We start from the raw sequence: 69,733 nt of genomic DNA, 5'->3' as shown, positions 1-69,733 counted from the left end.
CCCAGACTCCTGTTGCAAAATAAAATACTTGAGTTCAATTGCATTCCATTCCAATCTAGTCTTTTGGGGGATAAACAACCCAAACGCTTTAAGTTTTGAGCAAGTGGTTGATTTTCCAGGCTTTCATTATAGATCCCATCCTCCAACAGTTCAAGGATCTCTTCTGGTTGGCTACCATCCCACTCCAGCCTTTACCTTGTTGCTAAGTTACTTTAAGTTGGCATATGAGTGACCAGCTTTGGATTTCCTTTTCTCCCCACTACATGCTGAAGTTGGTGGACGACACTTTTTAAAATCAAACTATAATATGCATACAACAAAGTGTGTGAAGTGCACTAATACTAACTGTCCAGCTCAACCTTTAAAAAAAAAAAAAAAACATTTGATATAGCCATCACCTAGTTTGAAATGTAGAACATTTCCAATGCTCCCAAAAGTTTGTCTCATGCCTCTTCTCTGTTTTCAATCACTCACCCCCCCAGAGGGAGCCACTGTTTTTTGTTTCCTATCATCTCATTGGGACCCAGTTGGAGTCTGGGTGAATCCTCTTTTAACATCCTGCTAGCAGGTAGAGTGTATATGCTTGATAAAGATCAAGAACAATAACTGTCCTACTCTATTATTGTTACTATAATAACAGTAATAAGCACTAGAAATCAAGCAGTGAATAGAGAGATTAATTCCCTACCCACATGGTGCTTTCATTCTATTGAGGGGAGACAGATAATAAGCGAGCATATAACCAAGATAATTGCATACCATTAAGTGCTCTAAAGGAAATAAGATGCTTTGATGGAGAATAAAAGGAGTGAGCTACTCTCAGTAGGATGGCCAGGGAAGGATTCTCTGAGGAGCTGGCATCTGAGCTGAGCCCAACCTACCACTGGGCTCAGCTGCCCTAATACCTCCCATTTCTTGATTATCTGCTATGTGTCAGACATGTCATTAGGAACTTCCAAATCCTTTACCTCATTTAGTCCTCCTGGGAAGTATGTCATATTCTTTCTATTTTTCAGACAAGAAAACAGAGGCTCAAAGAGGTAGTAGCAGACAATGTGGATACCAGCCTCATAGCCCCTCATCCCTTCTCTGAGCCCCCGGTGTGGTGGTTTCCAGCAGCTGAGAGCCTCTGCACTCAAAGTCTCACTTGTGTCTGCTTCCTCGCCCGAGGGCTGTCTTAGGCATCTATGAACCAGGAAGGGAGAGGCATGTGCTACCCACCCCAAGGGCAACCTTCAGCCATGATGGAAGTTGATGACTCCCCATCCTTAGATAGGATGATTCTGAGGTGCATTTCACACTGTCTCTTGAGTTTCCATGGGGAGCTGAACCCAGCTGCTCACAGCAGCAAGATGCACATTAATGCTCCCCTCCCTGTGTCTTCTCCATGCTCTAACTTCTGCTTCTTGAAATCACCTCCCAAATAGACTACGAGCACCCAAGTCTCAGGGTCTGCTTTTGGGGGAACTCAAGCCACCCCCTTGCTCCAAGCACAGAAAAGTGCTTGGGGACATAACATTCTTGAACTGTGCCACGCCCTGTCACCCTCTATGCCTTTGCAAGTGCTGTCTCCTCTGCCGAAACATGTGTTGAATCCGTTGTGGTCCATCCAATGTCCATGACACTCCATCCCTGCCACCCTCCACCTGATGAACTCCAGCTGCTAGTGTCCAGCACTGGTAAGAATCATGTTTGTGCCAAGTGCTTGGCAAACCCTATCTCGTTCAGTTGACACAGAGATTCTGAGACATCGGTAGTACCATTCCTGATTTGCAGGTCAGGAAACAGATTCACAGAGACCAGGAGACCTACCCAAGTTTTATAGTTAAAAACTGGCAAAGCCAGGACAAAGGGAATTCCATGGAAGTCAAGTGGTTAGGACCCCGTGCTTCCACTGCAGGGGGCACAGGTTCGATCCCTGGCTGGGGAGCTAGGATCCCACAAGCCACGCAGCATGGCCGAAAAATTAACAAACAAAAATTTAAAATCCAGGACCAAAATGCAGATCTACCTATTCTACTGCCTTAACCCTTGGCTGGAGAGAAAAGATAGGAATCGGGGTCTCTAGAGTTGTTCCAGCATTTCCCCTCTCAGAGAGGGGCCTAAATAAACAGCTGAGGGATGCCCCCCAACCCCAACCCCGAGGTAGTCACCAGAGCCTCAGCTGGGAGGAGCAGAGACTATGGAACACAGAGGAAGGAGGCCAGGTTGAGGGGGCTTCCTACAAACAAAGAGCCTGGACATTCTGCCCACCCGCCCCTGGGAGGGGAAAACTGGTGAAGGCATTACGCTTTCTATTTTCTGTCTCCTTCCATGGCTTTGGGAGTTTACTTGGCCTTGGCAATGGCCTGCTTCTCAGAATCTCTCATCAAAAATGATTCTCGGAGGCTAGGCCAGTTCTGGGACACCAAGAAGCCAAGGGAGGCCTGAATTCCCACTCTTAATCTTCTTTTCCAGGCCCTCAGTCTTGTTATCAACAAGCCCATCAAATGCCTGGTAAAGGCCCACCAGCCTGCAGAACACAAGCTGGCTAGGTGGGTACCAAGTTCTCAAGGGAGGTTGGGGAAAATGGGGGTGTGTTGGGGTGGAACCCTTATCAACAATGCCATGTCATTCCCTGCTTAAAATCCTCCTCGGACTGCTGTCAGGCTCCACAACAAAAGCTGCAGTCCTTCCAGAAGTGCAGAAGACCTTCAAGGTCTGGACCAACTTCCTTCAGCCTGTCAGATTCACTCCTCCTTCTCATCCAAAGTGACAAGCTCGTCCCTAGACAGCCATGCACTCAGCCACCTCCATGCATTTGTTTGTGCTTTTTCCATTTTGCTTGTGCTGCGTCTTCCTGGTCTGCTCTCTGTCTAATCTTTCAAACCCAGCAGAGATGTCACTTTCTGTGGGAAATCCTTCCTGGCTGAATCCCCCTGTGCTTCCCTAACACTCACTGGCGTCCCCGTAACAGCACACATAACAATGCAGCGAAGTGACCTGTGTGCCCGTCTCCTCTGAACAGGACCATGGCTCCTTGAGGGCATGGATGCCATCTTATTCATCACTGTGGGCCTAGCACAGCATCTGCCACAGTGGGTGTTGGTTAAAAGAATGAGCAAATAAGAGGCACCCAGAGCGGAGGCTGCAAACATGAATGCCTTCAGGGTCCAAGCAAGTCAGGTAAATTGGTGTAAGACAGTAGGGAGCAGGAGGGACTGTGGCAAACTGGACAGTGATTGGCTCGCCCAAAGGAATTCAAATTTCATTAAAGAACACAGGTGGGTAAAACCTGGCCTCTATTCAAAAAAACAGAAATAATAATAGTTATTGTAAACTTACTCTGCAGCAGGAGATAAGGTGCAGTGGTTCAGAGTATAGGCTCTGGAAATGGGCTGCTGGATCTGAATCCCAGCTCTCCTGCCTGTTAGCTGTGAGACTTTGGTCATGTCCCTGAACTCTCTGAGCTTCAGTTTCCTCACTTGCAAAATGGAAATAATAATAATACCTACCGTATAGGGTTGTTGTGAGGATTCAAAGAGTGAATACATGAAAAGGACATAAAATGGTGCCTGGCACATAGGAAACACCCAAGAAGTAGCTATCACTATTCCCTGATGGTGAGTGCTCAGAGAAGGCCTCCCTGAGGAGGTGGCATGGAAACTGAGCCCTGCATGTCGATAAGGAGCCACCCATGATGAGCTCTGAGAGAAGAACGTTCCAGGCAGAGGGGACAGCCAGGTGAAAGGTCCTAAGGTGGAAATGGCTCTGCTGGGTCTGGAGCACAGTGTCTGGGGAGGGGGGCAGGAGACAATGTCTTGAAGGCAGGCAGGGCCCAGATCTTGGAGGGCCTTCTAAGCTGTGGAAAAAAGCCTGGATTTTGTTCTTGTGTGATGGAAGCCACTGGGGGAGTTTGTTTCAAAATATAGGTTTTATTATTATTTAGGTACAGTGAGGCCAACAGACCAGGAGACAACTGCCATTGGAAAGACAGTTCATTATACTCACAGAACCCAAGAGGAGGAGGCACACCATGCCACTGAGGCGGGGCAGTGGGGGGGGGGGCACATGGGGAAGCACCAGGGTTGGTCAGGAGGCAGAGGGAGGGAGGGGAAAACACAGGCAAGGGTCTTGATTGTGGTTTCCACGGGAGGAGTGCGTGAGGCCACAAGCAGTCTTAGAATTGGCTGGATGAATAATTTCAGTGGGCTCTGGGCATGAGGCTGTCTCCAGTTGCCTGGTACCTGACCCTATGATGCGTAAGTCAGGGGAGTAGTGGCCCTGAGTGTGAGAGCCCAGTAGAGGAGGTGATGGGGTATAGGCTCTGGATTGGGTAGTTTGCATCTGAAAGGCAAGCTCAAGGGTGAGTTGTTTACCATCTATAGGAATTGGCTACTCTGGGAGGGGCAGTCCCTCCAGGGTCAGCAAGGCCCTGGTGCGAAATATCAAAACACAGAAACTAAAAAGACATGGCTAATACAGAGTTACAGCCAAGGGGAGATGGGGTTTACATTTTAACAGATCCTCTGGCTGCTGTGAGGGGACAGTGTTTTAGTGAGACAAGAGGAAAGCAGAGACCAGAGGCCAATGCAATGACCCAGGTGCAAAATGACGGTGGCCTGGACTTTGGAGGGTGCAGGGGAGTGGGAGCCCGCTAACATCAGGGTCTGTATGGAGGCGGGGCTGCAGGATCTGATAGACATCCAATGAGGATGCCTTTAGGTTACAAGAGGCAATCGTAGCCCATCCTGATTTTATTTCTGGGGTTCACGCCTGTGTTTCCTTCCCCAGTTATGAACTGTACTATCTCACTCTTTTGATGTTAATGGCACAGTAAAGGGATTCCAGGAGATACTTCTGGATTAGAGATTGAAACAAAGTGTCCAACATAGTGCCTGGCACATAGTAAGTCCTCAACAAATTGATAGCCTTTTCTTCCTTGAGGGAAAGTAGAAAGCCCAGCAGATCTGATGTCAAACAGACTGCAGTTTGGTCCCAGCTCTATCACTCACTAGCTGGGTGGCCCTAGACAAGTGATTTCACCTCTGCATCCCCCTTCCCTAGTCTGGAAGCAGAGATAAGAGTCCCTCGCTCTTCTGGTGCTTGTAAGAATTAAATGAGGCGATGTATGTCAGGGGCTCCATCAATTACAGCAATAATTATCACATACTATGGAATGCCAGTCTAAGCCAGGCTCCCGAGGTGGGGCCCAGACTCTAGAAAAATGGGTCTGAGGCCCCTTCAGCGCCTCCTCGGGGCCCACCTCTGGGCCTGATCCCTGCCCCCAGCTCCCACCCCTCTGCTGAGCATTGCCTCAAAAAGCCAGCTGAAAGCTGTTTACTCCGCCAAGCAGCATCCCTGGGGAGGAAGGAGAGGACAAATAAATCTTCCTGCCTTGGCTTTGGAAAACAGGCTGTCAATTACCTGGGGTTCCAAGCAGCCTGCCTGCTAGGTAAACATTTGCCAAGCTGGCCCCAATGATTAACCACTTGGCACCCAGGGCTGAGGTGGATGTGTCCAGGTATGGGCAGCTCTGGGAGGCTCCAGAAACTAGGGGAGACTGGGCATGGCTTCTGGAGCCTTCAGAGAGGGTCTAATTCAGGTGAAATATTCAGAAGGATGGCACAGAATGACTTCAGAACTAGGGTTAGAAATCGACTTACTTGGCCTGTCCAAATCTGCTGTCCCCTAGCCCCTACCCTGGACCCTTGGCCCAGGAATACAGGCCCCAAAGGAACAGCCAGAGCTCAGAGCTCAGCCTGTGGTTTCCGGCAGGTGTCCTGTTTGTGAGGGGCTGGACCAGAGATGCCTGCTCACCTCAGTCTCCTCTGACTTTCTCCAGATAACAGAAACCCACCCTGCGGGAAGCAGAGGCCTGCTTCCCAGGGGAGGTGAGACCAGCCCCTGGGCCAGGTCTAGGTGTGGCTGGTTAGAAGATAGCCTAGGGCTGACTATAATTATTCACATGTGTGCATACCTGTAGAGTTTGCCAAGCACTTTCCCACGTGTTGTCTCATTCAAGGAGCTCCACAATAAACCTGTGAAGCAGGAAATAGCGCCCCTCCAACCTGTGATGCGTTGGTTCAAATCCAGGTTCTGTTACTCCCTGGCTGCGAAGGCTTGGAGCAATCACTTCACCTCTCTGAACCTCATTAACCTCACAGGGGGTGAATAGCTGCCCTGGCAGTTTTGCTGTGAGGCTTAAATGAAATCATGGATATAAAGAGCTCAACAGGGACTTCCCTGGTGGCACAGTGGTTAAGAATCCACCTGCCAACGCAGGGGACACGGGTTCGATCCCTGGTCCGGGAAGATCTCACATGCCTCAGAGCAACTAAACCCGTGCACCACAACTACTGAGCCCATGCGCCACAACTACTGAAGCTCGCGCACCTAGAGCCCATGCTCTGCAACAAGAGAAGCTACTGCAATGAGAAGCCTGCGCACCACAAGGAAGAGTAGCCCCCGTTTGCTGCAACTACAGAAAGCCCCCGTGCAGCAACAAAGACCCAACACAGCCAAAAATAAATAAATAAAGAGCTCAACAGTGCCTGGCACGTGGTCAGCAAATCTGTAAGCCGCTCCCTCGAATTCCTCATTGTACAGAAGAGGAAAATGAGGCCCAGTGAGCTGTCAACTCTTAGTCTTCTAAATACTAAAAAAAAAAAAATTATTCTACAAATGCGTAGTGAGCACCTGTCAAAGTTGTATTTCATTCATTCATGAGGAAACTCTCAGGATGATAAAGCTGGTTCAGAGGACTCATTGATAATAGTCAGCAAAGCACAGAGAAGGCTGAAATAAGATTGCTAGTCAGATTCCCAACTGGCAAATGCCCTATAGTGCATGACTATAATCTTCGGGGTGATCTCTACTGGTCAGAAATCATTTGTATCACTATTGGACAAAAATCCTTTGTATCTTATCTGTTTTCTACAAGTTAGCACCTTAGTTCTCAGGCTTATAAAATACCTGGATCCTAATACATAGGGAGTCACATGACCCCCGGGGGCTTGCTAGAAGATACCCCAATGGACAGATGAAGGTCAAGCAGTCGCCCCATTGCCTCACTTCCAAGTTCATATACTTTTCCTTAACAAAGTCAAGTCTTGACAGGATGGGAAAGGGAAGGATTGACCTGCAACCTATATCAGGATTCCTTCTGAGTAAGAATTCCAGACCTTTTTGCTCTGGAAAGCCTAGTCCTGCTACCATGTTACGCTGAGAGTGAGAAATGGAAGGCCCAGAAAAAAGGATGTGACTTGTCCAAGGTCACAAGCTGTGCCTGGGGGAGAAGCAGGGGCCAGACCTGCTTTCCCCAACTCCCCTCCCCGGGTCCCCTGGGCTGCTCCTCTGGCCCTCCCCCAGGTGGGGTCCAGGTGTGAGTTGGCGCTGTGGGCAGACAACTGCATCCTGCATCTGTCCGCTCTGCATGCTGGTGGCGCCTAGAGGGGCAGACTCACTTTAGCTGGAGCTGGACCGATATTGCAGGGCCCTGTGGGGATTCACCACAGTTTGGGGTTATCTGTGCTCCAGCAAGTGAGAGCTGAAACCCCAGAGTCTCCCGCAGCCTCCAGCCCCCGCTCTTGCTAATTCTGTAGTGAGACACCCAGATGGCTCAGAGAGGGAGGAAAAAACAGCAGCAGATAAGACGAAGCAGATGGGTTTCCACGGTGATCGCGTCCTGGAGCTCCGAGTGTCTTCTTTCTTCCAGAACAGAGATGGGGATGCAGCAGGAAGAACACAGGCACAGGAAGGAAAACCCAAGTCCTGGTCCCAATCTACCCAGATGGACAGCTTGATGCCCCTTGTGCAAGTCATCTCACTGCCCTGGGGCCTGAGGTGGGAGAGAGGACATCATTTGTTAGGTGCCTGAGGGTCAGGCATGGTGTTTTTTGTTTGTCAGTGTGTTTTTTAATTTATCTTATTTATTTTTGGCTGCACTGGGTCTTCGTTGCTGTGCACAGGCTTTCTCTAGTTGCAGCGAGCGGGGGCTACTCTTTGTTGAGGTGCACAGGCTTCTCATTGCAGTGGCTTCTCTAGTTGCGGAGCACGGGCTCTAGGCACACGGGCTTCAGTAGTTGTGGCTCGCGGGCTCTAGGCATGCCGGCTCAGTAGCTGTGACACAGGGGCTTAGTTGCTCCACGGCATGTGGGATCTTCTCGGACCAGGGCTCGAACGCATGTCCCCTGCATTGGCAGGCGGATTCTCAACCACTGCGCCACCAGGGAAGCCCCCCAGGCATGGTGTTTTGAATGCCAAACATTCACGATCTCACGTAATCCTCTTCCCAGCGAACCTTTGAGGAAGGAGCTATTACCACCATTTACAGATGAAGAAGCAGAAGCACAGAGAGGTAAAGTCGCTTGCACGGGAACACAAGCTTGCTAAGTGCTCTTAACCACAGCACTATACAGGGCTCCAGGCCCCTTCCTCCTGGGAGACTAGATATAGTCCTTCTGGAGATTTCAGGCCCAACCCAGAGGAGGAAGGCCAGGAGGGAGGCAGACTCAGGGTGCAAAGAGGGAACACTTCAGATCAAACAGTGATGCTAGCGCCCATTTTCTACCTGGGCACCTTGGCCTGCATGACACCTGGCACTTCAGGCAGGAAGAAACCCCACGCTCAGGCAGCCCCCAGGCAGCGTGACGCCACCATGGCAATGAAACAAACACTGTAGTGCTCAGAGCTCCGGGATGCCGTCCAGAGCACCTCCTTATCCTCAAATCCACATAAAGGCCTTCTTCAACCTTGCCCTGCAGGAAGCAAAGCTTCGGCCTCATCCCAGAAGCCTCTGCACCAGGCGCCAGGCCTTCTCTTCCTCCTCCTCCTATTCACTGCTGTCCTCTCCTTCCTGCCTTTCCCGCTCCCCTCTCCCCAAAGTGTTGGCTTCTGTCCCATTGATCAGAGCCCAAGTATGGGACGGGAACTCCTGGAGGCTTTGATGAGCCCTAAAGAGCCCGATGGAGGCCCTGGAGCCCTTGGCAGAGCCCAGAGATGTACTTTTAGGATGAGGCCAGTGCAGTCCTGCCTGCCAGAATGCCCTGCCTCCTCTTCCTCCATCCAAGGCCCAGGGCAACTCTGTGACTCGCTTTTGGACAAGCCTAGGCCCCGGCTGGCCCCCTGCAGACATGAAAGTAGGAGAGGCCTTGTGTAGAGATGCAAGTGTGGGTGTGCGCACGAGCCAGCCAGGGTGTTCAGGGCCGGCGGTGGGAGAGCTGGAACAGTATCAGGGTCCTCGCAAGCCCCTCACCAGCTGGCCTTGGCCTCCTACCCTCCCAACTTTGTCCATCATCCATTTATTCACTCATTCAACAAGCATTTGTTGGCTATTTATTATACGAATGCTGGAATTAAAAGTAAGAATGGGGGATTCCCTGGTGGCACAGTGGTTAAGAATCCGCCTGCCAATGCAGGGGACACGGGTTCGAGCCCTGGTCCGCGAAGATCCCACATGACACAGAGCAACTAAGCCCGTGTGCCACAACTACTGAGCCTGAGCTCTAGAGCCCGCGAGCCACATCTACTGAAGCCCGCGTGCCTAGAGCCTGTGCTCCGCAACAAGAAGCCACCACAGTGAGAAGCCGCGCACCGCAGCAAAGAGTAACCCCTGCTCGCCGCAACTAGAGAAAGCCCGTGTGCAGCAACGAAGACCCAATGCAGCCAAAAATTAATTAATTAATTAATTAATTTTTAAAAAGGAAAAGATGAATGGAACACAACTCCTAGCCTCAGAACCGAATTCCTGACCTTCCTCCCCAAATTGGCTCCCCGCTCAGTTCGTCTCAGTTGACGGGAGCTCCATCTTGCCTGTGGCTCACGCCCAACCTCACATCCAATTCGTCAGCAAATCTATTGTTTTTCCCTGGCTCAAAATATATGCAGAAAATAATTATTTCTCACCCCTTTCACCCATGGTCCAAACCACCATCAGGGCTCACCTGCATGACTCACCTGGTCCAATGGGGCTCTCTGCTTCCGTCTCTGCTGCTGTGTCAGCCTCTCAGCTGGAGTCAGAGCGGTGCTATGGAAACAAGGTTAGATCAGGCTTTGCACAGGGCAGGCAGACTCCCCACCCAGAACCTGTGCCCTGGCAGAATGACCTTCCCCTAGAAACATCCTCCGTTCACTCCCTCACCTCAAAGGTCAGCTTTTCAGGGAGGCCTGCCTCTAACAGTTAACGTTGCATTTAACATTGCAGGCCCTCCCCTTCTCCAGAGCATCATTGCCAAATATCAAGTGAGATATTTTACTTATCTGTTACGTTTATTGCTGATTTTCTCTCTCAGGAAAGGAAGCGCCACCAGATCACTCCCTGAGGACCCGGCTGGCCCACAGTAGTGGCACATTAACTAGCTGTGGAATGAGTGAAAGCGTGGCTTGTGGGGTGACCCGTAGGAAAAGCTGACCCTGCCTCCACTTCTGCCATTTCCTGTCTGTCCCCACACAGGCAGCTGCAGTGATGTCATTGCCTCAGACGCCTTTTATGGCCCCCTGGGTTAGGCAGCCCCTCTGAGCACTCCCACAGTCCCCCTTCCCTCGTCCTGTAATTGCTTGGTTACTGGTCTCTCTTTCCCTGGGACAGTGAGCCTGGGAGGGTGGGGCCGTGCCTCTAGCTCAGGAGGTGGAATGGTGCAGAAGTTAAAGGAACGGATGGCCTGGGTCTAAATCCATGCTGAGGTGTGGGGGGAATTGAATCAAGTTACCTAAGCTCCCAGGGCCTCCATTTCCTCATCTGGAAAATGGGGATAATAATAGTATCTCCCTCAAAGCCCTCACATGAGAGGATTAAATAAGCTAATGCACGGGCACTCAGAGCCATGCGTGGCACATACTAAGTATAATATGAAGGTTAGCTATCATTGTTCTTCAATATTGCATCCGCAGTGCCTGGCACAAAACCTGGCCCATATTTAGTGCTCATTAAGTATTTGCCGGATGAATGAATGAATGAGCACAGGCACAGAGGATGAAGAAACGGCATGAGAACCTAGAGGAGCTCCGTAACCCAGCCGGAGGATAGTTAGGGGAACGTCCTACAGGAAGGGAGCCCTGGCTGATCCCCGCAGGGTGAGGAGGAGTTAGCAGAGGAAGGTGAAAGGCAGGAGCAGCACGTGCAACGGCCCCTCTTCGCGGGAGAGAACCCGATGCGCGCAGCAAAGTCAGCCCCTCACCTAGTGACTGACCCTGTAGTGCAAGGAGGTCAGATTCCCCCTCTGTTGGCCATTTTGAGGACTTTCTTGGGTGTATGAACTGTGCCCCACCCCAGACTGGCTGCCCACTGAGAGGATAACATTCCCATGGTGGCTCCCTCATCAGATCAGCAGCCCTCTGAGATCAGAGGAAGGCAAGAAGGCAGGAGGCTGCCACTTGGTGAGGGACACCCACAGGGTAGGCCTAGCTTTGACCAGGCTACTGTCTCATGGCAGATATTATTATCGCCTTCCTAGAGAAGAGGGGGCAGAGGCCCAACATCATCCAGCCAGTAAGAGGTGAAAGCAGAGTCCGCTCCAGGTCTGCCGGGCTCCCTGTGGCTGCCCTCGTCAGACTGGGGCTTCTGGCAGGCAGAGTCTCTCTCTCTCATCATTTCAGCGATTCCTCAGTGGGTGACATCACCCACTCCTGACTTCCCTCGTAGAGCACAGACCCAAGAACTGAGCGGGGGGGGGGGGAACCCTCAGTGGGGTGTGGACTAATGGAGAGTCAGTTCACCCTCAGAAGGAACTCCCCATATGAACTGGAGTAAGCATCCGGTCCTACAGACCCTTCCCACAGAGCTCCAGGCAAGGGCTGACCTGTGCGCCTGAGTGTAAGGTGCCACGAAAGGGCCTGAAAAAGCTGGAGCTGGAGCTGCATAGGACTGGTGGAGGGTGAGGGCGGAGCAGCTGAAGGAAGAGGGACCAATCCTGGGAATAGCTGGGAGCACCTTGCCCAGTACCAGCCCCCCAGCCCCTTGACACCTCACTTATCTCATCTGTTGATGGAAGGGGTTAAATGGAGAGCCTGCCTACCAGCCAGGAGCGAATCCCCCATCTGTGGTGACCAGTGGGAAGCTCTAAGGACTCAGGTCAGGAGCTCTGGGTTCAAATCCCCACCCTGTCACTCCTTAGCTGGGTCACCTTATAAGATACCATCCCCTCTCTGAGCTTCACTTTCCTCATCCATAGGAAACACAACAGTGATAAACTTTGGCCTTGGAAGGTTGATGTGAGAATTCAGAGACAGAGGTTGTGAGAGCTCAAGGCCAACTGTGGGGTGTGGGCCCTGGGGGTTATTATTAATAGCAATCCAGAAAACGGGTTTGGAAGGGGTTAAGTGGAGACCTTGCCTCCCAGCCAGGAGCGAATCAGGGCTGGCAGGGGAGGAGCCAGGCTGCCGCTAGGAAAGAGATCTAGACTGGCCAGATGCTGCCCTGAGAGGGGACGCAAGACACCAGCGGGGCTTGGGGACTATGGGGCAGGGGCTTGGCACGGGGTCCCTGGCCTCTGCACCCTGATAGCTCCAAGCCAGAGGGTGCAGGACCAGCTACTAGCGTTGGAGGGAGGAGGGGCCGAGCCGCCTGAGCCAGGACAGTGGGAGGGTGGGAAAGGACCAGGACCCAGAGCCCTCCCAGTCCCCCAGGTAGGGGCCACTGGCTGCACTCAGGCCTTGACCTCAGCTGACTCTGAGAGCCTACATGGGATGCAGGGTCTAATTTAAGCACCAGCTGCAGGGCCCACAGCCCAGGAGTGCCTGCCAGTGGGCACAGGTGTGGCCAGGCTGCTCAGGGGCTGCTCAGGCAGGGGGAGGATAGGGGAGACCAGCCCTGTATCCACCCAGCCCTGCACCCCGGCCAAGCCGCCTCCTGTGGGAACCCTCATGGGTCCCCCATGGCCTGGCAGACGGCCCTCCTCTCCGTTGAGGCCAAGGTCAGGGGGTGCAGCCAGGAGGGCAGAAGGACACTGCCTTGCAGTCTGGACAGGGCTTGCATCAGCCTGAGCAGCACCAGGGGAAGGGGGCCCTGCTGGGAGGGCAAAGGCTGGCTTGGTTGTCCAAAGGCCGAGGAAGCAGAGTCCTGACCGCAGAAAGGCAGGGCCAGAGAGCTGGGTCCTACCTGGCCTCCCGCTGCCTGGCCTGTGACTTGCTGTTTGATCTTACACAGGCAGCCTGCCCTCGATGGGCCTCAGTCTTCCCATCTGTATGATGAGGGTGCTGACCTAGAAGGTGGATCCCAGTCCCAGAGGCCTACACTCAGGCCCCCGCTCCTCCTGCTTCCTGCAGCCCTGGCTGTGGGTGGCCACATGCAGTCGTGGAGACGGAAGTCCCTCTGGCTGGCACTGTTGGCCTCCTGGCTCCTCGTCCTGCTGGGACTCTTCCCCCTTCTCCGCCTGTCAGTGCCCACCAGCCCCTGGGCAGGAGCCCCCCAAGGCTGGCCCCGCTGGTTGGACGCAGAGCTCCTGCAGAGTTTCGCCAAGCCTGGGGAGCTCCTGGAAGATGGCCCTCGACCTCCTCAAGCCCTCCGTGGTGGCAGCTGCAACTGGGGAGCTTGCTTTGACACCTCGAAATGCAGAGGTGGTGGCCTCAAGGTATTCGTGTACCCAGCGGCTGGACCCGTCTCTGAGACTCGCCGCAGGATCCTGGCTTCCGTCGAGGGCTCCCGCTACCACACGCTCAGCGCTGCTGAGGCCTGCCTCCTCCTCCTCCTCAGCCCGGACACCTCCACTGGAGAGTGCGACCCGGTGCCCCCGCAGTGGGATGGGGGCAGGAACCACCTGGTCCTCAGTCTCCACCCAGCCCCTTGCCCCCGGACCTTCCAGCTGGGACAGGCAATGGTGGCCGAGGCCAGTCCCACAGTGGACACCTTTCGGCCCGGCTTTGACGTGGCCCTCCCGCTTCTCCCTGAAGCCCACCCGTTGCGAGGTGGAGCACCTGGCCAGCTGCGGCAACACAGCCCCCGCCCCGGGGTGGCCCTGCTAGCCCTGGCAGAGGACGGGGGCAGGTGGCACGTGGCAGGCACTGACTTCTCTGCCTGCCCCTGGGATGGGCACTGTGAACAGGACCGTGGACCCAAGCAGTAAGTGGAGCTTTCCCCCTTGGGGGCTGGATGGGAAGGGTGTGTGATGGGAGCGAGCCCAGGGGCCAGGGTAGAGGGCAGGATTGAGATGGGCAAACTTAGGGCTCAGCTGCAGCAGGAGGGAATCAGGCTAGACAGTAGAGACCACTACCACCGAGACGGTGATTTGCTGCAAGAGGTGTCCAAGGAAGGTTTTAGAATTCTTCCTTGGGGATCTTTAAAAGCATAAAACATGACTCACTCCTATTCTTCTTCTTTTATTCCAATCCTTCCTTCCCTAATATTTTATTTGACATACAACTCTATAGTGTTTACTATGTGCTAAGCACTTTTTATAAATGATTATAATAAAATAATACTAATCTTTATCTTTGAAGCGTTGGTGTACCAGACACTAAAGCTCAGAGAGGTTGTGTAAATTGTCTGAGGCCACCCAGCCAGAAAGAGCACAGCCAGTATTTTAATCCAGGATTGCCTGGCTCCAAAGCCTTCAGCCTCAGAATTCTGGGGTTTAAGCAAGAGTTTATGATCAATCCTGTCAAATGCCTCAGAGCCATGGTCACAGATGGAAGCTGCTCCTATGTCTAGTTTCCGGGATTAACCTCTCGAGGTAACAGGCTTTGGCTATAGCAAATATGAATTAAGTTAGACCTACAGAAGAATTCCTACCAGTGAGAGTGCCTGAATATATACAAGAGGCATGGGGACCCATGGGGACATGGAGAGCTCACTTAGAAACTTCTCTCTACTTGGGCTAGTGGTGGTGACACACCCCAGGTGGTAAAGCAGTTAACGCCTAAGCACCCCAACCCCTCTGCAACCCCCAGGAGGCCAGCAGTATCCAAAGTCTGGCTGGGCAGACTGGAAGTGGAACCTGTCACTCTAGAATCCTTCCCTTGTCCCCTGTCTCAGGTATCTCCCTATTCTTTTCTAGAACAACATGGCTTATTCTGAGCTCCACTTCCCTCCCAGGAATTCTTCACGTGGCCAAGCTCCGTTTTTGCCTCTGCTTGGGGCTTCTGGGGCTTTTCTCAGCCACAGGGCTCTTGTGGGAATGGAATCTCTCTACCTCCTGAAGGCACATGGCCTCCAGGGAGCCCCGCAGCCAGGGGTAAGAGCAGAAAGGCCCCTCAGTCCCCATGGCCCATCCCTAGCAGGCATCCTCGACAATCACCCGAAAAGCTGCAGATCCCATCAGGTACCTCAAACTCCAAACTCAGACAGAGCTCACCTTTGGTGACAAGGTTCTCCGCTCACCTTGCCTGGCCTTACTTTTGATTAGGCACTTAGCCATTCTTGGTTTCAGGAAGTTCTTCTTTCAGCTGACTTTAGTTACAGCTAAATGCAGTCAGTTACTGGTGAATATGAAAGTTATTTTAGTCTGAACTTCTCTGAGAAACTGAAACTTGGGGAGTGCACACAATAGGTAGGTGCTCACTAAATGTTTACTGATTGAATCCAAATTGGCCAGAACTGGCCAATGTTTTCTAATAGGCGTGGGCCACCCTCTGAGTAGCAGTTTTGATAAGTGTATTTCCAAGGTGTGATGCCTGACAGCCTCTAACTGTCCTCTGAATTTCTAGATTTTCTGTCTTTGGCCTCAACCCACCTGCAGGCGACAGGACTTGTAATCTCTGGAGTAGCTGGAGCCTCAGTTTCCCTGACGTGCCAGGCAGCTGCCTGAGGAGCTAGTCAAGTATAGGGACAGAGAGAGCGGGAGGCCCACAGCCACAGGCCAGCGCCCGGAAGGTGGCCTGAATAAACAAGTGTCGGCCAGAGAAAGAGGCGATTCAGGTCGCTGCCACCGTCCCACATTCACTCCGCTGGGGGAAGGGAGGAGGGGAGAAAGTGGGCATCTGGGGAGAGCCTGCTCCGCCGCTTTACATAATTCATGGCTAATCCTCTCGAGCACCCTTCAAGGGAAGTGTTATGATCCCCATTTCAGGGAACAGGAAACTGAGGCTCAGAGACGTGGAGGCAGCCAGCCAAGGGCCTTGGTGACAAGCTCCGCGGTTCACCACAGCCTCCCTCACTGCTCCGATCAGGCGCTCAGAAGCAGCAGAGCTGGGATTAAACCACACTTCTGGCTCCAAAGCCCATATTTTTCCACCTTCGCTGAACAGTCTCATATTGCTTTAGCATAAGCCTCCACCCGTTTAAATTGTTATTTATTTATTTTTATGAATAGGGAATTCATTCACATGGTACAAAATTCCAAAGGCACAAAAGAGTATACAGTAAAAACTCCCTCCCACCCCTGTCTCCAGCCACCCAGTTTTCCCCCCTGGAGCCAAATACCCTTTCTAGTTTCTCTTGTGTCTTTTCTGAAGTACTCTGTGTGTATATAAACATGTGTATATGTTCTCCCCTGCTTTTGGGGGTTTTTTTACATAAATTTATGCATGTTTTAAGGTCCCCTGGCCTGTCGCCACTGGGCACACGAGGTGCAGTGCCTAGGGCCCATGATACTTTAGGGGCCCATGAAAATGTTCTCATTTCTTTGAAAACCAGAAGAAAAAAGTGAACTTCTAAATAGAAGAAAATGCTTTCATATATAATATTAGTATGTTCATTTTTATACCAACACAGTTATCGAATATAATTTTTATATTTTTATGGCTGAGGAACTGCAAAGGCCAAAGTACGCAGGGCACTGGAAGTCGCAATGCAGCCCTGCCCGTGGCCATGGGTGGAGTCACCTTGACAGCAGCCTTGGACACTGAGGCCCCAAGTCCATGCCAAGCACTTTACAGGGTCACAGATCATCAGCAATCACGACGAGATCCATCCCTTCTACAACACACACACACACACACACACACACACACACACACACACACACACGGAGGTGCTCGTCTAGCCTCTGATGGGGAACTCACCACCTCCCAAGGCCACCCACTGGCTATTCTCAGCCAGCTCCATTACTAGAATTTGTGCCGAAACTGACCTTTCAGACATTTAGTCCATCGGTCCTGGGTCTCTCCTCTGTTGCACACTGAGCATTCATTCATTTAGCCCCCACTGAGTGCCCATACTCTGCCAGGCGCCCTGCTAGGCCCTGGGGATACTGGATGAGGGAGGCACAGCCCCAGCCCTCAAGTAGCTTAGTCTTATTAGAGAGACAGACAAGTCACTGGTGTGACACACATTGTTAAACAGAGAGAGGGTGGGCAAGCTGCCTGCCCGGCTCCTCTACTTCAGAGCTGTGTGACCACTTTAGGCCTCAGTTTCCTCATCTGTAAAATGGAATATTAACAGCGCATACCTCCCATCTCATAGGGTTGTTGTGAGAATGAAGTGAGTCAATGCATGTAAAGCACCTAGAACAAAGGACACGCTCAGTAAAGGTTAGCCTGGCTCGTTACTACTGCAGTGCACATAAGGGCTGTGGGAGCAGAGAGGAGGGAGCCATCTCTGGAGAGACCAAGGAAAGCTTCCCAGAGGAGGCAATATTTGAACTTTATACATTAAGATCAAGTAGGAGGAATTCTTCGGGCTGCAAGGCAGGAAGGGGTGTTCCAGGCTGAGAGAGAAGGAGGTACAAAGACACAGAGGGAACAGTAGACGTTAACGAGGACTGACTGATACAGTTTATTCAGCAGGCTCTCTGGCTCTGGGTTCTCTGAAGCCTTAAACTTAAGGGTTTTCAGTCCCTTAGGGCTTTACTGGGGGAGGAGGAGAGGGCTGTGGCTGGCTGGTGCCGTGGCTCTCAATGAGGTGGAGGGTGTCCTGTTTTTAACTTGTAGCTTTTTCCAGAAGAAGCCTGGCGGGACACCTGAGCATCGGGCAAAGAAGGCCGGGTCCTCGGGGAGACCCCTGGGCAGCAGGTCTGGGGTGGTTCAGATAACCTGGGGCCAGGAGTTAGCACACCTTGGTTCTAGTTCCAGCTCTGCCCCAGCCCTTTCTGAGAACCTGAGCCAGTCCTCGGGTCTCTCTGAGACTCAGTCTCCCCATCCGTGCAATGAGGGTTGGTCCTGAGGCTAAGTACTCCTAGGATTGCTTCTTGAAGGTTCAGACTCAGGACCAGATAGACTGTAGCTGAGGAGGGTCCTGGAACCCTCTAGGCCCTATTCAACAGTCCCACTCTGAGCAGGCCTGTGAGCCCTGGAGTCCTGCACACACACACACACACACACACACACACACACACACACACCCCGTAGCCAGGTCATGGGCACTCCTTCCCTGGCTGGGCAGCTCCTGGGTGGTGGCTCTGAGGAGGCTGTGACTCCTACCCCTCCCCCCAACAGGCACACACAGCCTGAGTGTGGCCCTGGGGCTGGTGGGGGGAGGGGGGAGGAACAGAGGAGGCCTGTCCTCTGGGCAAGGGGGCCTCTGGGCAGCGGCTTCCTGTGTGGTTCCAGGCTGGGGGCCCAGCCCACCTCCTGACAGAAGAGCTTTTCACGGGCCTGGGCTCTGAGGACGGGGAGAGGGCAGGGCATGGAGGCCACTCAGGTGAGGGCCACCCAGAAGTCTGCATGAGGCCAAGAGGTGGGAGGGCAAACGCGTGCTTGCCCAAGTCAGACCAGCCTTGGAAACATCAGCTCCCACCACCTCCCATTTTGCAAACGAGGGAACCGAGGTCCTAAGAAGAGAAGGGAGGTGTCTAATACCACCAAGGGCAGCGGCAGAGCTAGAGCTGCTACCCCAGCTGTGGGCGAGGGGCAGTGTATGGCTGGGCGTGTGCAAGAGTGTCTGTTAACATATGAGAACATGGTGGCGGGTTTGTACATTGTGAATTTGGGATTGTTAGTGTGGAGGGCTGGGGGGCCATCAGGGGAGCCAGGGGGTTGAGGGGCAGCTGTCTCAGGTCTCCTGGGTGCAGGGCCCCCTCCTGTGCTCCTTAGGACCCACCCTGGGGCAACGCTACCTAACGCCACCTTCTGCCTCATCCCTGGCCGCGGTCCTGATGTCTTACACTTCCTTCAAGCCCTGCAGGTACAACCCCGACTTGGGCATCCCCCATCCCTGTCCCCCTACACTCCTGAGCTGGAAGGGCAGTCTGGGCCCAGGCCAATGGGAAGGGCCGGTGAGCTGCCCACTCCTTTACTCTGGGACTCAGATGTGCCTACAGCCATATTCACTGCACCCTCTGCAGAACACCCCCCCTCTGTATTTTCTCTCCTCTGTATCCCTTGCCCCCAATGCAGAAGTTGCTGACTTGGAAAAGGGAGGAGGGGTGAGTGTGTGCAGGGTGGGACTGGGCTCCCCAGTGACCTCCCTACCCCCCAGGCTGGCTGCATCCCTGTGCTTCTCAGCCCTCGCTGGGAGCTGCCCTTCTCTGAGGTCATCGATTGGACCAAGGCGGCCATTGTAGCTGACGAGAGGCTCCCACTTCAGGTAGCTCAGGGCCCTACCAATGGGGTGGGGACTAGACCCGGGACATGGGAGGACCCCGGGATCCCGGCCCCCAGGCTGGTCTCGGTCCTCATTCTTATCCCCCATCTGTGTATATTGATGATTTTGCGCCCAGCCCCAAGCCTCTGGGGTTCTGAGAGCTAGAACTCAGCCTCTTTCAGCCTCAGTTTCCCCATCTGTACAATGGGATAAGTTAGACCAGATGATCTCCAGGGGCTCAACCCCACTGGTCCATGACTGATTAAATACCTAGTTTAAAGGAAAGTCACAAAAAATCCAAAATCTGAGTGCCTACATGGAGCTTGGGGTGGGGAAGCAAAATGCAGAGTGACTTTTCCATCTGATGAAACTCATTTTGCCCAGCTCTGAAAAACATATGCATGGGCCTTGAATCCCCTGAGAGGTGAGAATGGTGTAAGAAGTTAACAGGAATAGCCTCCATTCACTGAGCCTCTACAATGTGCTAAGCCCTTAATATGTATCATCTAATTTAATCCTCACAACCACCCTACGAGGCAAGTACCATTATTGTTCCCACTTTACAGATGAGGAAACAGACTCAGACGGATTAAGTGGCTCATCCACAGTCACACAGTTACTAAGTGGCATTTAAACTCAGCTCTGTGTGACCCTTGAGCTCTTAATTGCTAAGTTACCTAGGATTTTGCCAAGGCTGGCAGCTGCCAACCCACCTGGAGAAATGTGGGGAGCGGGCTTCTGCTTCCCAGACCTCCAACCTAGGTTGTCCCCACCCCAGGGTGAGTCAGGGCCTGCCAGGGCCCCATGCCTTCTCCTTTGCTCCCTCTGTGCCCCAGGTCCTGACTGCCCTCCAGGAGATGCCCCTCACACGGGTCCTTGCCCTGCGTCAGCAGACCCAGTTTCTATGGGATGCCTACTTCTCCTCGGTGGAGAAGGTCATCCATACCACTCTGGAGGTGAGGGGGATTCACCTGATGGGAGCTCTGGTGTTTGGGTCTGCCTCATCCCTGCCCCTCTCCATGCCCCTCTCTTCTGACACCTCCTCTGCCCTGGTGTTTGGGCTTCCCCCTTGAAGATGCTTCTGGGATGAATCAGAGACCTGGCTCGGAGCTCTTGGATGAGTTCCTTCTCCAGTCTTGGCCTCAGTTTCCCCATCTGTAGCAGACAGATTTCAAAGCATGTGCCAACTCCAGCTGATGGGCATTGGTTGCCTGGGGCATATGTTGGGAGGGATTCTGGGTCCGGAAAAAATGTCATGACCTGTTAGTGGTATCTGCCATGAGTGAAGACAGCATCACTGAGTGACCCCCTACCCTGGACTTCTGAACCTTTCTGTCCCCAGCCATCTGGTGTTACAGATGCTGCCCTCCCCAGATTCCTGAAGGGGGAGGTGTGGGGCTGCACCAGGTCCTCACTTCCTCAGACCCCGCCCATGGCCACACTGGCCGCTTCCTCTGCACAGCCTTCTCTCATTTCACAGATTATTCAGGACCGGATCTTTGGACCCTCTGCTCACCCCTCGCTACTATGGAACAGCCCCCCAGGGGCAATCCTGGCCCTGCCCACTTTCTCCCCAAGCCCCTCGGACTTCCCCTTCTACCACCTACAACAGGGTATGCCCTAGAGATGGGACAACTTGAAGTCCCCTCATCAACTCTCCCCAAGTCTCTGCCCCAGCCTCAACCATAGAGCCCCACCAAGCCCCTCCCCAAATCTCCCACATCTTTTCTGGCTCCCCAAGTCCCCAACTCAGGTCATTCTCGGGGGTTCTGTCCCCTCCCGCCCTAATAGCCTGTGTCTCATTCCTCCAGGCTCTCGTCCTCTGGGCAGGTTCAGCGCCCTGATCTGGGGGGGGGGCTCCAGGCCAGCCCCCCCTGAAGCTCATCCAGGCTGTGGCAGGCTCCCAGCACTGTGCCCAGGTCTGCCCCCTTGCCAGCTGGGGTGCCGGGATCCAGGATGGGGGCGAGACAGGGCAGAGCCCTTGAAGACATCTGGACGCCAAGGATAACCACACATTTTGGGGGGAGGCACAGGAAGGATTTTCAAGTACCATTGCTGCCTTCCTCTTTCAGTCCCAAGTTTCTAGTTCCTTTCCCCCACCTCTATCCCCTCTTCCCTCATGGAAACTGACAAAGCCACCTGAAAAACAGGCGCCCCTTCTGGAGGTTGAAGTAAACATACATGCATTGTTTTTATTCATCCAGCCTTTTCTGAGCACGCTGGGCTTGACGCTGAGGAGGCAGAGAAAAAGCAGGAAAGGATTCTGCCCCAGATTCATATTCAGTTAGCACTTCCCAGCACACAGACTGTCAAATATCATTTCCAGAGAAGCCAGATAGGCTCTTGAGAGTACTTGGAAAGGAGACAAGCAGTTAGCTCAGCCAGGGTGCAGACGGATCAGCTTCAAAGATGGGACATTTGAACTGGGCTGGGAATGACAAAGGAGCAGGAGGAAGAGAATGAAAACCTTTGAGAGAAGACGGGGATGGAGCATGGGGTCAGGGCCCAGGCTAGGTGCGACTTGAGTTCTAATGCTACAGGTAGCTACCTTCGTGTCACTGGAATTCATGCCTTCCGGAAGCTCAGAGGCAAAACCAGGGCAGTCATGAAAGGACCTTGACTCTAACTAAACTCCTCCCAAACTCACATATACAGCTGCTCTTCCAAACTGCTTCCACCCTGAGAAAGATTACTCCTGGGACACCCCACACACACACCCTGGCCTTCTGACCCAGACTTCAGGAACATCCCCCTTTCCTTCCAGATCTTGGTTCTCTGGAGCAGTGAGAAGCCACCCCCAACCAGGTGGCCCAAGACAGCAGTGCCCTTGACAGTCATTGATGGGCACAGGAAGGTGAGAGATGGGGAGGGATGTGGAAGGGTGGGCTCACCCCCAGAAACCTGAGATCTGGGGAGGACATACACGGTGTGATTTACTTGGGCCTGAGCCAAAGCTGGACTTCAAGTTGGGCCTGGAGAAATCAGACCATGGGTTTCAGCTGCAGGCCTAATAGAAATGATTCTCTTCCATCCCTGGCCCTTGTGAATTGTGCTTCCAGAGAACTGGGGTTTTGTGTGATGAGGGAAGGCAGAGAGAGTACATTGCTGTCTCAGGTAAGGGATAGAGGGGAAACCTGGGCAGGTGGCAGCATTTTGGGCGGGGGTGAAGGGGTGGCTTCCAAGAACCTGGGTTGGTGTGACACACCTGCTTGCCTGTGCCGTTCTGGGAAAGTCCCTTCACCTCTCCGGACCTGTTTCTTTCAAACAAAGGATGCTCACCAGGGTCGAGGTGAACATCTAATGTGACAATAGAGGAATCCTGAAATGTCAAAACTGGAAGGGCCCTAGATACCAATTTGCCCATTTTACCAAAGGGCAAATTGAAGTCCAGAGAGGGAAAATGAGGTCCTCAGGTCCGAGTTCCGGGCAGACTTGCTGTTTTCACTGCTCTTCCTTCTACACCATGTCTGCAGGGGCTCCTGCTTAGCAGATATGCAGATACTCATCATGGGAGCCTGGGGAGGGGTCCTACGGCTGAGTTGCCCTCCGCTCCCTCCCCCTGCAGGTCAGTGACCGCTTCTTCCCGTACAGTGCCATCAGCACCGATGCCATCCTCAGCCTGGATGCCCATAGCAGTCTTTCCACAAGTGAGGTGAGGACTCCCAAGAGGAGCCCTGGCAGCCCTCAGGCCCCGGGAGCTGGGATGACCAGAGATCAAGAAGTCGAGCCTCCTGCTTTAGGAGTTTTCAGCTCCTAGCCGCAAAAGCACTGTTTCTAGCTCCCAGTTGGGAAAGTTCCCCTAAGCATCCCCTGGAAATTTTCTAGCTCCCTTCTCCTCTCCCCTGAGTCCCCTCAGCCAGGCTGGCCTTGCCTCCATGTCTCGGGAGGCTCCTGGCTGGGCAGGAAGTCCTTCCTCACACCTTACTTAAATATCTCCCCAGGTGGACTTCGCTTTTGTGGTGTGGCAGAGCTTCCCAGAGCGGATGGTCGGCTTTCTGACGTGGAGCCACTTCTGGGATGAAGCCCGTGGTGGCTGGGGCTACACTGCCAAGAGGACCAACGAATTCTCCATGGTTCTCACCTCGGCTGCCTTCTACCATAGGTACAGACGCCAGCCCCGGCGCTGGGCTCAGAGGGCCAGAGAACCCTCCTTTGAACCAGGAGCAGGGTGGCGTGGGAGTGGACACAGCAGTCAGCCGAGAGCTCAGAGATCCAGGTTCAAGGCCACTTCCCGGTGCTGTGATGGGCAAGTCTCCTCACCTCTCTTGAGGTTCAGTTTCCTTGTCTGTAAAGTGTATTCACCTCACAGGGCTGGTATGATCATCAAATAACAAAAATACATGAAGGGCTTCCCTGGTGACGCAGTGGTTAAGAGTCCGCCTGCTGATGCTAGGGCACGCGGGTTCATGCCCCGGTCCGGGAAGATCCCACGTGCCGCAGAGCGACTGGGCCCGTGAGTCATGGCTGCTGAGCCTGCGCGTCCGGAGCCTGTGCTCCGCAACAGGAAAGGCCACAACAGTGAGAGGCCCGCGTACCGCAAAAAAAAATAAACTAAAATACATGAAGTCCTTGGCACACAGATAGTCAACAAATGGCAGCTTGTTGTTTTGTTTTTGTTTTTGTTTTTTGCGGCATGTGGGCCCCTCACTGTCGCGGCCTCTCCCACCGCAGAGCACAGGCTCCGGACGCGCGCAGGCCCAACGGCCACGGCCCACGGGCCCAGCCGCTCCGCGGCACGCTGGATCCTCCCGGACCGGGGCACGAACCCGCATCCCCCGCCTCAGCAGGCGGACCCCCAACCACTGCGCCACCAGGGAAGCCCAGCAGCTACTGTATTTTAAGTAGAGCCATGCAGAGGATATGGACAGTGTTTGGATTTGGGGGTGGGTGAATCCACGGCCTTCCTGAAGCTGGTCTTTGGCCTGCCATGTTTGATGGCCTTGGAACTAGCTGATCCTCCCCTCATTCTGGCTCTGAGTTCAGACTTCAGAGCCCAGGGAAGGGGGCCCCAAGGAGCAGTGAGGGAGGTGGCAGGGAGTTCACCGTTGGCTGCAGACAAGCCACAGAGCACAGAGTAGTGGAGAGTGGTGCATACTTGGGGTGGGCGCTCTCTGAGGCTGCCAGAGCTCAGCTGAAAAGGGAGCAGGACTTTCACAAGAAGCTTAGGAATTCGGGTCAAAGGGAGAGTAAGGTCAGGAGGGAGAAGAATGGGGCCTGGGGCGGGGGGGGGGGGGGGTAACTCGGCTACAGCCTCTCCTGCTCCTCCCTCCTTACCCAGGTATTACCACACCCTCTTCACCCACGCCCTGCCCAAGGCTCTGAGGACCCTGGCAGATGAGGCACCCACCTGTGTGGATGTCCTGATGAACTTCCTAGTAGCATCCGTCACCAAGTTGCCCCCTATCAAGGTGCCCTATGGGATGTGGCATCAGGAAGCCAGACCTCCTCCACTGGTGAGGATCTAGGGGGGTGGTCGGCACTGGGAGGGCCCCGGCTGGGGAAGGGATTCCCGTTCTAACCCTAACCCTTTTTGCTGCACGAGGCGGGGGTAGGGTGGGGTTCCGAGGACAGAGAAGCCCTCCAACGCATTTCTCCCCGCCCCGCTTAGGAGCCTGGGGGTCCGGGGCTCAGGCAGGAGCCGCAGCCCGCAGCCCAGAACTGCATCAACCAGATGGCGGCAGGGTTCGGCCACATGCCCCTGGTATCTTCTCGCCTCCGTCTGGACCCCGTGCTCTTCAAGGACCCGGTGTCCGTGCTGCGTAAGAAGTATCGCAGCCTGGAGAAACCCTAGCAGTGACTAGCTGAGACCCCGGCCCGGCTCCCAGCGGTCGCTGCAAACTGCCTCGGGGGAGGGGGGAGGCTCCGCCTCCTCCCTTGCGGTATCTGGAGACCCAATCAAGGCTGCCATTTAGCCAGCACGGCAGTACCCGATTGGCCAACCACCGCTTCGCCCCCCACCCCCCAGCCTAGCCGCTAGTGGCAGTTTCCACATCGCTGTCTCTGGGGCCTTTCCTCTGCCTTCGCAGATCCCTTGCCTGGAATGCCTTTCTTGGCTTCTCTGCCGAGCTGACATCTACTTCTCTTTCAGATCCTCGCCTCCTCCACGAAGCTGCCTGACCCCCACCCCCGCCCCGGATCCTCTGCGCTTTCACAGCCGGGTGTGTCCCTTAGGCCCGACGCTATTCATGCTGCCTCGCAAGGTACATCGTCAGGCCCCAGGACTGACCCGGGAGTCCCGGGAGGGCAGGGCCGTGTCCTCGTCTCTCTGGCCTGGCAGGTGCGCCACAAATATTTGACGAACAGGTAGACGGAAGTGACATCAACTACATGCCTGGCTCTGTGGCGACAGTGGCGGGTGTGTGGACAGGGTGTGCGGAGTGAGACACAAAACTGCACCTCCCACCCCCCCACCCCCGGGTTTTTAGTCCGGCCGGAAAGCAGCTTCTCGCAGAATCCTGGGCGCAGTCCTCGCGCCCCAAAAATAGAGCAGAGAAGTGCCAGGGAGCCAGTTTTGGGGCTCCCTTCCCTACCTGGCGGAGCACAGTTGGGGGTGGTATGGGAACGCCGGTGGCCCTGCCGGGCCCGGGCCCCTCGGCCCAGGCACTGCCGTCGTTCTGCATTACCAGCCCGGACCACTAGTGGTCAGCACCGCGCCGCGCTCCCTCCCCCCGGAAAGGGAAGGAAGCTCGAAACGCCCATCGGGTGGGATTAGGGGGAGCGGGGACGTCGAGATTGGTGGTGCGCAGCTTGAAGTCGGAAAACTGGTTGGCCCACACGCTTAGGACTAAGAAGGGGCCATTTCTAGGTGGGCTGTGTGGGAGCAAGGGCGGTCCCGAGCGAGCAGGTGGTGAGAGTGGAGAGGGGGAGGGGACGCTGGGTTCTCCTGGGTTCACCCACCTGGAACTGGAATGATCACTTCCGAAATAAAGCGCGTGTCTTTGCCCCTTTGCTCAGGCTATAAATACCTCTACAGCAGCTGCGCGGGGGGAGGGGGACTCAGGTCTTGCCTGGGAGCTGGGGCCACTCTAGAGGAATGGGGATGTGGGTCCAAACCAGGTTCAGGGTATCCGGTGTTTTTCTACCTTGATGGCCTCGCAGCTTTGGAAACTCCCGTGACTAGTGACTAGCTCTCTGGCCAGAACATGGTGTCCCCAAGGCCTCCCACGTCCATCCTCCTGTTTGACCTCTGGCCCCTGGATGACTCAGGTCATCCCCAGAGCCAGTCACAGCGTGGGATGCAGAGAAGGCTCTTCGGGGAGGCGTGGGGCCGCTATATTCTTGAGATGGAGGGGGGACTGGGAGTTTAAGGAGAGGGAAGACAGTCTGGCCCTGAGTCAAGGACAGTTGTTGAGGAAGCACACAGCTGCAACCCAGGCAGCCTTCCCAGGGTGGGGAGGACTCCAAGTGCCAGGCCCAGCTGAGGGAGACACCTTTTCCCTCCCCACTCACAGTTGCAGCACCCAGAATACTGAACTACCGTGGCATGGCCTTGCCTGTGGGCTGCCAGGCCCCAGGTCTCATACTGTACCAATACACAGCCCAGAGCAGGTCCCCAGCCCCTGCTGTAGGGGGAGGCCTAGGGCTGTGGAACTTCGGGCAAGTGACTCAACCTCTCTGAGCCTCAGTTTTCCCATCTGTAAAAATGGAGGACAGCAATGACTGTCTCTTGAGAGGTGTGTAAGGACTTGGAATATAGCAAAGCCCAGGATCCAGGTTCCTGCGGCCTGCCATGGCTGGGGGGAGGGAGGAATTTGATTCCTAAGATTGGGGTGGAGTGGAGCTCCACCAGCGGTCACAGTCACACACACACACACACACACACACACACACACACACACACACACACACACACACTTCCAAGCCAGCACAACTTCCCACAGACTTGAAGGGGCCGAAGAACCCTCAAACCTAGATCACAGCCAACCCTGGATGACAGTGCTGGAAAGGCACAAACAGGTCGTTTCACAGATGGGAAGAGAGAGGCTCAGAGGGGAAGGTGAGTGACCAACCCCTCCTCCTCCTGCTGTGGGTCAGGACAGAGTCAAGACAAACCCAGTGCTGCCCCCCGAGGCTGGGAAGCCCACCTGGCCCCTCAGGCCATCCTTCCAGAAGGATGATAAAAGCACCCACTCTCCCACAACCACCATATGCTCAGCTGACTTTAGTTCCAGTCCTCACAACAACCCTGTGAGGTAGGTGTCAACATTCTTTGTCCGCAGACGAGAGGGGCGCTGACCTGCCTAAGGGCAGAGACAGACCACCAGATCAAAGCCACCTGATGACTGGGCATGCTGCCTCCTCTGTGAGACTGGGGACAGGTCCCCCGGCTTCATCTTGGAAATACAAGCCACCTCCTAATTCAGGAATCTTCACACACACCTCAGGAAGCCAGGGGTTCCTGTTCAGGTTGTACCCTCTGTGTCCTCCATCCCCAAGTTTTGAGCAAGCCAGGCCATACCGGCAACAGAGCTGGCCCAACCATACCCAGTGTCAGGCTCCCCGACCCCGGGACACAATCAGGGCAAGAGGAGTGGCCCGGGGCCTGTGGGGCTGTTTGCGGGGGACCCAAGCTGAAATCTGTGCCCACCTCCACCCCTCCCGCCAGGACACCTTTGTGTTGGCACAGCTTCCTGGGCGTTGACGAGGTGGGGGGAATAAAGAAAGAGGAAACCAGCAGGTCCTTACCTAGTCAGAAGTCCCCTACCTCCAGGAAAAGGAAACATTTGGCTCTCAGTGAAATGACTCATGCACAGATCAGCCTCAGGTGCCCCCTGGCTCCCCATCTCAGGGGGGACCCGTATGAGTGTGCAGAGTCCTCACAATTCCCCAACTCCCCATGGCCTCCTTGTAGCGTATTGTTAGAGGCAGAGGAAGGGGGCTCTGTCCCAGGGCTTCTTTATGGATTCATAAGGCAAAGGCCAGACAGACTGAAAATGGGAAATGAGGCAGGCAGGTGAGGGGACAATGAGTCTCCCCTCTGTCACCCCTCACTATGCCCCACTGCCTTTCCAGAGGCTAGTGGTAGGGCGGCATTAGCTGAGGATGAGGCCCAAACCCTGCCCCACCGGGAGCTGGAAGAGTGGGGTCACACCAGCTTTACACCTGCAGAGTTCCCATCCTGGGGCTGGCGGGAGTCAGATGGGGGAGACGGGGAAGAGCCCGTTCCTGGAGTGGGACGAGCCTCCTCCACACTGAACATGGAGCAGCAGTCAGGAGAGTGACCTGGTTTATAACCCACCTGGGGTAGGCAGAGTCCTGGCTGGGCCTGGGGGACACTCAGTCCAGCCGTCGGCAGGCCTGTCCATGCCCCAGTTGGTGCCTGGCCAGGCAGTCAGTCCGAGGGACCCTGGCATGACTGACAGTCCTTCATGTCCTCAGAGTAGTCCTCTATCTGGATGGTCACGGTGTGGAAGTGGAACTTCCCCTGCAGGCAGGTCCTGGCTGCCTTCAGCACAGCCTGGGCGTCTGCATTCCCAGCTGGGGGCAGAGAGGACACATGAGGGGAGACGCCAGAGAACCGATTACTCACTCTTGGGCCCTTAGGAATGATTAGGAGCCTCAGTCTCATATCCTACCCCCCAGCAGAACAAGATAGGTGACGATGGACATCAAGAAACCCCCAGACTCACTCCTGTACCAGGCAACCCTCTGGTTCCCATACCTGGCACAACGCTGAAAGAGCAGGAAAAGCACTGGCTTTAAGACTAGGAATCTTTCCTCTGCCACTGATTAGCTGTAAGAGCCTGGGCGAGTGACCTTACCACCCCCCACCCCCCAACCTCAGTTTCTTCATCTATAAATGGGACTGTGATGACCAAATGAAATAATGTATATCAAGTACTCAGCGTGGGGTCAGGTCCAATGCATGGGCACTGCAAGCATCCGGGGTCATCTGGGCCCATCAGGGTGGCCCCGGGCCTCCGGCTGCCTCTCTCTCACCCACCCCAAGTGTTCCCACTACTCACCGATGGCGACGTGGACAGACAGGATAGGCTGGGCCACAGTTAGCGCCCAGATATGCAGGCTGTGCAGGGCTTCCACCCCCTCCACCGACAGCAGCAGATCCCGCACAGCCATGAAGTCCATGCCCCTGGGGGTCCCTGAGGATGGCAGGGACAGGGGCTGAAGGAAAGGGCGCCCTCCCACCCACGCTTGTTCCTGCTCCTCAAATGTCCCCTCACTCAGACCTCCTTGGCCTGACGTTGCCCCCACCTCCCAAATGACCCCCATCATCTCACCCTGTTGTATTTTCCTCTTCACACGTAACACTGTCAGAAATTATCTTGTTAGTTTCTTGCTGTCTCTCCCTCTGAAGTGGAAACTATGCGAGCAAGACAATTGTTTGGTTTACCACCCTATCCTCAGTGCCTAGAACAGTGCCTAGTCCCACAGTATATGCTCCATTAAAAAAAATTTTTTTTGTCTTCAGCAAGTGGTGCTGGGAAAGTTGGACAGCTGCATGTAAGTCAATGAAGTTAGAACACACCCTTACACCATGCACAAAAATAAACTCAAAATGGCTTAAAGACTTAAACATAAGACACTGACACCATAAAACTAATAGAAGACAGCATAGGCAAGACATATTCTGACATAAATCGTACCAATGTTTTCTCAGGTCAGTCTCCCAAGGCAACAGAAATAAAAACAAAAATAAACAAATGAGGGCTTCCCTGGTGGCGCAGTGGTTGAGAATCCGCCTGCCAGTGCAGAGGACATGGGTTCGAGCCCCGGTCTGGGAAGATCCCACATGCCACGGAGCAACTAAGCCCGTGCACCACAACGACTGAGCCTGCACTCTAGAACCCACAAGCCACAACTACTGAGCCCACATGCCACAACTACTGAAGCCCGCGTGCCTAGAGCCCGTGCTCCACAACAAGAGAAGCCACCGCAATGAGAAGCTCACACACCGCAAGGAAGAGTAGCCCCTGCTCGCCGCAACTAGAGAAAGCCCGCGTGCAGCAACAAAGACCCAGCGCAGCCAAAAATAAATTAATTAAAACACAGAACAAAACAAAAAAAAACCTACTTTAAAATAAATAAATAAATAAAATATGGCACAAATGAGCCTATCTACAAAACAGAAACAGACTCACAGACATAGAGATCAGACTTGTGGTTGCCAAGGTGGCGGGAAGGGAGAGGGATGGACTGGGAGTTTGGGGTTGGTAGGTGCAAACTATCACATGTAGAATGGATAAACAAGGTCCTACTGTATAGCACGGGGAACTATATCTAATCTGGGATAAACCATAATGGAAAAGAATATTAAAAAAGAATGTCTACATGTATATAACTGAGTCACTTTGCTGTACAGCAGAGATTGGCACAACACTGTAAATCAACTCTACTTCAAATAAAAAACTTTTTTTTTTAAAGAAGGGAACCTGGGGATCCCTGCACCCGCATAGGGAATCCTTATCATCACTTTTATCTGGGTCAGTCACATTCTTGGAGAAAAAGCTCTGACCTGCAGCCAAGCACTCCTGTTGACCCCCAATCAGGATCTAGACCAACCCTGACCACACAGAGACCTATGACCTAAGATCCTGAGCACAAGCAAGCCGGGTGAATACGTGTGGTAACTCAGGGCAGACCATCTGCCACCAATGAGCACCCCTCAAAGCCCTGCCACGTCCTCTGGAGGTGGGGTCCTCAGAAAGGAAGGCCTGAGCCGCAGTGGATTCCGCAGTCTTGTCCAACACCAACTGTCTTTTTCTGATCCTCAGTCTGCCCCGCCCTGACCCCACTGTGCAATGAGAAACATAAACCTCACCCCCCAAGGGAAGGCAAGTGGAGACTCAGGAAACATGAGGAGGGACTGGAGGGCCAGGTGCTACAGACACCAGCCGGAAGCCCCCTGCCCAGGCAGGGAGGACACATCCCAGCAGGGAGGAGGCACCCTTGGGGGTAAGAGGAAGGAAAGGATGATCCAGAGGACATTTCCAGAAACAACCACACCTGAGGGCCCTGCTCAATGCCAAGATCAGCCCGGGGCCCCAGGAGATTCTCCAACCTATGCCAGGCTCCAGACCATGGCCCCCCGCCAATGTGCTGGGATGCACCCTACACCCAACACACACACACACACACACACACACACACACACCTGAACTTACATTAGAGCTGGAGAGCCAAGAGCAAAAAGGGAGCCCCAAGCCCAGGTTACCTTCCATCAGTACCAGGATCACATCTCTCAGGATGGTCAAGGTTGTCCCCAGGACGAGGATGGAGAAGAGGAAGGTGCAGATGGGGTCTATAAACTTGTACTCTGGCTACGGGAAAAGGGCAAGGCAGAGCTGGGGCTCACCACCCAACACCTTAGCCTCCCTTCTCTGCTCCCACCCAGCATTAAGTCAGGGAGAGGGGCTCTCTCTGCAGGGTGGGCATGAACCTCACCCTGACCCTGCCTCCCAGTTCTCTACCTTTTATTCTGTGTCCAAAAGGACAGGCAGGACAGACCACAGTTTAGGATAAGGCACTGCACCTTCCCACCCCTCCTTGCCCAAGGGGCTGAGACACGGACGGAGCTAAATGGAATCTTAGGCACCATCTGGTCCGACATCCCCATTTTATAGATGGGGAAACAGAGGCTCAATTAGAGCAAGGGACTCACTCCGCATCATGCGGCTGGCAAGGGGTGAACCAGGCTTCAAGCCCAACCCTTGGCTCTTTCCACTACACCGCACTGCCTGTGTGATGGCCAATGCCTAGGCAGCACGCAGTCCTGGGTTTTAACCTGGCTTCACAACTTACCAGCTGGGTGGCGCTGTGCAAGTCCCTGAGCCTTTCTGAGCTACAGAAAACACCACCACCTCCCCTTCAGGGTTGTTATCAAGATCAGAAGTGCTAACACTTACTGGGTGTTGGATAAATGTTCCTTCCCTCTCCTACCCTTTTGCCCAGAGCTGGGAGGGAGCTAGAATCTGGAAAGGGTCCTGTGCAGAGAGAAGCCTCCAGGTGATCTACCCTCCCTTCCCCACCCGGCCCACTTCCCTGTGTCCCCAGCTCTAACCTTGAAGTATAAAATAAAGGCTGCCACTAAAACACCCAAGCTCTGCAGAAAGTCTCCAACCACATGGATAAAGGCAGCTCGGACACTAGGGTTCTCCTGCTGCTGGCTGGTGTCGTGGCTGTGCTCATGGCCATGGCTGTGTCCGTGGCCAGACTGGTGAAGAATCAATCCCATTCTACAGAAGTGGAGACAAGGCCAAGGGGCTCATTGAGGTAGCAGATAGAGGCTTCAAATCAGCCAGGTAGAGGCCCCCATCAGGACTGGCCTCCCCAGACTGCACGATCCCTTTGGCCACGTGAGGAGCCCAACTCACGTGGCCTTGGTTCAGAGTACCAACAGGAGAAGGGGCTCAGCTCCATCCAATGCCAGGCTGAATCTGGGCACAAAGATGCCCCAGTGCCAAGTCTCAGAGCAGGAAAGCCCCATAGAGGGGCCTTCACCATGTCACAGATGGTGAAGCTGAGGCCCAGAGAAGGAAGTGGCTTGCCCAAGGCCACTGAGCAAAGGTGAGAGAACCCAAAAGAGACCTCGGTGCTCTACACACCCTGCCTCTCACTGAGACCAATTTCAGGCACATCACCTTGAAAAAGGGCTTGGATTCTGCCCCTAGGGACACCTGCTCCTGCAAGAACTAAACTCACCCCTCCCCATGACAGGTAAGAAGCCTCTCTGGTTATTCACTGACTTGTATGGGGTGGGAACTTGATGCTGCCCCAGGTTTACAGCTCCTGATGGCCTTGCCCGAGGCCTCAGGCAGGACCCAGGTGTTCCAGGTGCCAGAGCTCAGACCACTAGGGAAATTCTGATCCTGCGACCTATCCTGGAGTGCAGCACCTCCTCCTTCTAAGGAGAGCAGGCATGTAGGTATGCATGTGAGAAGTGGGAGGGGGAAAGACTCACAGGGAACCCAGGCCACACTCACATGATGTTCACGACCACAGCACAGCCCGACGTGATCAGCATGGTCCCCTTCTCGATCTCATAGTCCCCAGAGATCAGCCGTTCCACCGCCAGGTACACCAGTACCCCAGTCACGACCCAGATGGACAGCACAGAGATCAGGGCGCCCAGGATCTCTGAGGAAGAACCCGGCTCCCAATAGCAATCTTAGCATGGGGCCCTAAGGCTAAGGAGCCCCCTCCTCGTCCCCACAAAGTCTGGGCCTGGGTCCGACTGGGCTCTGCTGGAGCTATGACTGGTGTGGTTGCACCTTACCCCACCACTCATACATCTGGGAACATCTGAGCTAGAAGAAACTCAAGAAATCATCTGGGTCAACCCTTTCTGTTGAAGCTGACTCATTAAAATATATACCCATTGCTCAGCTGGCAAACTAAGGCTTCTGAGGAACAGAGGCTGGGCCATCTGCCACCAAGAGGAAAATGACAATGCAGCGCAGAGATGAACTTCAAAAGCCTTTGCTGAACTTTCCCTCCCCCTAGAGCTGATCCATGGAGTTATGTGCAGAGTTAATGCACAGTCATTTATTCTTGAAGTCTGGCCACTTCATTTCTTAGGAAGGTAGACTCTCCTCCCCTGCGGGGTGGGAATTCCCAGAGGAACAGGGGACCAGGGCTCCCCCATCAGACTGGGAGCTCCCAAAGGACAGACGCCAAGGTTGACATCCTCTTCCCCCACCCATATCACCCTCCTGGCCTTACTCAGGGACCCAGTGCACCCACCTAAGAACCTGATCTTGACCTACCCCCTCTCCCAACTCCATCCCCATCCCAACCAGGGCCCTTACCAGCTCTATGCCAGCCGAAGTTCATGGTCTTGGTGGCTGGCCGGGAAGACATCCACAGGGAGAAGAGGCTGATGAGCATGCTGGCGAAGTCAGTGAGCAGGTGGGCTGCGTCTGTCATGATCGCCAAACTATGTGCCAGGTACCCACCTGCAGGGGCAGGGCCAAGAGGGTGGAGGGTCCTTATCAGTTCCCCAAGGAGCCAACTTCCCAGAGTGTGTGTGCAGCAGGAAAACCATGAGCTCTGGAGAAAGACAATGGATTCCAGACCTCTGCACCATTAGCTGTGTAACCACGGGCAAGTGACTTACTTTCTCTGAGCCTCAACTTCTACCATCTGTGAAATGGGATTCGCAAAATCTGCTTAGAGGGTGAACGTGAAAATCGAGTTCAAATTGGGCCTGTAGGGGAATTCCCTGGCGGTGCAGTAGTTAGGACTCCCCGCTTTCACTGCGTCCTCGGAATGGATTCAATCCCTGGTCGGGGAACTAAGATCCCACAAGCCGCGTGGCATGGCCCAAAACAAAACACAAAAACAAAAAACCAAAATGGGCCTGGAAAGCATAGCGGGCACTCAGGAAATGCTCCTTCCTTCTAGGCACTCAGGTCTTCCCTGACCTACTAGCTGTGTGTGATCTTGGGCAAGTTCCTAAACCTTATGGTGCCTCCGTTTCATATAAGATAGGGAGCCCTTAGTATTAATACTACAGGAACATCCAGGAGAAAAAGCCTTTTGGATCATCCAAACTACCCATGTGCCAATTTCATCTAATTCACAAAAAAGTCCTTACCAGTGACTTCCCCAATCATGAACAACAGGCAGAAGGCACAGGCCACACAGAGCTGGCGCCATGCCCTCTTCTTCTTGAGGTCGCAATCACTGCCAGGACCCGTCTGGGCGTGACAGTAATGGTTGCTCTTGGTAGCCAGCTCAACGGGCTGCAAGTCCAGGCCAGGTGAAGACAGAGGGATCCTGCCAGCCCCATCCTGCCACAGAGATCTGTAAGACCTGTCCAAGGAGGAAGGGTGAGGGGAGGCTCAGCTCTGAGATGGGAGCAAAGAAGGCTGACTCCAGTCTTACCTCTCTGCGGGGCCTGGTTGTTCCCATGTGCCCATTTGGAAGAAGAGCTTAAGGATACTCCAAGCTCGACAGACTCTGCGGAGTGACCAGAAGCCCCTCTTTGCAGGGGGTGCTGGGGAACAACCAGTTCAGGAGTCTTGGCTCGGCGTGTTCCCTCCTCCCCCATCCCTCCCAGGGCCTGGAGGAGGCAAAGACCTTGGGAACTGGCCAAAGGGCTGGGCCGGTCCAGCCGAGCGCGGAGAAGGAGGAGAGTTTACACTCAGGGAGAAGAGCAGATCTCCCCTTCTCACGGTCTGGGGACACCGGGCCTCCCAGGGCGGGGCTGCCCCCGGGCAAAGTGCTGGCCCCAGGGCAAGGCTCCAGGCACGCACTCCCCACTAACCCGCAGGGGTCAGGATCTGTGCTCAGCCACAAGAGGGGAGGGATGATCCCCGCGCCCAGGCTCCATTTCCCCTTTCCTTCCTTCACCTCATCCCACCCCTCCCGTGTGGTCCCAGTTCAAGCCGCCGTCCAAACCAACCACTGGCAGGATAGCAAATGAGGAGGTGGGTCTGATGCCACTCAGATTCCCGCCCCTCCCCAGGCTCTCGCCTTACCCGGCTCCAAGCCTGGCGTCTAACAGATGCTTCCTCTCGGTGGCCTCCATGCGGTCTCGCGCTCCCTGCCGTGTACTCCCTGGAAGTTGCGCGCGGGACGCTCCGCGGCGCTCACTCACCTGCCGGGAGGGCACTGCGCGCCTTTCCCGCCGCCCCGGCGCGTGAGCCCCTCGCCCAACCGCTCTGCCGCGAGTTCGCTCCCGCCTGGCCGTGCCGAGGCTGCCGAGGGGTCGTCCCGCTGTTGCTACCGCTGCTGCCCCCACTACGTCAGCCGTGGCGCCCCGCTCCCGCTGGCTTTACCCGGTCCCCGCTACCCCGTGTGAAGCGGCGCGTCGTGTGCAAAAGCCCGCAGGGAAGGGGGAGGGGGCACCTGGCGGCAAAGGGCCCCGGCATTGACCCCTAGCACCCCGTCCCCTGCGCCCCCGGGGCCCAAGGAGCCCACCTGGCCTGCAACACAAAGCCTAACCGCTCCCCTCCGCCCCCGCTCTGCTGCTTGGTGTTTCCGAGTTGGGACTAGTCTGCGCCGCCTTCCCCGGCTCGGCGCGGGGTGTGTCCCACCGAGAAGTTCTCGGGCCCCGCCTTGTAGAAATCCGCTGTGGGTCCCCTGAGAGCAGGAATGTGGCTCCTAAACTCAGAATTAGGGCTCCTGAGGCTGGGATTGTGTCTTGCCCTCAGGAAACCACTGATCGGTTTCCACTCTCAGGCTGCAGACGCCCGAGCCCCCCATGTTCTTCCACTCAGGCCAGGAGGCTCCTGCGGGTGGGGTATGCCTGCCCTCAGGCTGGGGCAGTAGCCCTCCTTAGGACTGGTTGGCACTGACTAATCCATCCTCGCCACTGAAGCAGCGCCGGTTCCTCCCGTCTTGCGCGCTCGGATTAGATCTGGGGTGGCCGTCTTTATCTCCACCGCTACACAGAGCAGGGTCGCGCTTCAGCAGCAGTCGCCATCTAGACAGAGCTGACACCACTACCACCACACCATCCTTTCTCCACTGCCCCGCAGCAGTCCCCAGGAGCCCCAGGACGGTGCCATGCGTAGTGTTCCGCCGGTAGAAGCCGGCCGGCCCTTCCTGCCGGCTTGATGCCCCATCCAGTTGAAGCTTCGCCCTCCCCCGGCGGTTGGGTGGGAGGAGGGGCAGGGGCCTCTGATAGGCCCTCTACCTAAAAAGAGCTTTGGGCTGGGGACCTCCCTGGCCAGTCACCCCATCATCAAGGGCCCTGGGGACCTTGGCTTGGCTATGGCCCTTCACAGAGACAAGAGACTAGGGTGTGAGCCCCTATCCCACACCACTGGGGACAAGGAGGGGCTCCTTCAGTGTCTCCCCGACAGGAGTCATCTTGTTAGGAAACTAAGTGCAAGGAGCGAGGATGGCAGCGGCATGCCTGCCTAGATTGGGTCCCCACTGAGTACCTTTCCACCTGCTCTGGACTGAGTGTGGACAACTTTTACCGCAGGCTTCCTGGTTTTCCTGTATACTCTTAGAACCAGCAAGCTCAGCGTTACCTGGAGAAGGTGTTAGAATGCAGGTTCCAGGTCCCTGCATCAGACCAACTGAATCAGAATCTCTGGATGTAGACCCTAGGAATCGACATATTTACAAATTCTCAGGGGATTTTCTGCACAGTAAAGTCTGAGGACCTCTACATAAGCTTTTATCATTGCAGACATATATTCACCTGATCTCCCCACTAGATTTTAAGCTCTTTGAGAGCTGGGATGTATTTTATACTTCTATTACAATTTAGTTTAGCTCTGAGCACCTACTGAGCACTTAGTTAAAAGCCTGTGAATTGGATTGAAATAAAGAAGTATATAAACATAGGGCTGGTCACTTAGTCACATGAGAGTAAGTGAGGTAGGTGCAGCTCGCAGGGGTTTCTTGCTGGGCCATCTCAGTCGTGTTGTAGTTTCAAGCTGCCCTGTGCTCAGATTAATCTTATAATTTATTTGAGGGCAAAACATTTATGCTTTAAAAAAGTGTGTCATCTATGTCCCTCTCATTCCCTTTAATGCAAAGCACATTGTAAATTCTCAATATGTGGAGATTTACGAATTGGACCCAGACACATATATTCATTTTATAAAAACTTTTATGCCAAATTTCCCTTAAATTAATACTTTTCTAGGATGCATTTTAATTGATTTGCAAGAGTTTGACTAATTAGTTAAGACTTTGATATATTGAAAAACTGCTCCACTTGTATTCTATTCACAGATCCCCAGAAGGTCCTCTGCTAATGACCTAGCAAGTTGCAGACCTCAACAATTTTATTCTAAAAATGTAGATTCCCCTATAAAGAAAAAAAACGTTTCCTGCCATTCCAGTTCTACAAGGATCAAGCCATTAGCTACTACCGTCGGCCACCGAGGAGAATTCAGGGTGGAGAAAAAATAAGAAGTATTCTGGGCTTTGGATGTACTGGCCCCTAGGCAGTTAAGATGCACATGTAATGAAAACTTTTAATGATCCCAGATTCTTGCATCTTCCCTTACATGGGAAAGCACGAAAATCATTAACTTGAGATGTCTGGTTTTCGTGATTAGCAGACTACATATTTTTCTCAGCAAAAAACATTCATAAATATCCTGGCTCCTCCCTGACGTCTTCAGAGCAGCTGTTTAGTAAGGGCCCCAAATAAAACGTAACTCACAGCTTTTGTGTTGTGCATTTTCACCTTGGTCAACACCTACATTCCACAATGAATCTGATTCTGTAGGTCCGGGGAGGGGGTCTGGGAACCTATATTGTTTAAACTTCTGAGTTGAATGCTATTGTGAAATTATTGTTCATTTTTTATGGTATAAATGGTTATGATTTTGAAAAGAACCTTTATCTAAAGTATTGAAGGATACAAGGGCATGATATCTGGGATTTGCCTTAAAATAATCCCAGTGTGGGGAGGGAGTAATGATGGAGAAGAAACAAGTGTCTGTAACTGTTGAAACTGAGTGATGAGTATGGAGGGTATGTTATAATATTCCCTCTACTTTTCCATAAGTTTGAAATTTCCCAGAATTAAAGGTTTAGGGGGAAAATAAACCTCTGGTGATTCTAATGCAGCAGCCTATGGAACCGTATTCAAGATTCATGGAATAACCCTCTGCAACCAGTTTCCTTACAGCATGATCTTAAAAGAAACTTGTTGATCAAGAACCCTTCATACCACCCTTAAGTGTTCTGGTTTGTGTGGCAAAGTAGAGATTCCCTTATCTGCAAAGAACGGGTATCTCCCTGGAATTCAAATTTCTGACTACAGAGCCTTGACTGCCCTCCCTCCTCCCTCTGATAAGTGACAAGATAGTGGATGGACATGCCTATCTCACATGTGATCAGTAACCCGGAGAAGAAACCTGGAGCCAGAATGTGGACAGGTTGTAATCCTGATTCTTGTGATTTCAAGGTGATGAAAGCTTCTAACTTTCTGGCCTCAAATTCCTTCAGTCTTCTATAGGAAGATAATTTAGGACTATGAAGAAAAGCAAGTGTGTGATTGTTAAAAAAAAAAAAAGGATAGTGGTGGGACTTCCCTGGTGGTCCAGAGGAAAAACAAAAAAAAAGGATAGTGGCTACCTCCAAGCAGGAGGAGGGAGACACATGATGCGTTTCTTGGGTTTGATAACGTTCTTTTCCTTTTTCTTTTTCCTTTTTGGCTGCACTGCGCAGCATGGGGGATATTAGTTCCCCAACCAGGGATCAAACCCGTGTCCCCTGCAGTGGAAGCGCGGAGTCTTAACCACTGGACCGCCAGGGAAGTCCCTATTATTATTTATTTTTTTTAGTTGAAGTATAATTGATTTACAGTGTTTAGGATGTACAGCAAAGCGATTCAGTTAAACATATAATGTTCCTTTTCTTGACCTGCTAAGTAACAGCATAGGATTTCACTATACAGTAGTTTATTTAACTCTAAAATTAGTTCTGTGCACTTGTGTGTATGTAATATGTTACACAATTTTTTAAAAAAAATTTAAGCTTCAGAATTTAAGGACTAGAAATGAAAACAAAATCTGATTACCTGAAATTCAAAGTTAAGGACTGAGTTAGCCTTGGAAAAACTCCCAGAAGTGAAAATGGACAGAGGTGTGAGGGTTTAAAACATTTTTGTAAAGTGAATTCCATAGAATGCTAGTTCTGGAGGATGTCATGTGAATGAATAAGTTGGGAAATGCTGGGTTATATAGTCATTCCACCAAGAAATATTAAGAGCTTTAAAGATCAGGTGGTATTCCAAATACCGTGAACTCGATGGACCAGTAATTTGGCTAAAGTTAAACAGCTTTCATTATGGCAGGACTGCTCAGAGCCCTTAAGTTGCTACTGAGTTCTGAATGTCGAAAAGTTGGGACAGACTCTGCAGTGTTCCTCAGATTTCTAAATCCGAGGTGTCTCAGACCCAATTAACGCACCACCTCAGATTCGCTCAGCTGCACCTCTCTCCTAGCCCCTTTGGCCCCTTGTTCATGGAGAGCCTGGATGCTACTTCAGCCGCGGTCATCGCCTCATCCGCTAGCACGGGTGGCTGTCTTGGCCTTCCCTGGAGTAAATCTGGGCTCCAGCAGAGCCTCCATGGTGACCACTGCGGCGGGGCAGCAGTAGCTCTAGCACCCCTGCCGTTAGCCCTGACAGGTTTTTGTTTGGGTTTTTTTTCTTTTTTGTAATGTGAGTGTCCGACTTGAGCTTTGACTGCCATCCATTTCAAAAGAGGCAACCACTTCAGGGCTATCTCTAATAAACACCTTGCCAGCCACAGCACTAGATAAAGAGCCAGGCCGTTTCTCCCCACTGAGGCTCCTTTGTTTTGGAGATCTTAGTTGATTTTGCTAACTGACCATTTGAGCCATTTGCTTTTTTTCCACTTCCCACGCTTTAAATTCCCTCTCTTATGTTCTAAATTCACCAATAAAGAGTGAGCTTTTGAAACCCTAGGCCCCCACCCTAGACCCCAATAAAAGCGGAACCCAGGCTCTTGCTTTCTCCCTCCCTCTCTCCGCCCGTGAACTCACTGCATGGCCCCAGGGATGCTATGTAATTTGCAGGTCTTGTAAGTAATAAACCTTTATTTTTTCAGAATTTCCTGATGGTTAGTACTTAAGGGCATCTTGAAATCATAATAAGAACTACAAGGGCCAGTCTAACCACAACATTGGTTGGTGATAGGCTGAGACTGACACAAAACACACACCCAACTCCACTGGCCCCCCGAGGCTCTGCTCCACCCACCACCTGCAGGGTCAGCTGACAGGTGCCTTCTAGCTTCCCCTGCAGCTGCCCAAAGGGCCAAGTGATGCAGTGGAAGAGCAAGGGCATTAACTCTCTGGGAGGCAAACTCCAGTCCTGGGAGATGGGAGGTGAAAGAAGCCAGCAGACAGGTCTCTCCCTTCTTCCCTCTGATGAACTGTTTGAGGCAGGTTGTTCTTTGTAACCTGCTAGAAGCATCTCCCTTGGCTGAGCAAGCAGCCAGGGGTCTCCTGGTGGAGCTGTGGCCAGCTGGGTAATGCGATACTTTGTATTTGCTTCCCTCCTTTCCTGACTTGCTTCCACTTCCCTTCACTCCGGCTGCCCTAGGAACGTAGCTGAACTAAAGTGTTTACTCTTTGCCTCAGGCTCTGTTTTCTGGAGAGCCAGAAAATAAGGCATTGAACCCTTTTCTGGAGGGTCCTCTCAGGGCCAGTTTTCCACATAGTTCTCATTGGGAAATGCGGGTTTAAAGGACAACTTCTTTGGTGGGATAGAAACCTTGGCTTGCCATCACTGTCTACTTCCTGCTGCACTCTTCCTATCAGGCCTTCTGTCCGTCTACCCTGAACTGTCCTCTGAAAAAAAGGCTGAATGAAACCCCAGCTCTTTTGGTAATAAATGGAAGAAAGCGCTGTGCATTTATTAAAACAACATGTAACACGAACTCAGTCGCTGTCCCTTATGTCAGGAATAGACACTGAAATACAGTACCTTATCCTTTCCTAGGTCTGTGAGTGCTACGGAGCCCCTCCCACCAAGGAGAGGAAGTGGGTGGCTGTATCAACCTGGCTTCTTTCCCTTCTTTATAACAATCGTCCATCACAGGATGACCAGGCATTATCATACAAAAGTTCCTTTACAAAAAGCACCAAATTGGCATACATATACAAGTATATACAAAAATCACATTTTAAAAAAGTACAAAATATTCCATTTTGCACCAACGTAGAGAAGTATCCAGTGTGGTTGTTTCAAGCACGTTTCCAACTCTGGTTCATGATGCTGGACACAGCGGTGAGGTCCCGCTCCTGGTTCCTGCTCTCTGAGCAGAGAGAAGACACACCTCCCCATTGCCCCTCCGGGGGCCCTGACCCCTCCCACCCTGGGCCTGTCACCAAGGTAGCTGTGCCCATCCCCACCCTCCCCAGTCTCTCTGCATCTAGACGGTCTCTCCCTCATCCATCTCCTTACTGGTGTCCTGAAAAAAAAGACGAAGAAACACAAGGTGAGATAGGGCCTCAGGAGGATCCAGGGCTTACCAGGATGCAGTGACAAAATTATCAGACTCCAATTCCTGCCTGGCCTCTTCCGTTTAAAATTGCAATAGAATTTAGCTGCCTAAATGCTATGGATTTCAGATCCAGTGCAAAAGACTCTAGAAGGCTACTTTGTGTTTTTTAGCTGGATTGGAATTTAGTTCCAATAATAACTTGAATTGAAAAATAATAACATTAGCAGACATGACGTTTCTTTGTGCCAGACACTGTGTTAAATGATTACCTAATTTAGTCCTGATTACAGTCTAATCTTTTGAGGTCAGTACTGGTATGCCCCCTTGCATAGATGAGTACGTCAAGATTCAGAAAAGTCGTGAACTGCCCAAGAACACACCGCTAGTCTGTGGTAAAGCTGTGATTCAGAACCCAGGCCCTTAATTGTACTCTGCCAGGTTGGGAAGCTCAGATACCTATGCGGCCAGGTGACATGAATGGGCCAGGCAGGCAGGCTGACAGTGGTGGGGCTGGGCCAACTAGCAAATGGATGTCCCATCCAAGGGAGGCAACTGCTTCCCAGAGCCAGCTCTCTGAGACTAGGGAGAAGGGCAAGCCCAGCGTTGTTAGCTCTTTCCAAATTCTGACAGGGTGAAAATCCAAAGTCTTAGTTGAACTCTTCTTTTAAAAGAAAACAAAAACAAAACATCCTTTTAAAAACATCTACTAATTTAAAAAATGTTGACAACTAATTTTTAAAATGTTGAACATTGGGCCAAGCCTGCCTTGTGGGTGCTCTCTTTTGCCTCTGTTACGCTGTGTCACTTTCTGTTCAGGAAGGTCATTTAGATGTAAAATGGGAGCTTTTTATGATGAATAGTTTGGGGGAGTTCTCTAAGAGTAAAGGGAACACGACTTTACCTTAACAGGTTTAAAACCCCTACAGGAAACAAGAAACATCACCCCACCGTCAAGCACAGCACTTTGCACTCAGTAGGGATCTCATGTTGTCACTGAATGAATGAACGAATGAAAGGAGGGAGACGGATTTCTCACCTTCTTCCTTCCCCTCTGTGGACTCTTCCTCTTCCTGATTTTCTTCTTCAATAAACTCCTCCTCTTCCTCACCTGTGTGTGACAAAGAACAATTGCATTAGGTTGGGGCTGGTGTCTCAGAGGAGAGGCTCAAAGGAGATCCAGGCTGGAGACAGCACCCGTTCCATAACCAGTCGGGGTCAAGCGGCCACGCGGTGACATCACTGGCCGAGGAGGTGATGGGCTTGTGTCCTCCTTCCCCAACCTCCTCCTTTCTTCCCACACCCTTCCAAGCGAGGGAGGCTCAAGACCTCCTTTTTCCAGTCGCAGCAGCAGCAGCATCTGTCACTTGATCTGCCTGCGACTGGAGGGACCTTTGGGGAAGCACACTGTGTACCGCTGCACATTTCTTAGACAGATCAACTTTACCTGGGGAAAATCGGACAAAAACACCTTGATTCTCAGGGATCGGAATCCTTATTCTGAAGGAATCTGCTCAGCCTTTGAAATCTGCTTGCCTAGCGCTCCTTCTTCAGTTTTCCGCATTCCTTAGCCTACAGAGGTGTGGAAGTGGGGCGTGGAGCCCTTCTGGGGCCATCTGCTCCTTAGGTGTCTGAAACTGAGCCTCAGACAGTGACTGTGACGCAACCTTTGTGCTCACTCTCCCATCCTGGGGTATCGCCTTCAAGCTCTACTCACAGGGAACGTGTCCCTTCCCCACCCCCTCTCTCAAGCCACTTCCTTAAGCCTTTGGGGGCCCTGAGGGGTCACTACAGACTCAGAGCATTTGTCAAGAGTATCTGGGGAGAGGCTTGAAAGAGTTAGTTCCTCCAAACTGACAATTGGGATCTGTGCATAACCCAGGGAACGGTTTCGTGGTGGTTTAACCATTATCACAATTAACTACTCTGCAGCATTGGCTGAGAACCTACTATGTGCCAAGTGCTTCCTTGTGCTGAGGACTGTACACGCACTGCCTCATAAAATCCCCGGAAGGCCCTCGGCGGAATCTGCGCAGGGTTACTTACTGGTATGTGGCCTCTGCAAGTCTCTCACCTTTCCTTGGTTTTATTGCCTCAGTTACAAAATGGAGATGACAAGAGAACTACCTCTTAAAGTTGTTGTATTAAACAACAAAATTCACGTCCAGGGCTCAGTGCCCCGGATATAGAAAGTGCTCAATAAATGGTAGCTGTGGGTACTCTCCCCATTTATCCATGAGGGCACGGAGGCTCAGGGAGGCCACTGAAGGCAGTGTAGATAGCCACAATGTCGGACTGTTCACATAGTACGATCCACTCTTGATCATCTTAGCTTAGGGAGGGTGACAGTGGAGCAGATGCTCTACAGCGGTGGATACACCCGAGTCCATTGACATCTCAGCTTTGGGATGCATTTTGTCCTTACCCAGGAATAGAGTATATTTGGGCTTCTGGGAACAGATTTAACACATCAGAGTCTGAAAGCTTGCAGGAGAGCAGATGCAGGAGGTGCCAAGAAGCTTTTCTCTTTCTCTTGCCAGCCCACTCACAGTTCTTCCCTGTTCCCGAACAACCTCTACCCCTCTTTCTTTCTCTCAGCAGGTCATTGGAGCATCACCTCTCAGACAAATGCAACATTCAGCAGAATCGGATCCGCCCTCTCTTTCTTCATTGCTAACTAGCTATCTTTCAACTGTGTAACCTTGAGCAAACTATCAAAATCTTTGTTCTCCATCTGGTTGCCTCATTTCCTCTTATAATTTTTCCTTTATTATTGTTATGGTTATATTGTTACAATTATTATATGTACGTTATGGAAGAGTAATCACAGAAGCAAGGACAGAATATAGATGAATTAAGGTGCCTGAGCATCCGCGATTATAGCAGTAAGAAGCTGAAGCCTGGACTAGCTTTAGGCAATAACTAGTATATGTCTAGCATCTTACAGAGGCTTCTGAAGTAATATCTTATTTGTTGCAACAGCATCATTCGGTGGTCATTGTCAGTAGGCCCATTTGTTACCTAAGTTTAAAGTTAGGAAATGAAGCTCCTAACTTCAGAGGTGGAGGGAGCCTCCAAAAGGCCACACAGATAAGAAATGGTAGAGTCGGATTTGACCTTAGGTCTGCCTGACTCCAGTTGCCAAGCTCTTTCTATTGCCCCCAGGTTCCTCTCTATAGCAGATCCATACATAATTAATTGAGCAGGAATTATGTACCAGGCACTGTGGTGGGCTCTGGGCTCATCCAGAAGTTGGCTGTATGAATTTAACTGATATCTGGGCGTCTTTGCTAGTGTATCTGCCTCTATGTGGGGCTCAGTGGGAGGGAAGCTGATTTGGGGGGAAAATAGTCCCTTACCTGTCTCAAAGTCGATGGCCCTCAGGGTGTCTGCTATGTGCTCTAAGTCCAAAGTAAAGTAGTCCATGTTTTCAAAGCCCTGCTCTATCTTCCCCAGCTGGCAACCCTTGGACGCTTCCACAATGCTGTAGGGGAGAGAGAAGAAGGGGTGGGGTGGGAGCACAGTGAGATCTCTGGCCTCAGAGAAGGAAGGAGTTGTTTTAGCCCTAACTTATACCAGTGTGCGTGCTTGTGCCCACACCCAGTCCTTGCACCCAGTGACTCCCCCTGGAGGATGGAGTATTTCCTCTCCAGTCACAAGCAGAATGGATGGTCCAAGAAAGCAGGGGTGCAAAGGCCAGGAAAGCTATCCTGGGGTGAGACCCTCCCAGCAGACCTAATGCAAAGGAGGAGGCCCTCTGGACAGAAGTCAGAGGCCCTGAAGGGAGCTGGGGCCTTGGATCATAGACCCGGAGAGACACTGACCTTCTGATGAGTTGCTTGGCACTCTGTGGGGGAAAAGAAAGAGCAAAGGGTTAGGACTGCAGAAAGGGTAGCCCCAGGAAATCAGCAAAACCAGTGACTGGGCTCTGCAGATGGGCACTTGATGCCGTTCCCTAGCCCAGCTGTGGCCCGCTCCTGAGTTTCAGCAGAGCACAACTTGGATTTTCCCTCTGTCCATCGTCTGCACACATCTTGCTCATCATCCTAGGACCCTCCCATTGTCCTGGCAGGAAGCTTGGATTCTAGGAGTATCAGTCTAAACCCTCTTAAACTCTGAAATCTTCAAGATGAGAATGATACCTAATCACCTTTTTATACCCAATGTATAGCACAAAGCCTGGCCCACAGTACGTGCTTAGGAAATTTTTATTGAACTTTACTCTTCCTTCACAAAACCTTATAGCTGATCTTTTTATGTCTCCCCCAAGAAGCTCTTCTAGGGTAGGGCTGTGTCTCGTTCATCTGTGTCTCCACCTCAGTGGCTGGCCTATGGCAGGTGCTCAGTTAATCGTCTCTACGTGGACACTGTATTTTGCGGCTTGCAAAGCCATTTCACAAACATCCTTTTATATGATCCTCATAAAATCAGTTAAGAGGAAAGAAGGTAGGAACTGTTACATGCTCACTTTACAGACGAGAAGACTGAGGCTTGGAGAGCATTAAATGACTTGCCCAAGGGCACATTCTTTGGTGATCAGGGATGAAGCACGACTTGACCCTCAGACAGAGCTGTGGAGCTGAAGTGCCCACACCCTCCCGGTCCTGCTCACCGAGAGGAAGATGGCCCCGCCAGGCTCGTCCAGGGACTGGATGGCTGTCTCCACCAGCTTGCTGGACTTCTCCAGTTGCTGCCGGTATTGCTGGATGAGGGCCTCGTGGAAGCTGAGCTTCTCCTCCTGCTCTCGCGTGACCCGCTGCAGCAGCTCACTCTTCTTCTCGTCCAGGATGGCGTACAGCACGTCGAACTTCCGGCTCAGCTCTTCCTTCACCTGGTGACTGTTCTCCTGGGGACAGAAATCTTGGAGTCACATCCTGCAGGCCCTCCATCCTATCCCCAATGCTTCTTTCTTGGGATGGGTGTGCTAGGAATAAAAAGTCTGAAGCTGGGGGAGATTGACTGCACCCCCATTTCACAGAACACGAAATGAAGCCTTAGCAAGAAGAAAGCTTTTGCTAAGGTTTCCTAGCCCCTTAGCACGCCAGAAACATGTGGAGGCTGGTGTCATAGAGAAAGCTACACCTTTCGTCAAAAGTAGAGACTCTGGGCTTCCCTGGTGGCGCAGTGGTTGAGAGTCCGCCTGCCGATACAGGGGACGCGAGTCCGTGCCCCGGTCCGGGAGGATCCCACGTGCCGCGGAGCGGCTGGGCCCGTGAGCCATGGCCGCTGAGCCTGCGCGTCCGGAGCCTGTGCTCCGCAACGGGAGAGGCCACAACAGTGAGAGGCCCGCGTACCGCAAAAAAAAAAAAAAAAAAGTAGAGACTCTAAGGTCAGATGGGATGATGTATGTGGGCCTCCCCAAGTCACAGTCTTCCTCCCATTTTAGGACCAAGACCAGATTTGGGAAGCTCTGCATCATTTGGTCATCTGAGAGGTGGAGAAGCTGCTCCTCCCCTAGTGGCCTCCACATTGAGGCTTCCTTCTGTCCAACACTGATGCTAATCTTCGTTTCCTTACCTATAAAGTAGGTATAATAATAGCATCTCATCAGACTGGGGGCTCTAGTATCCTCTGTCAGACCGGGAGCCCCACCCAGTTATTATGTTGTTATGTTATTATGTTGTTATGGGTAATAACAACATCCCTCTTCCTTCCTTTAAACCTATCCTTCACACAACTCTTTTGTCCACCAGAAATATAATGATCCCTTTCCCCCACCTCATTTCCAGGTCCCCACAAGGGGAGATGGAAAATCATGGGTGCTTTTGCAGGGATAGAAAAGTTGCCTTCTGCCTCTACAGCCTTGCTACTCAAAGTGTAGTCCATGGACTAGCAACTTGGGCAAATCCTGGGAGCTTGTTAGAAAAGCAGAATCTCATGCCTCATTCTAGACCTACTGAATCAGAACTTGAATTTTAACAAGATCCCAGGGTGGTTTGCATGCACATTCAAGTTTGAGAAGCTTTAGTCTACAGCACACTGGAGAACAATGTTCTAAAAGCTACTCGTGCTGAATAAATGCTGGGAATTATTGGTGGGACACTGCCTGAAGTCAGGGACCTGGTCTGTCTTGCTCACCACCACATCCTCAGCACCTCTGGCTGAGCCTGACACACAGCTGTCCTCAGGAAGCGTTTGTTGAATGGGTGGATGAATTGATTAGTCAGTCCCTCCCCCACCATCCCTGCTTGAACACCCCAGAGACCAAGCTGCACTGGGAGGCTTCGAACCTCCAGGCAGAGCTAGTCTTCCCCTCACCTTGGTCACTCGACAGGAGTCCTCCAGCTGAGTGATGATGGTCTGAACACGGTCGTTCCCTGCTACCAGCATGGAGATACAGTTACTCAGCTCAGTCTAGACAGGAGGAAGGGGTGGGGGATCAGGAGAAGAGAGACAAAAATAGTCTCAGGGCCTGCCCTCTGGGGCGTGGCAGCAAAACGGCACCCTCACTCCCCTCTCTGCTAGAAAGAGCCTCTTTCTGAGGTACAGCTCAGCTCCAGAGCAGAAAATGTCAGAGAGATACTGCATCCCTCATTTTACAGATGAGGCCCAGAGAGGGGAAATGAGCTGCCCAAAATACACCGCAATGTGCTGGCAGAGGAGGGGCTTGTTTCTAGGAATGGAGGGATCCATAAAAGAAAGAGGTTGGAGAATTCTAGAAGAGAGAGATCAAGAGAAGAGTAGGAGGTGGGGAGGAAAGAGTATAGAAAGGGGAGCCACCGCTTACTGCATGTACAGCATGGCGGGGCTCCCACAGGCCCAGAGGCCCGGGGAGAGGACTCTCAGCTGCCTCCTGCTGCAGAGGGATCCAGGGAGAGGTGACCAGCACAGGAAGGGGTATCTGGGACCCAAACCACACTGGGTGGTAGAAGTCGTGGCCAGAGAGGCCCCTGGTGGCCTGGCCCTGGGACCTGCCCTCTCCCTTGGGGCCACACCCAGATGCTCTCAAGTGGCTCTAAGTATAACTCATGAGTTCAGCCACCTCCCCAGGGAAGGCAAGGGTTGCTGGCCCTGCGGGCAGGAAGTCCCTCCAGGGTGACTATTCCCGAAAGGCCGGCTCAGCAGATCTATAGGGATCAAATCTGCATCCTGAATCATATGTCCAGCAGGCTCGGGCTGGGGGTGGAAGTAGCTCAGGTCAGCACCTTTTGTCCCTGGAAGACACTCTGCAGTGGGGCCACCTCGCAGGCCTTGTGGACCCCAAACACCTTGCACATGGAGCACGTGGGCACCTCACATGTGAGGCAGTAGATGTTGATTTTCTCATCTTCGTGCTCCTTGCACATGGGGTGGTTGCCTTTCTGCAGGGGCCTACTGAAGTGGAGAAGAGTCATAAGTCACGAGGTGGGAGCCTCGAGTCCCTGTCTCCTCCCCCAGCCCCAGGAGGCCACCCCAGATCCATGACCCAAGCTCTCAGTGGTGGGCTGTCCCAAACCCTTTTCTTTCCATCCTCTGAGGACCCAGGACCAGGGAAGCCAATGACACCAAGACTAGGGTTCAAAGTCCAGTGATGGAGTTGGCCCTAGGCCTTGCCAGTACAGGACATGGGAAGGATTGCAGAATCCCAGAGTCATTTTGAGACATTTTCAAGAAGAGGAAACTGGGTCCCAGAAAGGTGAATTGACTTGCCCAAGGTCACCCAGCAAGTCAGGGCATGGGAGGCTAGAGTTCATTTGCTCTAATTATAGTCTCCATGCTCTTGGGTACAGCAGGCTGGGCTCTGAGCAAAGCAATTTATATTCATGGCCTCATTGAATTCTATATTTAATCCACCAGACTGTAATCTCCATCAAAGCCGGGAAGCTTGCCTATTCCCTTCACCCCCTGAATCTACAGTGTACAGTGCCTGGCATGGAGAAGGTGGTAATTAAATACAGGTAGAAAGAATAAATCAGTAAGCATGCCATGAAGGCGCCCCGAGCCTCTGAGAGAGAGGCATTATGTGTGCCCCAAGTCACACAACTAGAACATGGGCAACACAGGGCCATCCAATGGCCCAGCACAAGCCTTGATTTCCAGTCTGAGATTCTTTCCAGGGTCCAGAATCGCTTCTTTCTGTTTCCTCCCAAACACACATTCTGAGGATGACTTTCTCCCTTTGTCTCTCTCTCTCCTTCTAGGGCCTCTGGCATGTTTTCTGTGTTTCTCTCAGGGTCACTTCCTCCCCGAGATTCCATTTTTTGGGTCTAGGTCTTACTGCCCCAGCTAACTATACACTCATTTAGAGCCAAGAGCACATCTACACACCTCTGCTTTCCCAGCCCCTAACACAGCAGGCAGCTCAGAATGACCGTCCCCCATCATGTCAGTGCCTCCCCTCCAAAGAACCTTGCATGGCCGATCACACCCTGGGCATTATTGTCCCCTCAGGGTCTTAAATAGGCCCCTTTCCAGACTTACCTTTTTGCATCTTTTAGCCCAGGGTCCCCCCATGCTGGCAGGGCTCTCCCTTTGCCACCTGTCTCTATCCCCTGGGAAGGGAGCTCTGGGGTGGCAGTAGGTGCAGAGGTGAGGCAAGATCCTGAGGGTCTGGTACCTGTGTCCTCTGTCATCCCAGTTGTCTATCCTCCCAGCCCCAGGCACCAACATCGGGGTTCAAATCCAGATTGTTCTGCCACTTACTCATTGTGACCTTGGACAAATGATTTCACCTCTCTGAGCCTTGGTTTCATCCCAGAGCTCCTGGGATCGTGGCAGGAATTGTCTGTGCTGAATGTGCAGTGCCTGGCACGGAGCAGACCCTCAATAACTATTATCATGGAAAGGCCTTGACAACATGTTCTTCCTAGGTCGACACTGGGTGGGCTACTATTCTGGTGCAATATTGATTTTATTATTATTATTATCATGATCAACGATATCATTGCATTTTTGTAGTGTTGAACGCTAGCTACATGAGAGGCAGTAGCGGTTAAGAATGTTCACTGGGCAGTCAGTCAGACAGGCTCCCTCTCACCTTCACCACTTGCTAGCTGAGTGGCCTAGGACAAACCTCTGATCCTTTCAGAGCCTCCACTTCCTCATCAGAAAATGAGGGTAAGAATGGTTTACAGGATTACTGTGAGAATTAAACAGGGATAATGCACGGAAAATACTTAGTGCAGTGCCTGCACACAGTAGCTGCTCAATAAATATTTGATATCTTTAACATTTCCCATCAAAATCCTACATGACAGTCACAATAACAAATCTTACTGTCCCTTTCTGGAGACAGGGGAAAAGGAGGCCCAAAGACTTACCCAGTATTCTACACTGCATGAGTAACAGAGTCAGAGTAGCAAACACAGTTCTCAGGTCAGAGCTTTCTCAGGCGAGGATTGGTCTGTCACCTTTTTGGGGGGCCAGACACTGCCTGTAGGCAGGCACTTGGTGAAGGTTTGGGACCACAAGGGCCATGAGGTCAGCAGCCTGGAAGTCTTGTCAGGATGTCCTGATTTGTAGAGATCTCCCTGGTAGCTGTGTCTCTCCCCAGTTTGAGGCCCAACACTGCACAACTTCGACCACGCACAAATTCTGCCTGAGAATGAGTGGCTATTTCACAAATAGGGAGACTTGGAGCTAGATGGACTGGGCCCAGTCCCAGCAATTCTACTTGTCAGCTGGGAAACCTTGGGTAATTGACTTCACCTCTTTGAGCCTCAGCTTCCTCATCCATGAAACAGGGATGATGAAAGCCATGCTGATCCATAGGATTGTCACGAAGCAGCAGCAGGAAGCATTCCCAGTGTCTCGCGCTGGTGTTATCACTATAGAGAAACTGGCTATGTTCTCACTGGGTGACTTCTCTGCTTATCAGGGCCACTTAGCTGGCTCCAGTGCCTCTCTCTCCCTCTTACATCTCATCTTTCCCCTGGTTTCTGTCTCAGTATCTTCCAGGAGGACAGCCTAATGTCTGGATCCCCTCCCATTCACTGGGTGACACCAAAAGCCAGGGCTGCGGGATAAGGTGAGCCTCCGTTCCTGCCTGGGGAAGAGGGAGATGGCTCTCTGGATTGGCTAGCATAGCTCTTCCAGCTAGGGGACTGGATCCTGAGCAGATGAAGGAGGATGGGGCCTTGGAAAGCTGGGCTCAGAGGATGAGCTGGGGAGAGGGGATGGCCTCCCAGCTGCAGGGTGAACTGACCTGCAGCACTCCTGCTTGTAGATATCAATGATGTTCTCCACCAGCAGATTCCTCTGCAGGCCGTACACTCCATGACGGTCCATGATCACTTCATGGCGGCAGGAGGGGCATCGGAAACGGCTTCCAGACATGGACACTGAGCCACCCCGGTTGGCCCAGTAGGGATTTGCAGCCTGCTGGTGACAAGGGCAGAGGTGAGGCCTGGGCTCCCTCCTCAACTCCTTCCCTTTCTGACCTCCGACTATCCTTCCCCCTGCTCACCCCAAGATGACTTAAAGCTCCCTATCCTGAAATGAGAGAACCAGCCTCCTTACACAGGGAGCACCTGAGAAGTAACCAAGCGATCAACAGGTTTGGAGGTCGGCAGACCTAGGCTCAAGTCACAGTAATTCTCTGAATGACTTCAGGCGAGCAACTTTTTCTCTCCAAGCCTCAGTTTGCCCATTTATGAAATGGGCATATAATTAGAGCCAGCTCCTAGGGCCGCTACTTTAAAGAAAAAATAGTGAGAGATCATCCTGTAAAGTGCTTCTGGGGAACTTTGAGGCCTGCCTCCCAACCAGGATGCACATCGCTCCCATTCTTTTCTTAGAGAGATGAAGTCCCTCCTGCACCATATTATATAGGGAACAGCTTCAAAGGGGAAGATGCCTCTATGGCTCAGTGCCTCTCGGCCACCCTCCTCCTAAAACTCTAGGCACCCTGCCACTTTGGAGCTGGCTCCAGCCCCCAGGGTCTGGTTTCTCTCCCCTCTCCGCCTGTCTCTCCCACTTATCACTTGAGGCTTTTGGAATCCTGATTGGAGAGTCAACTGCGGTGGAGTAGCTACAGGCAGGGTGCGGAGGGGAAATGTACGTCATGGAGAAGGAATGGGGCAGCCAGAGCTGCTTCCCTACCCGCCTCGGCCCCTTCCAGAGGCCTCTGCAGGGGTTCATTTCAGAGGGGGATAAAACAGCCCCAGTTTGGAAGGGTCCTGGGCTAAGAGAGAAGTTTTCTTTTAGTTTTCACTGCAGGAAAACTGAGTAGCTGCCTGAGGCCCCAGTTCTAGGCCATGCCCAGCACTGACCTGGAAGATGTCACAGGCACACTTCCGGCAGAGGTTGTGTTGACATGGCAAGATGACCACTGGCTTGGTAAACATCTCCAGGCAGATGGGGCAGATCAGCTGCTTCTCCAGGTTCTCCATGGGGTTCCCATCCTGGATCAGGCTTGACTTATAATCCATACTGTCAGGAGACGTGGGGACCCACCTGGCTGTCTCCTTCACCTGCCTTGCTCTAAGCAGATCTGGGGTCTTGCCTTTGTCACAGAATACCCGCCTGGAGCCTCTTTGCCGCCTTCTCCTGGAGCCCAAATTCTGCCTTGGTCTGTGGCCCCTCTGATATTTATAGCTGGACCCTGGTCACATGAGCCCCAGGAAGGGACCAGCTGAGAATTCCAATGCCAAGCGGCTGGCGAGGCTTGAGTTTCCTCCAGGCCCGAAAGACCAGCCTTCTCAAATCACATGTAAGGATGAGCAATCACTGTTCCCTTGGGACGGGGGTCGTAAACAAGAACAGCTTGTTCGTGGACAGGCTTGGGGCAGGACTGGGTACCCAGAGTTTCCTCCAAAAATTAGTCTCCTCCCACAGTAGGCTGGTAAGGAGGGAGTGGGCCACTGGGATTTGTGGGGTTAATAGCCGGTGCCCTCTCACTGACCTAAATCAGGTCTGTCCCCAGATGAGGCCCATCCCCAGCACAGCATGTTGCTAAAGACCTTGGTCCCGCCCCATCCCCGCCCCCCCACCCCCACCCCACACACTCAGGCTAGCCCATCCCTCCATCCTTCCACCACTAATTCCACTTTTTTTTTTTTGGCCATAACGCATGCGGGATCTTAGTTCCCAAACCAGGGATTGAACCCGTACCCCCTGCAGTGGAAGCATGAAGTCTTAACCACTGGACCACCAGGAAAGTCCCTAATTCCACTTTAATACTGAAAGGGCTCCCTTGAGACAGAGTCTAGTTCCCTCATTTTATAGATTTTGACACTGAGGTCTAAGAAAGAAAGGACCTTATTCAAAGTCATTTGGAAAGTAAGTGGCAAAGCCAGGAATCTTATTCATTCATCAGACATTTTCTGAGTACTAACTATACATCAGGTACCAAGGTGATAGATAAATGAGTAATCCTTTTCCCTGCCCTGAGATACTCACAGCCTAGGGAGGGAGACAGACAGAAATAAATATCACCTAGTGCCACGAAGCCCTACCTAACCACTTAGACATTATCCAGATGTTCCTGTCTGCTCTCTGCACAAATTTAAATTTTTCTCCACGTCCTTCTTGACCGTCGTCCATGTCAGCAGGTAGAAGTCATTAGAGCAGTTCCAACGGCTGTCTTTAAGGTAGAATGTCATGCAAAGGGACATTGGTATAAGGTGCTGGGGCAAGAGCGGGAGCAGTAACATCAGGCCTCAGGATGAGCCTAACAGGCTGTAGAACCTACAGGAGGAGTGTCCATGATCTCACGAAAGAGGGGCAGCAGGAGAGGGGGTTTGATGGCCTCAGCCTGGAGAGGAGCTGATGGTTGGAGCCCTGAGACGAGAGCTAGTGAGTAGTGAAGGCGTAAGAGCCAAACTTAGGAAGGGGAACGGGAAGGAGAAGAAGAAGGGCAACCAGTCACAGAAAGAGGAGGGGGCCTAGAGGACAAGGAGTGGGCAATTTCAAGGAGAGGGTAGTCCTCCCAAAATGTCAATGGCTGGTCTTAGCTGAGCACCTACTATATGCTGGGCACTGGGCTAAGCAATTCATACACATTATTTCATTTCATCATCTCAATAGCCAGCAACGTAAGTAAAATAACTCGTATGAAGTCACACAGGTTGTAAGAAGGGGCCCTAGGACAAAACCCAGATATGCTTGACTCAGGGGTCCAAGCTCTTCAAGTCTCTACTGAACTGTAGGTCAACACTGCCAGGCCAGCCAGGGGCTGGAGGAGGATGAGAGTTGAAAAGAGGCCATCTTTTCTTCCTTGCTCAGTTTTGTTCAGGCATAAGGTAGCACCGTTCTCCAGGAAGGAGGGCCTTTTCACTGCCAGAGGAGACGAAGGCTTCAGCCTATCGTGGAATCCCATTCTCTTTTGCCTAAGTGGCATAGTTATGGTCAAGGAGATCCAAGGGCTAGTGTAGGTGGGCTAAAGATAAAGGATTTCCTCCCTGTAAAAAGTAAAGTGCAAGAAGAAAGCTTCATTCTTGCCTTTGAATGAGGTTATGAGAGGGTGAGGCAGCTATCTTGCAATCAAGAAGGGACAAGTCTGAAAAGGAAATCAACTCCCTAGAACGGCAAAGATGAACTACAGAAAGCACTGGGGTCGTTGATGCCATCATTGTGCTGCCAGTCTACCCACCCCCAGAAGCGCCCTCTGAAATGTGAGATAACGAATGTCAGGACAGCGTAATTAAATCTGTTACTTGTAGCAGAGGGCACTCTATGTCCATTCATGACTCCAACTCTTCCACGCCGATGATCCTCAGATCTCTAATTCCAGCTCAGACCCCTCTCTCCCTTAAGCTGAAGACTTGTTGGAGATCTCCACTGGGATGTCCCCATAGCACCTCAAACTCATCATACCCCAAACAGAACACACCATCTCCTCCCCGCCTCCCCCCCAACCAAGCTCCTGCTTCCATTTTCCTTGTCTCATGTCTCGGTGGACAGCACTCCCATCCAGCCATTTGCACAGACCAGAAAGCTGAGAGCCATCCTGGGGCTCCTCCTTCCTCCTTCCTGCACATCCAGTCAATCTCTGCATCAAACATGGGTCCACCTTTACATCTCACTTGTCATCTTGCCAGCTGTGAGTCTGGCTCTCCCTCTGGACTTAGAAGACTGAGGGCAAAGACTGTCTCTATTTGTCTCTGTACCTCCAGCACCTGGCACGTAGTAGGCACAAAGAAATGTTTCTTAAATGGGTGGATGAGTGAATGAGCAAATTAAACATAGAAGCAGCAGGGTTACTGTCAGACTTGGGGGAGATTGAGGTAGTTGAGCGAGTTTTTTTTTTTGGCTGAGATGGTACAGACAGTGGAGCTGGGTGTTGGGGTTGATGGCATAAATCTTAAAGCCTTGGGAAGGAGAGGGACACTCCAACCTTTGAGTTGGGAGGGTGAGAGAGAGGAAAGGATGGAGGTTAGAATTAGCGGTGTTGGGAGATGGAGAGAAATGTGCTCATGTTGATAACCTCCGTCAGTCAAGAGACAGTTGAGGTCACCTTCTGAGGCTGAGGCAGGGAGAAGAGGAGCCTGAGTGTGTGAAGCATAGGAGGAAGTGCCCTAGAGAGGGGTGGAAGGACTGTCTGTGGGCAGAAGAGCCTTGCTGATGTCTGTCAACACGGATTTGCCATTTGAGAGGAGCCATTCACGTGGCTCTGTTGACTTTCTCTAGCCACACTTGGCAGTTCAGGTGCAAAAGCCACGCAAATAGACAGTGGGATCGACTCCAGCCTGGGAGCTGGCAAGGCCAGCACTGTTGAAAGTCAAGGGGTGAGAAAAGGAAATTCTCACATAGGCCATGCTGGGCAGCAAAACATGTCTTGTCATTTAATCTTCACAACAGCCCTGCAAGAGAGATATTTTGATCTTTGTTTTTTCCAGGAAGAAATGAGATTCAGAGAGTTAATTGGCTTGGCCAGAGTCACACAGCCACAAGTAGCAGAGCTGAGCTGGGGTTCACATCCAAGGTAGCTTGACTGCTAAACCTGTGCTCCTCACACTGAAACATTTATTTAGTGCTTATTGCACGCCAGGCACTGTGCTAAGCCCTTTCCACCCATCCCGCTCTCTCTTTTTTTTTTTTTACTTTTTGGCCAGGCCGTTCGGCATGCAGGGATCTTAGTTCCCCGACCAGGGATTGAACCCGTGCCCCCTGCAGTGAAAGTGTCCAGTCTTAACCGCTGGACTGCCAGGGAAGTCCCTCCATCCTTCCCTCTTGTTCAGTCTTCAAAATAACTCAGTGAGGCAGGGATCATGATTTTCCCTGTTTTGCAGCTGAGTTATAGAGGCTCAGGGCAGTTAAGTCACTTGGCCAAAGTCCCCCAGCCAGTGAGTGGCAGAGCCAGCATCAGAAGCAGGAAGTTATAAAACGGTATCCTTACCAGTTATTAGAACACGCTGTGAAGCTATGGACTGACAGACGAAGACAAATGTGGAATATCAGTGGCGCATCTGAGCCCAGAGCACTTAACTACCACATTTTACTGCTTTGCTCTTTGCAAGTCTCCACGCACCTTCATTTTTACTGTTTATTAATGAAAATCCCAAACATAGAAAAGTAGAGAGAATGGTATAATGAACTCATGTGACCAAACCCAGATTCAATTCTTTTCAACATTTCCCCAGTCTTACTTCATCTATACCCCAACAAACTACTATTTTCTAGAATATTTTAAAGCCAATCTTAGTCATCGAGTCATTTCACCCATAAGTACTTTGGTAAGCATTTCTAACTGATAAGGATTTTTTTTACATAATCACATGCCATTATTATAGCAAAAATAACAAAAATGTCTTAATATTATCTAAATCCCAGACCATTCTCAGAGGCTGCTGATTGTCTCGAATGTCTTTTTTTTTTAATAAATTTTGTTTATTTTTGGCTGCATTGGGTCTTCGCTGCTGCACGCGGGCTTTCTCTAGTTGCAGCGAGCGGAGGCTACTCTTCGTTGCAGTGTGTGGGCTTCTCATTGCAGTGTCTTGCTGCGGAGCACGGGCTCTAGGCTCACAGGCTTCAGCAGTTGTAGTACGCGGGCTCAGTAGTTGTGGCTCACAGTCTCTAGAGAGTAGGCTCAATAGTTGTGGCGCACGGGCTTAGTTGCTCCGCGGCATTTGGGATCTTCCCGGATGAGGGCTCAAACCTGTGTCCCCTGCACTGGCAGGCAGATTCTTAACCACTGCGCCACGAGGGAAGCCCTCAAGTGTCTTTTTAGTTAATTTGTCAAATCAGATCCAAATAAGGTCTTACACGTAGCATTTTGTTGTTTTTTTTCTCATTAATCTCTTTTAATCTATAACAATCCCCTTCCCTACCATTCTTTATGCCACTGATTTGTCCGAGAATGATCATGGCTATTATGATTCTCTTTTTGACATATCAGGAACTGAAGTTCAGAGAGGTTAAGTGATTTATGGAAAGTCACCCAGCTAAGAGACAGATTTCTCATTTGGGACTGCCCCCAAAGTCTGTTACTAGTAGGAGGAGATTTAGTGCCAGAGGGGGGTCCCAGCTGAGTAGCCATCAGGCAAAGCAGCAGGAAGAATGGTTTGGGCCTGACAAGGAGAAGGTAAAGATGGAAGGTGATAGCAATACTAACACTATTTTTGACTGTTTCAGTTCTCCCAAGGGGCTGGGCATCTACTCAGAGCTCCATGGCACTATTTCATTCAGTCCTAGTCACAACCACGAGTAGGTCATACTTATCCCCATTTTACAGATGAGGAAACTGAGGCACAGCTTGGCATATGGAGTTGCCCCAAGTCCCACAGCTAGTGTTGGCAGATCTGGAATAGGCCAATTTAACCCCAAAGTCTGTGCTCTTTTTGATTGTCACTAGAGAGGGGACTTTTCAGAAACCTGAGATTTTGAGGCCTCTTGGTTGGGGCAGAGAACCCTGGCCTGGGGCCCAGACACCTGGGCTCCATGTCCAGCTTTGTCAGAGACAAGCAATGTGATGCCCAGTAAGCCACACCCACCTCCAGTGTCTCCATCTGCCAAATGGAGCGAGCATAAGAGATAATCCCTGAAGGTCTTTGCCCCTCCCCAGTGGCAGGGTTCTCAGAGGAACTCTTCCCAGGATGGAAGGCCTGGGGGCAGTGATGCTGGGAAGGAACCACCCTCCACCTCCCCTTTCCTTTCCACATAGCTCCGGCTTGCTTAGATGTTTTCTTGGTGCGTCATAGAGCGGATCCTCTCCACGGGTGTGGTATGTGCTGTTCTCCCTGCAGCCCCCATGACCTTCCCTGGAGGGCTGGGCCTGCCCCGCCTCTTCCTCTGGATTTCCCCTTGAGCCTCCTTCGTTCCTGGAGTACCCTCAGAAAGGGTGTGGGATGGGCACTGTTTTTCTTATGGTTTGAGATCCCTGTCACATGCTTTGATGTCATCCTCATTGAAGAATCATCCCAAATCACAGGATCAAACAGATACGCCACTGGATACAGAGACTAAAGCCAGAGCAGTTGCCAGAGGCAGGTCCGTGGGGTCTAGGTCACGATGCAGTGCCCCAGGTGCCAGGGCAAAGCCCACTGGGCCGGAAGGGCAGCAGAGCATCTCAGGATCTCACCACTCAGGGCTGGAAGTCCTATAGGCCTCTTCCCCCTATGCCCAGATCCAGATGACCATTGGGGGCAGCTACAAGGGCTCTGGGGAGTGGATGGCGTTTAGAGAAAGGGACTGCCCCAGCGACAGGGAACATGAGTTGCGAATACGGTCTGGAGGGGGCTCTACATAAGTGATCCTGAACTAAAGTATCAAAAGTGCTTTATAAACAATGAGATGCCATAAACCCTTACTATAAGGCCCCAAGAGTGCAGAGCAACAAGGAAGAGGCTGCCAGGCACTAATGGATCTGGGTTCAAGTTTAGGCTCCTCTACATTTCAGTTCTGTTACTTTGAGCGGATTATTTAACTTCTGTGCCTCAGTTTTCTCATCTGTAAAATGAGAGCTAGGTAGAGTAAAGGTATTTCTGGGTCTTTCCAGCCTGGAAAGTCTAGGGTTCTGGGTGACTGCTGCCAACACTCTACCCCTTACTGAAAATTCATGGTGCAGAGGAGGGACTCAATTTGCCCAGGCACATGGCACATATCTGGCAAGTGACAGACACTCAGCAAACATTGTTGCTAATATTTTCTGTCAGGAGACTGATACTGGTTGGCACTTACTGAACAGTTACTACAGATGACCCCATGCATGGTCTGTGTGTTACCTGTTGCTGCACAACTTATTTTCACAAAACTTAGCAACTTAAAACAATAATAAACATTTATTATCTCACACAGTTTCTGTGGGTCAGGAATTCCAGAGTAGCTCTTTATTAACTTATGAGGTCAGTACTATCGTCATGTGGTTCCAGCTCATTGTCTCTAATGAGGTTGTAGTGAAGATGTTGGCTGGGGGTACAGTTCAGTTTATCTTAAGGCTTGACTGGAGCTGGAGGATCCACTTCCAAGATGGCTTATTCACATGGTTGGCAAGTTTGTGGGAGGTGTCAATTCCCCAGCAATTGTATCTCTCCCCAGGGCTGCTTGAGCATCCTCGTAGCATGGTGTCTGGCTTCCCCCACAGAGAGATTGACCTAAAAGAGCAAGACAGAAGTTGCCCCCAGCAAAGCCCATTAACAATTCCCAGGAAATACAAATAGAATCTGGGTAATAAAATAGTGTCTAACCTTTTTCTTCCCCCTTTGTGTTTAGTCTAGTTTCACTTGCTCATAGGGTACCGCATGCAGAGGCCTTGCACCTGGCACTTCAGACCAAAGCTCCTAGTGCAAAATGGCTGTGCTCAACACTTCAGCTCGATGGGCTCGAAGCGCTGCACACGACACTGCAATTCAAGATGGTAGTGGTGGGCCATGTGCAGGGGTGCTGTGCCCAGCACTGTGATCTGGACCTGTGAGCAGCACAGCTGCACCTCTTCCACAAGAGCTCTGCCCCTACTCCCTGCGGACAAGAACCCTGTAAAGCAGGCCTGCTAATGGCCTTTTGAGGAGAGCGTGTGCTCTAGAACATGAGCTCACACCTCTCTATTCCTCAATTAAAGAATAAAGCTTTCATTTGCTTCTGAACCAAACTCAGTCTTAGAACTCGGTCTCGTTCTATTGGCTTGAACTACATTGGGGCTGAACGAACCTTGTTAGGGACCAACTTGGGAGGGTCAGTAACAAAATTTTGGCATCCAGGATGGGGCACTCCATGCCCTTTTAACCTGCACCTATCCACCAGGCTCTGAACTTGCCCTGGCTCCAGCAAGAGGATGGCGGAGGCTTTGGGAGGTTCACCTGAGAATGATTGACTCTGATCTTTGAGTTCACTCTGACAGGGTAGAACTGCAGCAGGCTTCAGTCAAATTCGGTGTAACTCTGCCCAGCACACTGATACCGGGTGTGGTGCACACACAGCACAGCACTGAGTCATCTGGACTGCGCCCCCTTGAGGGGATCACACTGTGGCATTACTGGGGATTGGAGGCTGAAACTCGTGCATGTCTGCCCACTGCCTCTGACTGGTTTTTTCTCCATACCAGACACCCGGGGAATGTTGGGACCACCTGTGGACCAGGGGGAGCTACAGCAGTCTTCCCACTGTCTCGCCAGTAGTGCTCCTCTTGGCCCCTGTACAAGGCAGTGTGGCCGCACCAGGGCTTTTTGTTCTCCTCGTCGACCTCCAGGGGTCAACAGTAGCATTCTCCATAGTCATTTCAGTTTGGTAAAGGAAAGTGGCCAGCCCTGTGAGCCAAGAGGTGAGACTGAGAAAAGGCCCAGGTAATGAGGATGCCTGACAAAATGGAACAAGGACACTCAATCCAAGTTCAGGAAAAGGCTCCAGGGACACCTGAGTGCAAAAGGATCCCAAAGTAGGTACGTGAGCGGTAACTTGACCTCTTCTGGTCAGTGCTAGTTTCTCTGAAGTGGGCTGGGGAGCCCTATGAACCACTCGCCAAAGATAGCAGAGCTATAGAGGAAGAAAAGTCAGAGGATAAAAAGGCCCAGAGTCAAGCCCACCTACTGGCTATTACCCTCTAATGTCAACTGGTCAGTACAGGAATCTGGACTAACTGCCCACAGAGACTCTCAACTCCAGTAAGTGACCCCTGGCCCCTACCAAGGGGGCTATCTCAAGCCAAGGAAACTAGGACCCAGTCAGTGCGCCATATGTAAAACAGAGGGACCCTGGAAGAGAGAATGTCCTTGCCACCCCTGACGGGGGGCAGAAATGGCAGATTCTGGCCACTACCCTCAAAGGCAGATGGTCCAAATAGATGAAGAAAGACAGGCCAGGGGGCTCCTAAGCTGGCGTTCCAATTGACCCCCGAGGAGCCCCGCTGACACTGCACATAGCAGGGAAAGCCTATTGAAGTCTTAGTTGACACTTGCTCGGTTCTGAACCCCAGATCAGGCAAAACTGGTCACAAGACTTGTAAAATGATGGGGGTAAAATGTAAAATGGTTCAGGGAAGCCCCAAGAATGGGCATTCATAAAGCCATTAGAATGTAAATTGGATGAACACATGCTCACTCACCATTCTCTCCTGTATGTCCCCAAATGCCCTATACCCTTGCTAGGAAGAGATATTTTACACAAATCGTGGGCTACTATCCACCTAATGGGAGGCAAATTGGAGACTGGTATTCCCTTAGACAAAGGGCACAAGATGATAATGTTAATGGCTGAGGACAAACGTCCCTGGACAAAACAATAATGGTCCAGCATTTGCGCCTCAAGTGATGAAGGGGATAACGGGTGCCTTGGGCATAAAATGGACCTTGCACTCAGCCTGGAGGCCTTAATCACTAGGGAAAGTAGAGAGATCCAATCAAACTTTGAAATGGGCCTTAGTCAAGCTATGTCAGGAAACCTTAGAAAATTGGGTTAAGTTGCTATTGATCGCCCTGCTCTGCATTCAGTTAGCCCCAAGAGATAAGTTTAAAGTTAAGTGCATTTGAATTCATGTCTGGTAGACCCATTCCCAAGCCCGAGAGAAGGGACACCTTAGCCCCCATGAAATGGAACAACTCAAGTATGCCCTCCAGGTAGGAGAAACCATGAAAGTTGTCAACGAATAAGGTAACCAGGTGCTTCCTGCATCCACTGACCTGGCCCTACACTCCTTCCAGCCAGGAGACTGGGTGAACCTAAAAACCTGGAAAAGCGGCAGCACACAAGATACCCTGGTAATGGCTGCCATCGTGCTGAGTCTTCTTTGCCCCTCCCTCCGCAGACACATTTACCCCAGTGCTTGCAAAATGACGGCCCCATGCTTCCAATTTATACTTCCCATTTTGGGAATTAAAACGTCCTGCCCACTGTCACTCCACGGCAAAAAACTTTCTTCTATAACATGATCAGAGATATTCAGGAAGGATGGAACTTCACTGATTGTTGGATCTGTCACGCCCAACCTGAAACAGGAAAGGACCGTCAGACATATTTAAGAGGAACCCCAACAACCAAGGAGGAAGCATTAAGTAGCACCCTCTTCCCAGCAGGCGGTAAACTGTTAACAAGTTGAAGTCGCAGCTGGTCCCAGCTGTGACACTTAGGGGTCAATAGCACCAACAATTATGTGACTCAGGCAGTCCAACAAGGGAAAACTGTCAAGTTTGGTACCTGGGTGCCCTAATAGGACCCTGGATATACTTACATGGATGAAAAACCAGAGCACTGACCCTTCAAAGATCCAAACCAATGACACAGGGCTGGTGCACTTACGAAGAGGATACATGTTCTTGGGTAAGCACCCCAACTCAACGTAGGGCTGGGCATCTCAATGCTTAGAGGGGATATGTCAACCTAAGAACTGTAGGACCAGATCCAAACTTTAATTAAGTTTACAGTCGGGGGACTTCCCTGGCGGTCTGGGGGTTAAGACTTTGCGTTCCAATGCAGGGGGGGGTGGGTTCAATCCCTGGTCAGGGAGCTAAGATCCCACATGCCTCGTGGCCAAAAAAACAAAACATAAAAAAACAGAAGCAGGGCTTCCCTGGTGGCGCAGTGGTTGAGAGTCCACCTGCTGATGCAGGGGACACGGGTTCATGTCCCGGTCCGGGAAGATCCCACGTGCCGCGGAGCGGCTGGGCCCGTGAGCCATGGCCGCTGAGCCTGTGCGTCCGGAGCCTGTGCTCCGCAACAGGAGAGGCCACAACAGTGAGAGGCCCACACACTGCAAAAAAAAATAATAATAACAGCCACAGTACGACAGTGGCCAACAAGACTGGACTCGACTTCAACTTATTAGAAAAAATTTGACATGTGAAGCAGGACAAACCCTTAAACCCCATACAAAAATCTGTTGGCTCACTGGCTGGTATGGTCCTAGATAACCGAATTGCCCTAGATTATCTGTTAGCTGACGAGGGAGGGGTCTGTGCACTGGCCAATAGGTCAAGTTGCTTTCATGTTAATGCAAATGGCCTGATTGAAGAAAGTGCACACAGGCTACTAGAAAAAGCAACTTGGCAGACAGGCCAGGCAGCCTCATCTGGCCCAACAAATATGCAGTGGGTGAAACAGGCCCTCCCTAGTGTCACTTGGTTTCTACCTTTCCTGGGCCCCTTAATAACAACCTTTGTCCTCTTGCTGATACTTGAACCATGCATCTCAAATTGTCTGGTGTCCTTTGTCTCCAAAAGGTCAGAATCTATAAAACTTCCAATGGTGGTCGCTCAGGGACATGAACAGCCGGGCTAAGCCCTGGTGACAATCTAAAGGCAGCTGAGGAGAAATTCTGCTCCTCTCCCAGGGTTATGATGACGCCCAAACTCAGCAGGAAGCAGCTGCAGAAGACGGACCTCTTTGCCCCTCAGCGCCCCTCAAGAAAGAGGAGCAGGACAGAAGACAGAGGAGGGATTTGTTACCAGCAAAGCCCATGAACAATTCCTTCGGAATAAAAGTAGAATCTGGGTAATAAAAGTCTAACTGTTTTTTTCCTTTGTGTTTAGTGTGGTTTCACTTGCTCACAGGGAGCCACGTGCAGAGGCCTTGCACTCGACATTTCAGACCAGAGTTCCTAGTGGGAAATGGCTGTGCTGACACATCAGCTCTGCAGGACCATATGCGGAAGTGCTGCGACGGCACCACCATTCAAGATGGCGGCGGCAGGCTGTGTGCAGAGACACTGTGCCCGGCACTGCGATCTGGAGCCTGAGCAGCACAGCTGCCCCGGACCACAAGAACTCCACCCCGACCCCTGCTGACAAGAACCCTATAGAGCAGCCCAGCCTACAGCCTTTGCGGGAGCTCGCAGCTCTCCGTTCTTTGATCAAAATGTAAAGCTTGGGCTTCCCTGGTGGCGCAGTGGTTGAGAATCCACCTGCCAATGCAAGGGGCACGGGTTCGAGCCCTGGTCCGGGAAGATCCCACATGCTGCGGAGCAACTAAGCCTGTGCATCACAACTCCTGAGCCTGCGCTGTAGAGTCCGCATGCCACAACTACTGAGCCCGCATGCCACAACTACTGAGCCCGCATGCCACAACTACTGAAGCCCGCATGCCTAGAGCCCGTGCTCGGCAACAAGAGAAGCCACCGCAATGACAAGCCTGTGCACTGCAACGAAGACTAGCCCCCGCTCACCACAACTAGAGAAAGCCCGCGTGCAGCAATGAAGACCCAATGCAGCCTAAAATAAATAAATTTATTTAAAAAAAAAAAAAAAGAGTAAAGCTTTCCATTGCTTCCGAACTGAACTCGGTCTCATTCTATTGGCTTGAACAACACCAGACAGAAGGACCCATGTTGGGGACCAACTCGGGAGGGTCCGTGAAAAGTAGCAATGTCTTTGATGACCTAGACTCACACATCTCACACTATCATTTCCGCTGTATTCTATTGGTCACACAGATCAACCCAGCACAGTGGTGGGGGGACCACACAAGGATATGAGTACCAGGAGGCAAGAATTATCGAGGACCATCTTGGAGGCTGGTTATCACAGTCTGTTCTAAGTGTTTTATAGCTATTAATTAATCTATTAATTCATGAGGTCGATACTGTTATCATCCCCATTTCACAGATAAGGAAATTGAGTCACAGAGTGATTAGGCCTAAGGTTACACATCTAGGAAATAGTCTGGGGCAATTGCTATGAACTTAATGTTTGTGTCTCCCTGAAATTCATATGTTGAAGCTGTAACCCCCAATGTGATGGCATTTGGAGGTGAAGCCTTTGGAAGGTAATTAGGGTTAGATAAGGTCATGAGTTGGGGTCCTAGTCCAATGGGACTAGTGCCCTGAGAGACAGGAGAGCCTGTTTCCCCTCTCCCTTCATGCACACACATGAGGAAAGGCCAGGTGAGCACACAGCAAGGTGGCAGCCATCTACAAGCCAAGGAAAGAGGCCTCAGAATGAAACCTCCCTTGCCAGCACCTTTATCTTGGACTTACCAGCCTCCAGAACTATGAGATATAAATTTCTACTGTTTTAAGCCACCCAGCCTGTGGTATTTTGTTATGGCACCTCGAGCAGACCAAGATAGGACTTGAACTCACAGAGTTCAGGATTTGAACTCAGAGGGTTGGGGCTGCTTAGCCCTTGTTTTTAAAATTTCTCTCCCTCTACTGCCCCCCCTGACCCCCACCTGGCCCCTGGGCTATGCGAGAGATTCTCTTCACTGATAGAGAGGCCAGGGCGGCACTGGGAAGGCCCAGAAAGGGGCTGGAGGAAGCTCACGGCAAACTCAAGGCCCAGGGCTCAGTGCTGACACTGATGTTCTGGTGCTTGTACCCCAGAGAGTCTTGGGGGCCAGCTCCCCACCCCACCCGGCCTGCTGCTCTCCACCCCCACCAGCTTGAACCTGGGGTTTGCCACACACACCCTCAGATGATCCAGGTCGTAAACAGTAAGCAGGCGGAAAACAAACTATATTTAAACCTGCAGTTGCTCCATAAACAAAGATTAAGAGACAAGTGACCGTTGGGAGAAAACAGAAGAAACCCACGTGTCAATAGCCATAATATATTAACGTTCTAAACACAAGCAAAGGCTATAAAAAGGCAACTTACAAAAGAATAAATGCCAATGCCCCTTCCCCAAAACCAAAACCAAAACCAAACAAAACAAGGCACTGGTCCTCACTAATTTTAAAAATCTCATTAAAAACACAATAAAACCTGATTTTTCCTCTATCAGGTTGACAAAAATTAAAGATTAATAGTATCCAGGGTTGGTGAAGGTGTAGAGCAATGGACCCTGCCACTACTCTTGACCTTGGGGGAGGGGGTGCAATTTGACAAAATCAAAATGTGATATATTTATACATGTGACTCAGCAGTTGTATTCTGAGGAATCTATTTTATCAAAAAACTAGAAAGATGATGACAGAAAGATATACATAGTTAGCTAGATAGGTATAGATAGATATTCAGATCTATAGATCTATTTACATACAAGGATGTTTTCTGCAGTATTGTTTGTAGTAGCAAAACCTTGCAAACAACCCCAATGTCCACCAACAGAACAAATAAATGGCTGTGTGGTCGCATAGTGAATAGTATACAGCAATGAGAATGAACAGATATTACCACATGTAAAGACATAGATGAATCTCATTAAGAATGGTGAACAAAAGAATACATACTGTCTGATTCCATCTTCACAAGGTTCAAAACAGCCCAAACTAATCTCAGCTTTTAAAAGTCAGGATAGGGGCTTCCCTGGTGGTGCAGTGGTTAAGAATCCGCCTGCCAACGCAGGGGACACGGGTTTGAGACCTGGCCCGGGAAAATCACACATGCCGCAGAGCAACTAAGCCCATGTGCCACAATTACTGAGCCTGTGCTCTAGAGCTCATGAGCCACAACTACTGAGCCCATGCACCACAACTACTGAAGCCCGCACACCTATAGCCCATGCTCTGCAACAAGAGAAGCCACCGCAATGAGAAGCCCTCGCACCGCGACGAAGGGTAGCCCCTGCTCACTGCAACTAGAGAAAGTCTGCACGCAGCAACGAAAACCCAACACAGCCAAAAATAAATAAATTTAATTAAAAAAAAAAAAGTCAAGCTAGTGTTATCCTCAGTGGGGGGGCTGGAAGGGGACAGAAACCAGGCTCCAGGAATACTGGTAGTGATCTTGTCTCTGACCTGAGTGTAGGTTACGCAGGTACACTATTTTATGAAAATGCCTTGAACTGTACACTTATGGATTGTGCCCTTTTCAGAACGTATATTTACTTAAAGAAAAAGTTTCCTAAAAAATAAAGCAAAAGCATACCCCAATAAGCATTCCAACTGTCTATGGAATAAAAATACATATATACGTAAATATTCATCCAATTAAAAAAATGACACTGAGCTTTCTATATGGAATACCAATATGAAAAGATGTCAGTGATATATTATTAGGCACAAACAGAAAAATACATGCTAATTATATGTAATCTGATTTTTTCTATTAAAAATAATATGTATGTATGCGTAAATAAACTTATATATCAAAAATGTTGTACAGGCATAGAAAATGGCTGAACAGAAATCCCTACTGTTAAAAAGTTGCTGTTCCTATGGATTAAAACTCAAGGAGCTGGGCTCCTTACTGAGGCCTCTAACGGGGTCCAGCAGGAAATCTGAGCTACAGCTGAGTGAGCTGGGCTCTCCCCTCTGTCAGAGCTCAGCCCTGGTCAGGAGGCCAGAGGGGACTTAGGATCAGGGTTTCTGGAAGCACTGTGAGACCCCAGAACAACCAGGTCAAGGCCTGAGGAGTGCATTTTAAGGCCCCTCTGGGCAGAAGGAGGGCAGGAGAACTAGCTCTGCCCACATGGGCCCCAGTGGTGGTAGGAAAGGGGGGAAATGGAAAGGGTCACAGCCCTACCCGGGGATTCCACTTAATGAACACAGCCCTGTGAGGTATGTATGATTGTCTTCATTTCTAGATCAGGATGCCAAGGTTAAGTATCTTGCCCAAGGTCACACAGGTAGTAAATAGAACAGCTCGGCCTTGAACCCAAATCAGTCTGAACCTCAAGAAGGGGCTCTGCACTAGACTGGGGAAGGAGGGCAGCAGGGAGGAGCTGGCTGCCCTTGGCAAAGACTCAAAAACCCACCCTGTAGTTCTTTGCAGGGCTCAGAGCCTTGGGAGCCCCAGCTTACCAGGAACCACAAAAGTAGGTTCTGCCCAGTGTCTGCAGCCATGCCACCCCCTGAGGTCAGGGCTCAACCACTAATTCTGGCCCCAGGGGCCACTCTGTTAATTCAGCACTGATACCTCTGCTGGCAGCCCCGAGGTTAGTACCATCCAACGTAGATCCCAGGAGGGAGAGCCTAGTCCACTTCACCTCTGCACACAGCCACCCCCAACCCCCCAACTCCCTCTCCACCCCATCACTTCCTCTTCTGCTGCCCCTGCCCCAGCCCTGGGTTCTGAGTCACTCAGGCTCTTAGAAAGAAACAAAGTGTTGGGCCATGGGGACTAGAATAGCCTGGGTCCTGGATTCAAGTCCCTGAAGTTTGAGCCAGATGTGACCTGGCTGATTGTCCTAAACAGCTTAAGACAAGCTAATTTTCTCATTGTTGGGTACAAGGTGGGGGTAGTCATAAGCAGTTGAGAGCCTACTATGTACCACTTTTATTCAGTCCTTACAACTGTA

The 69,733-nt window shown here is 51.7% G+C and overlaps 3 protein-coding genes across 4 annotated transcripts; 1 reads left to right on the top strand and 2 right to left on the bottom strand.

Annotated features, from left to right (window-relative positions):
• The first annotated feature begins 13,139 nt into the window (after positions 1-13,139).
• EXTL1 (exostosin like glycosyltransferase 1) lies at positions 13,140-26,319 on the top strand. The gene is given in 12 exon segments (XM_029230906.1): positions 13,140-14,035; positions 18,883-18,973; positions 19,268-19,375; positions 20,209-20,328; positions 20,853-20,985; positions 21,184-21,221; positions 21,223-21,291; positions 22,137-22,226; positions 22,938-23,024; positions 23,314-23,474; positions 24,651-24,825; positions 24,981-26,319. Coding segments are annotated over 12 exon segments (2,028 nt in total). The 5' UTR covers positions 13,140-13,262; the 3' UTR covers positions 25,164-26,319.
• Positions 26,320-27,525: 1,206 nt separating this feature from the next.
• On the bottom strand, positions 27,526-36,065 carry SLC30A2 (solute carrier family 30 member 2). The gene is made up of 8 exons (XM_029230907.1): positions 35,812-36,065; positions 34,926-35,143; positions 34,138-34,284; positions 33,313-33,466; positions 32,391-32,565; positions 31,545-31,650; positions 29,338-29,472; positions 27,526-28,849 (listed from the first exon to the last, which is right to left on the bottom strand). The coding sequence occupies exons 1-8, from the start codon at positions 35,859-35,861 to the stop codon at positions 28,704-28,706; spliced, it is 1,131 nt and encodes a 376-aa protein (XP_029086740.1). The 5' UTR covers positions 35,862-36,065; the 3' UTR covers positions 27,526-28,703.
• A 5,598-nt stretch (positions 36,066-41,663) lies between these two features.
• On the bottom strand, positions 41,664-53,758 carry TRIM63 (tripartite motif containing 63). 2 transcript variants are annotated; one of them, XM_029229445.1, is made up of 9 exons: positions 53,468-53,758; positions 52,402-52,574; positions 49,424-49,592; positions 48,537-48,632; positions 46,891-47,124; positions 46,103-46,125; positions 45,638-45,762; positions 43,318-43,389; positions 41,664-42,248 (listed from the first exon to the last, which is right to left on the bottom strand). In XM_029229445.1, exons 1-9 carry the CDS (start codon positions 53,624-53,626, stop codon positions 42,238-42,240), a joined length of 1,062 nt encoding a protein of 353 aa, XP_029085278.1. In that variant the 5' UTR covers positions 53,627-53,758; the 3' UTR covers positions 41,664-42,237. The 2 variants fall into 2 exon arrangements, with proteins under 2 accessions (XP_029085278.1, XP_029085277.1); XM_029229444.1 differs by having other exon boundaries at positions 41,670-42,248; positions 52,402-52,577.
• Between the last annotated feature and the right edge of the window lie 15,975 nt (positions 53,759-69,733).

This window comes from Monodon monoceros, unplaced genomic scaffold, assembly GCF_005190385.1.
Source record: "Monodon monoceros isolate NGI ecotype Baffin Bay Population unplaced genomic scaffold, NGI_Narwhal_1 Super_Scaffold_18, whole genome shotgun sequence".
Lineage (NCBI taxonomy): Eukaryota > Metazoa > Chordata > Mammalia > Artiodactyla > Monodontidae > Monodon > Monodon monoceros.
Note: the sequence above shows the minus strand (reverse complement) of the source record. Positions and strands in the feature narration are given on the sequence as shown.

Coding starts and splice junctions, on each gene's coding strand:
- SLC30A2 (XM_029230907.1), bottom strand. CDS start 35,861: ATGGAGGCCACCGAGAGGAAGCATCTGTTAGACGCCAGGCTTGGAGCC. Junction 33,467..34,137: donor CTTCGGCTGGCATAGAGCTG/GTAAGGGCCCTG, acceptor GTTCTTCCTCAG/AGATCCTGGGCGCCCTGATC. Junction 29,473..31,544: donor GATCCTGGTACTGATGGAAG/GTAACCTGGGCT, acceptor TGCCATCCTCAG/GGACCCCCAGGGGCATGGAC.
- TRIM63 (XM_029229444.1), bottom strand. CDS start 53,626: ATGGATTATAAGTCAAGCCTGATCCAGGATGGGAACCCCATGGAGAAC. Junction 47,125..48,536: donor ACTCCTGTCGAGTGACCAAG/GTGAGGGGAAGA, acceptor TTCTGTCCCCAG/GAGAACAGTCACCAGGTGAA. Junction 43,390..45,637: donor GGCCATCGACTTTGAGACAG/GTAAGGGACTAT, acceptor TGTCACACACAG/GTGAGGAAGAGGAGGAGTTT.